We start from the raw sequence: 62,831 nt of genomic DNA, 5'->3' as shown, positions 1-62,831 counted from the left end.
GCACTGGACAGAGTAAGAGCTGACAAAGTTCGGCTTGGCGAGTCCATTCAGATACACGTTATTGTAAGAATCCAGATTCTCTAAGTTTAATAGCCACTTTCGCGGCCAAATCAAATAAATCTGAAGTTTTTACAGGAAGCTGTAGTTTCTTATCAATTTCGCTGTAATTTTCGTCTTTCTTGTAAAACTTTTTAGCGACAGAATTTTTTTTGATAAATTCTGGCAATTCTCAATAACATTTTATTGAAGAGGCACATGAATAAACTATAAAATGTTAGTATCTAATCAAATAAACATTTTAATCTTATCAATCTTCTTTGATAGGAAGTCGTTCTAAAAATAATATCGCCTGACGTTGATTGAATGTAATAATTCGGTACAGTTATTATAGAGATGTGCCTTACCACAGCCTAGGGTGTGAGTTCGATCTACGCTTTCAACCAATGCCAAAAAGTTTTATAATTGTCAAGCCATGGACAAGCCAATCCAATTTTAAAATCCAACAACTTTTCGAAGTCCCTCTATATATTAATCGAATAACATGAAGAAACCATAACGAATAAAGGAGAGATGAGCAATGACTGTTATTCTTCCCCAATATAAGTAGTCTTTAGTTTGAACATTCATTACTCAAATAGTCCGACCTCCTAAGTTAAGGCGTTAAGGTCAACCCAACACACTTTTTCACAAATTATAGAATTACTCCACTGGAACCACTGATGTATCCGAGCCTAAGTTACAGCTGTGGTTCATTAGATTCTTTGTTAGAGCACATTTATAAGTTCTGAGCGATACTAAAGAATCAAATAAGTATGTCCGTCGGTACATATGTTGAAGCAATGGTATTTGCCGTTCTTCCAATCCGCTATTCCGCAGCGGGGCGCAGCTGGACGCAGCTATGGGAGCAGCTACGCGCTAAATGCAGCAAACAATCATTTTTGAGCGACATTAAAATAATTTTATGCCATTTCCGTGCTTCAACAAATGACGAAATTTGTTTGTGGAGCTTACCTTTCACCACCATCTCTACCTTCTCCAAACAGTGCGAAGGGCTTTGTGTTGTTTTTGTGATTCTACCAAGAATTTCGCAACTTTAATTCAATGTCAGTGCAATGCTCACGCTGGAAATGGATTAAAACTTTTATTGCCGCATTCAACTGGTTCATCCGGCGGTCGGCTACTGATCCCCAAGCCGCCCTCCTTAACCTTCCTGAATTACTATAATTTGTTGCAGTGTTTAAGCACTACGCTCAAATGGAAATTGTTTTTGATAGTGGCTGCAGTGACCTGGCTCCACAATGTCTATGCTGTATGTGTGTATTTATGTAGTAGCGATTAAGTTTTAGTATGAGCAGCTGGGCGACTTTTATGCACTGTTGTTTTCGGAGTTGTTGTTTCAGAATCCCCCTTCAAGTTGGCTCGCCATCCACACAGAGGACATAGTCTTCGCAATTTCATCCTTATTATTGTTGCCGCGATTGCCTTCGTCGGAAGAGCGGGGCTCCAGTGGGTGGCGTGGGCCAATGCAATTTCAGTTAGTGTGCACTTTTGCACTTCAACTTTCCGCGTTGTTGAGCTGTTCGCAAGAACTTTGATTGATTTCGTGCGGAAATTTGCGATGGAAGAGTTTAAATGGTTCGCATTCGTTTTACTTTGATTATGAAAATAGAGAGTTAAGTAGTAAAATTATGTTTTTAGGATCTATATGTATTGCAATAATATGTAATTTCATGAAAATTTTAAAATGTTTCCTTTTTTCTAATCAGTGCTTATTACATAATATCAACTTATGCGGCTTTAATAAATTTTCGACAAAAAGTCATTTGTTGGCGCGAAGATACTCATATTGACTGAGTTTTCTATATATAAATACCATACTAATATTCGGTAGTCGAAAAAATCTTTTCGTATTTCTAATCAAACTTCAACTTTTGTTTTATATTTATAAAGATCCAAATATGTACCATTTGGTTCGACCACTTTTTGCCATTTTTTCGCTAGAGACATTATTCGATCAGTGTAGATTTCTCGGCGAAAACTGCGACAAGTAGTTTTCACAGGGTTCTCTTGAAGCCAACTTTACTCAATTAAGGGAGTTCCGCATTAACCCAAACAAATGATAGTCCGATCGTGCAAAGTCAGGCTCGTATATGGTGCTCCTACCCAAGCTCTCCCTGTTTTTGCCGAGTCATCAAAGATATGTGTGTTATAGCGTAGTCCTGATGAAAGATGAAGGTCTTTCTGTTGATCAGTTCTGGGCGTTTTTTTCAATTGCTTGCTTCAATCTCATCAGGCTGGATGAATTTCTTTCCAATCACAACAAACACTCAGCATCCTTTCGAGACGTCAATCCTGGCTTTGCGACCATTTGTTGAGCTTCACCACGCTTGGACCAATATCTTTTTCACACATTATTGTCGTATTGGACCACTTTTCGTCTCCTGTTACCATTCGCCTCAGAAATGGTTCGATTTCATTTCGTTTCAGCAAAGAATCGCAAATGTTAAATCGGTTTATTAAATTTTTCACAGACAATTCATGTGGCATCCAAAYATCGAACTTCTTTTTGTAGCCAGTCTTTTTTAAACGGTTCAAAACCGTTTGATGTTGGTCCTGGTCAATATTCTCCACAATTTCATCGACGAAAAGACTTTTTCTACTACCCAATAATAACATTTGCCGAATAAAAAATATATATTGAGAATGAATTATCAAGAAAGATTCTTAAAAATATATGTAGGAGACCGCCTTTGAAGACATCTATACTAGATTAGAGAACTCAATCTGTGCTCATACTGATGTATCGAATTCTTATGACCACGCATGGTTCCACCGGTGGTGGTAATTGCGGTAGAGTTCCCTGCCAAAAATTAAAAGTTATACATTACTTCCAGTGAGCCACAAAAATCGTCATGGAACCAGAAGAAGTAATTACGAATGCACTTGGCGGTGGAGCTCGTAAATTCTATTATTTAAAATTATCCTCAAACCTCTCTAATATGTCACTTATACATATGATCCATAATATATTATAATTATTTTGTTTTTTTTCGCAGCAACAAACCACAAATATAAATATATGAAAAGTAGAAAAATGCGCGAGAAATATGTCATGCAATTAATCATTACAACATTACTCAGTCGATTCGCACACTCACTCGCTTCATTCGGATTAATATGTGCTTAGAGTCCCTTCACATTTCATACAGTGCAGTGCCGGGAAGGAACATTTATCACTTGGAGAAAGGGTACTACCCGCTGAAGACAACAGTGCTTAAAGATAACGACTTGTTGCATTTATATGCGTACTAAGATAAGCATTCATATTTTTTTCAAATGACCTTCGGGGAATCGGAGTGCCAGAATTGTGCGTGAATTCAGAAGCTGACTCGTGATTGCTGAGCAACAGCGCGAGAAATGCTTTTAGGGTGATTACTTGTAAAATGCTTTGTTTAAACACGAATTCAAAGAGATTACTAAATAATTGACGGTATGTACCGTAAATAGTATTAACTGGTTATACCTCGCTGGTTTAAAGTTTTCTTACCCATAAATAAGATTTGCATTGAATAGTTGGTTTGTATTGCTGCCCTTAGTGTCTTACAATTGGTGCAATCATTGCAGTTTTACTTTTAGTTTTAACCACCAATTTCGATAGTCAAAACCCGAAAGCGTGGCAGACGATGGTCGAAAGGGCGCTCGAATACAAAAACCGCAGTCTGGAGGGAAACCGCGAAATGACAGTTGCCAAATCCGAAAATGGTCACATAAATCGTCTAGCGCTCTCTAAAAACGATTTGCAAAGCGCAGAGAATAAAACGAAGAACTGGCTGCCGAGTGTGCCCCAACTTATCACCGTTGCCATGGCATATCAACTTTGTGCAACATTTTTTGTTGCAGCTTAAGCCGCCGCGTTATTGCTACAATCTTTAGTACACACACACACATTCGTGGTAGATACTAGGTAAACGTGAACTTTCCAGCACTGACGGTTTGGATTTGGAGCATTAAATATTATTTATGTGTCAATTTGGCGCCATATTGAGCCCACACGGCATTAGCTCGCAATGTAGCAATGGGCGGAGGCGAAGTTCAAACTTTGCGACAGTATGAATTGAAATTCTTAATGTGAGGCTTATGTATGTATGTATGTATGTATGTATGTACAAATATACCTGTGTAACTTTGAGTATGGAGAAATGATTTTGGCAACTGCGACTCGGCTTGCTCTTGGCGAAAATTAGCATCAATGAAATTTAAGTAGAATGAACGCCCTAATTGCGCGTTTAAAGAATAAGGTAGTACGGTATGTATATATAGGGTTATCCATATACGGTGGCAGTTGAAATTTTTGACACTACCTCGATTTAGAATGGAACTGCGGACAATCATCTACAAAAGAGAAAGTGGCTTGCGGTCACGGAATGAAGCCAATTATTAGAGAGATGGTGTGAGAAATCAGCAATGAACTCAAAAATTAAATTAACTAAGTGCCTCTTGAATTTAGTAAATATGGATCAACTGGTGCTTTTTCAATTGTGGATCCCCATATATGTTATATCGAGTGAGCTTCAGAGATGGTTGCGTTGAACTTTGAAAATTAGCTTTTGATGTGTGTCTCACCCTGTATCGGTGTATTTTTAGTCAAGCCTCTGAGGCCTACCAGCCGTCTCAAGCGCCATCCATACCTTCTGCGCAAAGGACCACAACAAATGGTGAACATAAATTGTGTTCTGGTGGTAACGACTGTGGCTCATTTACCAACATTTGTTTGAATTATTGCTGAGAAAACGGGAAAATTGTTGCATTTATTTAATTATAAACATCAGCATTTGTTGGTGTTACTGGCGCTACCAGCACACGACCGCAGGAAGCAAATGTCTAAATAAACAGGAAGTGTTGAGATGTAATTGAAATGGCAATTTCAGAAATTCCCTAATTGTCGTAAATTTATTATGGTCTCTGCTACATATGAGCACATGACGGCTCAGGCTCATTACTTCGATACCTCTCCACAAAATGCTGAATGTATTTGCCACTCCGATAAAGTCGCCTTAAATGTATGCCAGCGAAAGGCAACCTGAAATTATTTATTTCTSCAATTTAAAAGGCAACTTGGCTAACAGAAGCGTTTATAGTCGAATTGTGGTAGTCATGAAATCTGAAAATAGCGGTCTTTTCACCAAAAATAGCCTCTGTACCGCTTTTGGAAATCCCTTTAAGGGAAAATCAACAGTAGTTTAGTTTTCATTCTTGCAATAAACAGTCTGCTAATTTATTAAAAGAATTTTTCTTCGAAATTAATTGATAAAAATTAGCTTTCCAAGAAAAGTTAGAGAGCAAAGTAAAAGTCTCATTTCTTCAGAACTGCATTCACCCACATCGTTCCAAAAGCTTATGTGTTGCTTTATTGTGAACGGTAAATATCGTCGACTTTCATTATGCTGTAAATCAATACCTAGAAGCGCATCCCTGGGACCTATTGCTCACAAACACATTGTCTTTGACTTATTAAAGAAAATTTGTGCTGCAATTTTCCACGTTCTGTCCTTTGACGCTTGACGCATTCTCCGAGAAAGTAAATTACTCTTACTGTGAGCAAATACGAAATGTTTCTTACTTAGCGAAACAATATGAAGCGCAGACTAAGTGAAGACGAAAAATTGCGACTCAATAAAGTAAAGAAATTTATGCTATTCTAAGTGGCAAGTTAAAGTGAGTGTTGGGTCTTTGGCGAACTCGTCAGCAAAGTGCGCTGTAATGGGAAGTTATTGCTTACAGAAGCTAAATTTGAATTTGCAGACGCGATGAGCTGACAATATTGCCAATCCAAGATCTATGTGTCTACGAAGGTAATAATGCGTGTTGGCGGGCGAATTATGTGCCGTTGGCTTGTTGGAACAAATGAACTGAGTACTCCCGGATAAATGATATACTCGTGTGGAAAATATTTTATATAGTATATTCAAGTAGATAATGACGTTTTACCATACGTTTTCCCGATTGTTGTCAACTTTCGTCGAGGGGCGGTCACTTTTGGAATACTTTATGCTACGAATTGCACTAGAAGTGCTTTTTGTTAGAAGATTTTAAGACGAAACCGCATTATTTTGCGAGAAGTGGACAACAAGCCCTTGTGCTAATCAAAACTTATATTATTTTATTGACTACAAATTATTATACATCAAGTTCTTGAAGGCTGATATAGGCAATGGCTCGGTTGCTATGGAATCCACAATTTATTGCAGTTTATCTTTAACAAATTTGACACGGACTGGTCCTTTTAACCTCTTGTCCTTTTTGTGCCCGTATGAAGTTTGATCACCAGATGTCAACTGGTGTGTGTCTGACAGATGTTTATTTGTAAAATTTGCGTTTCCAACGGAATCACGGCCACGTAACCGTTGAAAATGTTGCAAGAGTGTTTCTCTATCATGAGCACAGGTATCTATTTCAGGGACACAAATCATTCAATGAAGGTTAGGAAGTCACATACCGACAAAAGTAAGTAAAGAGCGCTGTTGGCATCGAGAGAATTTTGGGTGTGAATTGTGTCAATACGTGACTCGAACCAAAAGGTCTAAATTTTGAAAAAACGACGTCAAATCTGCTACCTTTTCCATGAAATTGGACAGTATCCGAAACTAGGAATTGCATTGAAAAGAAAAGAATAGAGAGCAGCTCTACAGCAATATTTGGGAACTYAATTAGCCTTTTTGGGGTAATATTATCATGTCCTGGCGACTTTTTTRGATTRAGTTCTTTTATGATTCTAATAATTTCAGAAGGWGAAGTCTTAAAAGACTCGAGTGAACTCGTTAGCTGTGTTAGGAAAGATTGACAGCTTAAAGTTGTTCTTTGGSKAATTTGGTTGAAATACCTTTTCTAGGTGAATTGAAAAACCATTAGCCTTTTCTTTGTCGCTTCGAACCCAACTTCCCCCCAAGTCTTATATAAATATGTTGGAGTTAGTTGGTGGCTTCATGGACTTTTGGGTGCTCCGAAGGGTAATTCGATTGCTTGATTATGGACACAGCTTCTTARTATAAATTTCAGTGTTGAATCTAGCGAACGGCACTACTAAAATCAGCCGAAATTGAAAAAATCTTAATTCGATTAAGGCCTTCACCGCCAAGACTTTCCACAAGTGTATGGAAAACAGGTTCAGCRTGGACATCATTGTACGCCAAATTTTTGAGGACGATAATAAAAAAGASTGTTAAAATACTTAAAAAAATATTTTTTTTTTTTGTATGGAATGTTTTGTATGGAAGCTGGAGTACAAAGTGTCAAGTTTTGTGATTTATTTCAATTCAATTCCTAAATTTTCCCAACCAAGGGGGATTGGTGGTGTTCAAATATCTTCTCGGCAGATGTTTTCYCCATTAACATACTAATTACTTGGGCTTTACAGCATCAAATGCCGACGCCAAAATTAGTTTGCAATCTAGTGATTAATTACTGGCAGACGGGGGTGGAGCTGTTCGACAGACGGGTTGTAAAAAGTGGAGCGTCGTAAAGAATGTCAATCAGACAAGCAAAAACTTAATGATGTATGTATAACGGTGTTACCGAAGACAGAAGGGTTCTCTGACACTTACGTGACAAATGTGTGGTGYTAATTGTCGTGCGCTCTCCTGAGATATTATATTAGGGACTACGCAATGATTGATAACACATGTATGTGCATATGTATCAGTGGCATGGAAGAAACATGCCATAAAGCAGAACCAGAAACATACAAATTCACTGGAGCCGAGAAATCGGCACTCTGCATTCACATATGCCTACTCACCTGACAGCAAAGACAAATCGGCAGTTAGTGATGACTTCATCTACGGCGTAAAGTTTCAACATAATATTGCATATGCCTGCATGTGTGTGTGTGTGTATGTAGAAGCGTGAGTGTGTGGGTATTTTCGTGGTGATATGCTCATTTCTGGGGATCGCCTGGTTGAATTTCTGGTGAAAAGTTAACAAATTGTTTCCGGTTACAGCAGCGAGATGTGCTATAGTAACAGCGGTGTCGACAGCTGCGTCTGTGGGCTTGCGCTCTACAGACCTATACAGATCTGCATACTAACACGCCGGTAATTACACACATAGCTCATACGCTGTACGAGGGTGTGCACATGTGAGTGAGCTAATGCTCCGCAATTATGAACGGATATCCGGTGATGCCAAATTTTCCGTTAGTGCAGGTACATAACTGTCTGCGMGCATGTAGTTGTTTGAAAAGCTTAAGTTGACATTGTGGAATTGAATAATTTTAGTACTAAGGATATCATTAAGCGGTTATAAAACAGTAATGAAGCCTGCAATTAGAAATGGCTTAAAAATGTGGGCGATAAAATTAATAACGTATATTTTTTAATGCAATAATGTTGGTACAAGTCCCGAAAATCAATTTTCTCTTTTAATATTTGTTGATTGTGATGAGTTTTCGTTCAGCCCATTAGATCTTCGAAGGCACAGAAGCATGCAGTTAAGTTGTTTCGAATTTATGATAATTAGAGAGAGTCTATTCTTCCACTAGAACCTTTCATAACTAACTGCGTCACTTCCAGTCCAACAACCTACAAATGGAAAAAATCGAAAAAGCTAAAATTAAACCCAGAACTACATTAGTCAAGGTAAATTGGGATAAACTAGATGAGTAATCGTCTGTATGCATTTATATGCTAAACTTAAGGTCTATTTTGCACTCCTTTCCTCCGATAATCAACCGAAGAACTATTGAATTTGTGTATGTGGAAACATTTGCTTAATAATTTTACACTCACTGACTTTTTCCATTTTGTTTATAAAAAGCTTTTTTAGAAGAACTAATACAAACATATTTATATATTATATATTAGTATATAATGTTAAATAACGATGAGCATTTGGTCGATATCAAATTAACGAAAAATTTTCAGAAAATCATACTCTTTAGTAGAGTTGCTACCTGAACTCAAACTTGCTTTGAGTATTTTCCAAAAAGATGCTTAAGAAATGTAGAATCAATCGTTCGACCAGGCTGGAGCAGCTCATAACGGTTTATTTCTTTTCAATCCCACCAAACACTCCACAAAACCTTTTGAGGAGTCAATCCTGGCTTTGCGACCATTTGTGGAGCTTAACCACGTTCCATCAAGATCTTTTTCGCACATTATTGTCGTAATAGATCCACTTTTCCTTTCCTGTTACCATTCCTTTCACAAATGGTTCGATTTCATTTCGTTTCAGCAAAGAATCGCAGATATTAATTCGGTCCATTGAATTTTTCACAGAAAATTCATGTGGCATCCAAACATCGAGCTTCTTTTTGTAGCCAGCCTTAGCGAAGTCATGGCTGCTCATGTGAGAGTCGTGGGCAATCTTTTCCATAATTTCATCGACTTTTTCAATGATAGGTTGATCAGAGCGAGGTGCATCTTTCCATCGAAATTTCCAGAACGGAAGCGAGCAAAYCATTTTTGTGCTAAACGAACTGAGGCAGCATCGTCTCATTGATCTCATAAATATACTAGTTCAATAATATTCATATAAGTAAATGGCAAGCAGATAAGTTTTCATATTGCGCCTCGTTCGTTTCTATCGGCAGATTAAATATCGATCGCCTTCTGAGAATAAATAACAAAGAAATCGTGATTTGACCACTGTGCCCGTCCCTTGCTGCTTATATGTTATTTTCGGTTCAACACCTACATCATCTCGCAGTGCTGAAACTTTTAAAGAAATACATGTTTACACAGACACACATACATATTTAAACGCACATATGTATATACTAATGAGTATGAGCCTTGGGTTGCGGAGGCGTATGAGTAATAAAATGTATTGTTTATAGAATCGCTCACTAATAAGCTTATTCACACATAAGTATATAGCTGTGATTGGAAAATGAGGAGAATCCTAATTAAAGAAGCTTTGGAGAAAAGTGGCTGACCAATGCTAGCGAATTTCTGGCATTTAGCAGCATTAACTTCGCAGCAGTCAATAATTAGAACTGCTTGTTTTTTGTTGCTCAATTATTATTTAAATGAGGCGAACTGCTTTAATTCCCGGTATTTTCTTCTAGCCTGTCTAAGAACCATAATTATATGCGCCTTTATCTTTTCGGACAAAACAAAAGTATTTCTGTAATATGTGGCATTTGGCTCACCTTCCCTCGCCATGACAACTAGTCAAGCAAAAGGCGAGTCATAATTAATAGATCTACATTCATCTTTCTATATTGCACATTGTTGGGCCACCAAAAATATACACCACCAACACACATATATATGCATGTATGTATATGCGTGTGCAAATGTAGGTGCCGAGTGAGCTTTATGCGCTACGCTTCCACATGCTTGACGCTGTCCAAATTTCCCGAGGCGGTCTTCTCCGTCTGCGATATTTCTTCATTTCTAGTGTACGAGCGGCCGCGTTTGGCTGCGCGACGAAAGTTCGCATTCTGGTGATCGTTTTGAAAGTTCGGGCGAAGAGACGCAAGCAAAGTACGAAAAAATTTCAGAATTCTTGTGATCCCGGGCCTGAGCGCGCGTGTGCGTTACAACATACGTGGCGGTATTCCCACAAATTTAATTTCACTTGAAATGTGCTCTTTTTAAATGTTAATTTTTCATTAAAGTGAAAGTTTTGTAATTAATTTCTAATAAAACCATCCAACAGCTCGAACAGAACACCCCCCAAGTGCAATACCCTTCCCTGTCAGCGCAGGTGTCAAAGGGTCTAACGAATGCGTTGTGACGCCTGTGAGAGTAATCGGTTAAAAACTACTACAGATCATTCAGCAAGCAACGAAAAGTAAGCTATCCCCACTTCTTAATCCCAAAACTAAAGGAGTTCCACTTGAGCTCATTCAAGTGAATCWTATGTTGGGAAAATTTAGTGATTATGTAAAAGTGCGCAGCTAAAATCTGTATTCKACGCCCACAGCCGCCTAAAAATAAATAAAAATACCAAAATGCTTGAATAAATTATAAAAAAAGTACGCGCTTTATAAAAAAGTTGATTGTTTCAAGCATTCTTAATTACTTGAAATTCACTATTAAATATACAGTTATATACGGGACATAAACGTACATATGTATATACATTTAGAAATAATGTGAAAGTGTGAAAACTCATTTGAAGTGTTTCTCGCTTTTTGCCACGCAAATCCTTCAACTTGGAACACGTTCAGTGTGCAAAACGAATTCCGAAATAGTCGCACCGAAAAAAGATAATGAAAATAAAACTACGGTAATTTTAGCACAACGCTTTCGGGTGTATTTTCAGCGCTGTTTCACACAATCTTTATACGTTGGTGCTCTGTGTAGATATTTATTTATAGGTCTTGAAATGACAGCGTGAAGCACGAGTACGAGTTAAAAGCGTGTGAGAATTACGAACGCGAACAAAGCAGTGGAACGAAATGTGCACGAATGTCATGCAAGCATTTCGCTTTTATATCCCCATTAAACCGACAAATAAACATTAAATTAAAAATAATAAGAACGAAAGTAAATAATAATAAAGAAAAGGGTGTCAGAGATGATGGAACAAATTTAAAAGTGACAATAAGGCTTTCGAGTTCAATATACTTTGTGAGAGATTTTGTGTTTATGACTATAAAGGGGGAATAGATCATGCTTAGAAATATAATAATAATATTTGTTTTTATTTATGAACACTTAAGGCTATATTTACTAATATGCACCCCCAAAAACTTGCCAAATTGACGWGTTTAAAATTAAATCCATAAAAAAAAAATCTAAAAAATATCCGCATGCAGTAATTCCGGATTTTTAAAAATCAAAAAAATAAGGATAAGAATAAGTTTTGTAGTTCAAAAAATACCATAATTTTCAAACTTAAAATCTAGAAAAAAGTGAGCTAAAATTCTTTATCAACCCAAAATTGAGCTACTTTTGGCCTAGCGCGCTATTAAGTGTCACCTTGTATGGAAATAAAAGTTGCGAAATGGAAATAGTTCTCTAGCATGTTACATTATTTTCAGAAACTGAACCGCAAACTCTTATGTAGATCACTTTCATGCATATCCGCCCCATTAAATTTGTGAAATTGTACAAAAACTGAAAAAATATTTATAGCTTCAGGTTGCATTGATCTCATGATTCGCTGCCGTAAAATATGTGTAAAAAATATTTTTGGTATAAATATAAGTATATATGTATTTATAAAAGAAATATAAAACAATTTTTTAACACAAAAAGTCGCATGAAACAAGTGCCTTGTCGCAAGCGATTTTAAATCTTCGTTCAGMATTTACAAGCGCAGTTCGCTGAAAAACTTATCATAATTTCATATTTCCACCTTTGTACAGGGAACGTATAATAATATTATATATGTATAATAACAATGTTATAAGCATATAATAACATTATTATTATTTCTGAGAATTTAGAAAACGCTTGCATACCTTTAGGCGTAATGGAAAGACACTGAACAGTTGTGGAATATGTTCGAAATGCAAATGGACTCAAATTGCCAAAAGTATAGAAAGTACTAATGTGCGAACCGGCAGTGTTTTTATACCCTGAACAYTTTGTCACGAAGTTTGTAACACCCAGAAGGAAGGGTCGTAGACCCTATAAAGTATATATATAAATGATCAGTATGTCGAGCTGAGTCGATTTAGCCATGTCTGTCCGTCTGTCCGTCTGTCTGTATATATACGRACTAGTCCCTCAGTTTTTAAGATATCGTTTTGAAATTTTGCAAACGTCATTTTCTCTTCAAGAAGCTCATTTGTCGGAACCGATATCGGACCACTATATCATATAGCTGCCATACAAACTGAATGATCGGAATCACATTTGACAAGATATATTCACGAAATTTGGTATAGATAATTTTATAAGGCTACAATGAAAAAATTGTTTAGATCGGATTACTATAGTATATAACTGAATGATTGGAATCAAATGCTTGCATGGGAAACTTCCTCATTTGACCATATATCTTCACGAAGTTGGGTATGAGTTATTGTTTATAGAAATAATGTAATATCAGAATGGAAAAGTCGTATCGTCACGAAATTTCTAATGGATTACTGCTTAAGGTAACAATATAATCTCCAAAAAAATTATTCAGATCGGATTATTATAGCATATAGCTGCCATACAAACTGAACACATAGTTACTAACAGAAATGCACCAGTGAAGGGTATTTAGCTTCGGTGCAACCGAAGTAAACGTTTTTTCTTGTTTGTTATAGAAATTTTCCCGACACAAAATTTTTTTTTTTAATTGTTTAGTTAAATTTGTGATACTCTTAAAAGGATAACGTTCTAACGATTTTTTTTTATAATTTTCGAAGCTAATTTTTTTTTACAATTTCTCATTTTTGGTTTCTGGCTAAATTATTGTATACACACCACAGATATATCGTCATATAAAATACAAATAACCAAAAAATTTGAATTTGAGCTTATTATTGCTTATGGTTCACTACATCATATTACAAATTTTCAGCTTTCGCTGTCAGATATAACCAATATATAACCAATATATAAGTAATATATAACCCAATACATAACCAATTATACCCATTTATAACCAAAACTCATTTTTTTTAAATATGAGTTGATTCTATGAAAAGTAATACTTTTCATATATTCACATTCTCTTCTTAATGTTTACACTATTTTGTTCAAAAATAAATGAATTAGACAGATATCAAATTTTTAATTTCATTACCTCCTCTTACCGTCTTTGTTCTTAGTCTCTTTAATTATTAAATTGTATTTATTTTTTTATATTCTCTCAACCGGCTATCCACGGTCCGCTTTTGTTTGCTCTACTTTGGCGMAGTAACGCACATAGCTGGTGCCAATATTTATGCCATCCACTGTGGGCTGTGTCTGCAATACGTAAATTTCTAAATTTAGCTTAATTTTCAATTTTATTTTTTGTAACTGCGTTGCTATAATTATGTATGTATGTGTGYGCGCGCGCGTATATTCAAAATATCAGTGAAAATCTTTTAGAGAAAGTCGGACAAAAGCATTCGGGCAAAATATACATACCTACATATGTCTGTATGTAATATATATGTGCATATATAATGATTGCATTCGCGTGTGCGACAAGCAAATGTAATAAGCGCAAGTTTTAAATAAATCAAATTTAGAAAATTTATTCTCAAATAGATATTTGAAATATCTGCCTTTGATCATGTTAAGTCCATTAGTTTTCTACTAAATCCTGCATGCCCTGCAGCTAACGTAACTACTTGTGTACCTGAAGGAAAGTCAGAATTTTTCCACTGAAATTTGTTGCTGTAAACATTAAGTAGTATAAGTATATACTTCATATATAGATATATGCATATACTTATATACTATAAAAAGTTCCATACTTTCTCATAAGTTATATTATAAGAAGGCACTGGCGGATTGACGCTAATAATTCATTAAATTAAAATGCAATTAAACGGGCTTTGATGCAAACTCACTTGCCTGCAAACTGTCATAAGAACTCCGCCGCGTTTTCTGTTTTCCTTTTGGGCCTGTCTTTAAAAGTAACATTTTCTTCGTTTAACTAAATACCTTGTGCAAAATGTGCATCATACACAGACGTGTCTTTTTTGCTGTTGTTGTTTTCCRCATACTTTATGGCAATGCGGTGAAAATTCGCCTAATTTGATAGAATTTACGTTTTATYAAGTCGCCATTAATGCGCTTGTTTATTGTTGACCCGAAATGCACGTGTTTGAAGTTGCGTCGTTGAAATCATTACAAATATGGCCTTAAAAACTTTTCTATTTCAAAGGCATTTGCTACTTATTCGCAATAAAAATTTCTGGGAAGTGACAATAAGCAGGGAGAAAGAAAGCTTGCAGGGTTATACCTGCATGCAGCTTCTTCAGTTGAGAGAGTTGGGTGCATGCCTAACGTTTAGCAACCTACTTACCACAGGCACGTTTGCAGAAGTTCGGACGCTAAACCCAATTTTCGACGGGTTTCAAGCATAAACCGGCCGAAACTGTTGCAATTTCAAGCTCGATATTCGTACGAAGCTTATCAATCATCGCTGGCTTGTGGGCAGAGACTTGACGTAGTCCCACAGGAATTAGTCTAACGGGGTCAAATCACACGACCGAGGCGGCCAATTTACTGGGCCATTCCGTGAGGTAACAGGTTCACCAAACTTGGTTTTCGATAAATCGATTGTGACATTCGCTCTGTGGATTTTGGCGCCATTTTATTCGAACCACTTATTGTCCAAGTCCAATTTGGGTCAAAAATATTCGGCTATCATTGAGCTGTAGCGATTCCCATTTACAGTAACGTGCCGGTCGTGGACATAACAGCAGAAGTACGGCTCAATGACTCCTCCGGCACATAAACTACACCAAAATTGGACGTAGTGCTCTTAAAGTTGAGCCTGTTTCTGAATTTCGGTAGTAAAWTTCAATAATTTCGACTCTTTGCTGGATCGTACATGGTTCCATGATGAAATAGCAAACCCTACTGAAGAGCAATGTCAAAAGAGCCGGAAAAATATGACCAAACATTGAAAAGTCGGCYCTTAGTGATGTGACAATTTGTGAAGCCTCCTTAAGTTTAACGACTTATTTGTAAACCGTTATTCCCAAAATTTGCGATAAAGAGACACTGCATCCAGGAAATTATTATGCCCAAGTTCCACATGTTTTTCTGGTGAACAAAATGATTTTACTATCAATTTGCGCACATGCAATGTCTATAATTGCATTTCAGAAATAAAAATATTTATTATGCACACATACCTTCACATATACATACATGCTATATATTTATTAATGCACTGCGTAGAACAAACGCATTTGCACACATAACATAAAAACAAACATATTTATATAACGTGCGTGCGTGTGTGTGTTGGGAAGGACAAGTTGACTGAGAAGTGAACAAAAGCAGCAAGGAAGTAATGAGCACCAACACACATACAGCCACACCTATGTCATAAAGGAATGAAAGTGTATAAATGTGTGTGCCTTGTGGAAGATTTTCATTCACATTCACAAATTTGCTTTCAGTTAATTGCGTAAATGCACACTCATGTGTCAACACGCACCACTGACATATGCATATACATACATACATCTGTGCGAGCAGTACGCTTATGATAGGTGCCATTTTAATTTAATTACGAGGCATCTTCTCTGAAAATCGCCACCGCAAACTGAGCGCTGTGGATACATTTAACTCACAATTAAACCGTTATATTTCTTTTCCGCCTTTTCACGTTTAAATTGACACATTATCCATTACACATACACATATGATTACACATACCCATGCATTTGTTCAATAAGCGATGCGTTTCTCCTCAAGCCGTGCGCGTTTAATTGCAAAAGAKACAAACGAAAATGCATAAAGGGGAATAATTTACTTAAATTGACAAATAATATTCAATTAGCCCTTTGAAAGTGGCACTGCAGCAAAGAGCTGTATGAGTTTGACAAATGAGTTYCAAAACTGTTTGAGGGGACGGTTCGAAATGAACCAAATATGTACCTTTTKGGTCTACTACTACTGCCATTTCTCCGCTAGTTACATTATTCCATAAGTGTAAAACCTTTCTGCTATCTCGGCGAAAAACTGCGACAAGTAATTTTTCCTTGAAGCTATGTAACTTTTCTTCATTAAAGGAAGTTCTGCATTGACCGAAACAAATAGTAGTCCGATGGTGCAAGGTTAGGGCTATATGGTGGATGCTTCTGGCCAATCTCTCCCAGTTCTTGTTGAGTTATCAAAGATGTGTGTGATCTAGGGTTGTCTTGATAGAAGACGAAGCCCTTTCTGTTGATCACTTYTGGTCGTTTTTTTTCGATTGCTTGCTTCAATCTCATCAGTTGTTGACAGTAATATGTAGAATCAATCCTTAGACCAGGCTGGACCAGCTCATAGCAGATGATTCCTTTCCAATTCCAACAACAAACACTCATCATAACCTTTCAAGGCGTCAATCCTGGCTTTGCSACCATTTTTTTGAGCTTCACAACGATTGGACCATGATCTTCTTCGYACATTATTGTCGTATTTGATCCACTTTTCGTCTCTTGTTACCATTTGCTTCGGCAATGGTTCGATTTTATTTCGTTTCAGCAAAGAATCCCCGATGTTAATTCGATCCATTCAATTTTTCATACACAATTCATGTGGTACCCAAACAGCGAACTTCTTTTTGTAGCCAGCCTTTTCGAAATGTTTCAAAACCGTTTGACGATGAATGTTAAGTTCCTTAGCGATGTTATGGCCGCTTATGTGATGGTCCTGGTCAGTCTTTTCAACAATTTCATCGACATTTTCAAAGACAGGTCCACCAGAGCGAGGAGCATCTTTCACAGCGAGATTTCCAGAAGGGAAACGAGTGAACCATTATTGTGCTAAACGAACTGATACAGCATCGTCTCCGTAAACAAATTTCATTAGTATCTTGCGTGGCATTCTTCCCTTTTTTATACAAAAATGTCAAAATATAGCAAATTTCTTCATTATTTTCACTCATTTCCGAACTTTTCCGTACTGAATATTTTTTTTTTTTTTGTTTTGGTTAAATGAGAAAAATCTCACCTTTCCAACACTATATACTATTACACAATGTGATTGGTAGCACTGGAGATATAAGACTGCAACGACATCTGTCGTCGAAATACGAAAAGACTTTTTCGACTACCCAATATATGCATGTACCTATGTATGTATCGTATGGTAGCATTGACAGCCAATTTAAACCGCTCAAAAATCATATATTCGATTGCCATATTACCATATTGCGAACGGGTGGATGCGCCTTGTGCGCCCTCAAAGTGGGTCAGCTTGTATATTCACAAAGGTGGCGCTTTGTTTTCTTTTTCTCAACAAGTTTTTTTCACACCAATGAACTTTCGCTTCAGCCATCCGTCCGAACTATTCGTGTTTCAACATTTTTTTTTGGCACAAGGGCGCTGGACCCAATTCATCTACGTCCAGTGTAGCAGCGTAAGAAAAACAAAATATTGTATTGAATTGCAGCTGAAGAAGAAGCATTGACAGCTGCCCGCCGCTTAATGCATTGCCGCGTACTTCTCTTAACAAGACTATTTTATTTTATTTTATTTTTTGTTTTGATTTGTTTTTGTACAATAATGTGTTTTATAGTTTGTGTTTTGCTACGCTTCATGTTGTTGCGGCGAATTAGTGTGGGCGGCGACGTGTGCAAAAGCGGACTATTTTACGGCAATGCGTGGGCAAATTTCGAAAAGGCTTTTCCTCTTTCCTCGCAAAACATGTTCTTTTCCTCCAATGGAAGTGCTGCAATGATTATATATTCAATAAAAAAATATTGAAATTGCGCTCAAATTGGAGCCTTGGATCCATTTTCAAAGGGTTACACTTTAGTATAATTTTTAATATGACTAAGATAAAATAATTWATAAATAAATTTGGATGCAATAATCTATATTTTTTCAACCTTTTTGCAGCATAAGGAGTTAACAAAGGATACAGGGCCCCTTTAAGGGTGCCTCGGATATACGTCTACAGCAAGCGAGGCTAGAAAACCCGTTTATACAAATTTTAGTGCTCAGAAAAGTAACGGTAAGTTCGCCTCTTAATTCTATAGGTTAGCGCCATACATGTATTTATTATTGGTCTTAGCATAARACCACATAACTTTGAGATGGAAGAACTACGAGAGGAATTGGATTAGGATAGGCTATATTACTTGTCTCCCTAACATTCCACTTCAAAGTTTTGGACGCAAGCTCTTTTTGTTTGAACCTTTATGAACTGCCTGGTATGTATTCTACTCGTCGGTTTCTGTTGTTAGACCTGTAATAATTAAGAGCATAGTTTTTTTTACCGTAAAACTGAATAACTGTACACACAGAAGGTAGACGGCACTGTAGCAACTGGCTTTATACGAGTTCCAAATGAGCTTTTGACTATTTGTTTGTCTGTTTCGAACTGCCAGTAGAAATTCAATTGAGAATTATTTTTACTCCACACAAAATAAAATATCTTTGCGCTTCGCATTTAATTTCCGATATAACGAATCTTCAACTCGAATTGTGAACGATGAGTTCAGAAGAGACATCTCAGAGCCGYAAAAAGATAGAAAACCCATTTGACATTTTGCGCGGTCGTCGTACYGAGAAGGACATCGCGACGCGCGCATTTTTTCGCAGCGAAAAAATGTCACTGTGTCAAATACTTCTGCATCGCGAGACCGCTTTCGATTGTCTGTACAACTTGGGCATGGAGGGCAAGGTACAATTCGTCGCCCATAACGACGGCTACTATTTGCCATGCATGAATTATGTYAGCGAAGTGCAACGYTGTAACGAAGTGTTGCATATTATGAAAGACTTGCAGGCCGAAATCGAAAACTGCAATCTAACAACTGTGTACTACCCGAATGTCGATACCGACGAAGTGCCAAACGAGTCTGATTTACCACGCATTGAAGCACAAATAGAGGAAGTGCGTATCGAACTGAATGACGTGTTGTCGGAAAAGGAAGAGCTGGAGTCACAGCGTCAAATATTGAAAGAACGGCTCTTTGTACTAGCGCGAGCTGAAGCCTTCTTCACGGGTGCGACCAATCGCGAAGCGGTCATGGCTTGGACCAACAGCATGATAATGAATATACTTCGCGAAGGCACGCAGGCACATAGCATGAGTCGTGACAACCAGGCGCATTTGGGCTTCGTTACCGGCACTATACTCATCGATAAATTTCGCGCTTTCGAAATGGTCTTATGGCGTATTTGTCATGGAAATTTTTATATGAGGCGMGCCGAGATCCCCGCAATTGACACGGACCAGAAATCGAAGAATTCAGGACGTAGATATGCCTTTGTGATTCTCTTCATTGGAGAAGCGATGCGTAGGAAGATCTCCAAACTRTGTCAAACCTTTTCGGTGCAATTGCACGATTATCCGGAAACGGCTGAAGCTCGCATTGAGTACCGCAAACGAATCGCTTTGGAACTGAGCGATCTAGAAACGGTCTTGGATCAGATAAAAGCTCAGCGTCGTCGTATACTGAGCATTGTAACGCTGGAACTGTGTATCTGGCGGTCAAAAATTAATAAAATTATTATGATCTACGATAGTATGAACAAAATGACCAATGTTCATCAGCTAGACAACCAAAAATATCTGGTGGTAGAGTGTTGGATACCAACGAATTGTGTGACCACAGTACGGAACACACTGCTGAAGGGGGCTTACCGTTCATCGAAAGGCGCTCAAACATTTCCTCCCATCATAACCGTACAGAAGTTCAAGCCACATTTGCGCGAACCGCCAACMTATTTTGAACTGAATAAATTCACGCGCGGCTTTCAAAACCTCGTAGACGCTTATGGCATAGCTTCGTACAAGGAGCTCAATCCAGCTCCGTATACAATTATAACATTCCCTTTTCTGTTTGCTATAATGTTCGGAGATGTGGGTCATGGTATTATAATGACGTCGTTCGCAGCATGGATGTGTTTGACGGAGAAGAAACAAGAGGACCGAATGAAACATTCGAAGGGCTCGAATGAGGTATTTGGATTGATATTCGCTGGTCGTTATGTCATACTGCTGATGGGTATATTCTCCATATATACTGGTTTTATTTACAATGACATATTCTCGAGACCCGCGAATTTGTTTGGTTCGCATTGGCGTGTTAACTATACAAAGAGTACGGTTCAAAGTAATAAATTACTCCAGTTGGATCCGCAGCATGCTGAAAACTATATTGGAACACCCTACATATTTGGTGTAGACCCAATATGGGAAGTGGCGGGCCAGTACTCCATTACCACCTTCAATTCGCTGAAAATGAAAATTGCCATCATATTGGGTGTAGTCCACATGATATTCGGCTTGTCGTTGTCAGCGTGGAATAGTATTTACTTTCAAAATCCCGGAGATTTGTATTTGGTGTTTTTTCCACAGATAATTTTCTTGACCTGCTTGTTCTTCTATTTGGTCTTGCTGATATTTATCAAGTGGAGTATTTTCGGTGGACACTTCGATACTCCATACAACAGCGCCTGTGCTCCGTCCATACTCATAATGTTCATCAATATGGTGTTGTTCAAAGATGGCTCTAAGGATGTCGTAAGTGGATGCAACTTGGAAATGTTTACGGGCCAAACGATTGTACAATATCTACTCATTTTTGTGGCGTTTTCTGCAATACCGGTTTTGCTGATTGGCAAACCCATATATATACATTATGAACAAAAGAAAATTAAGGCAATACAGGATGCGGAGCGCAAGCGCAAGGCCAGTCGGGAAACACTGAATAGTGTGCGAAAAACGCTCCAAACCTATAATGTGGAGTATATGAAGACGTCAACGTCGTCACAGGTATTCGCCGATTTGGAGGAGGAGAAAGTGGATATGACCGAGGTCTGGATACACCAGGGCATACATTGTATCGAGAGCGTCTTGGGCTCTGTGTCGCATACGGCATCTTATTTGCGCTTGTGGGCGTTATCTTTGGCACACGATCAGTTGTCGTCGGTGCTGTGGAAGATGGTGTTGCAAATACCGCTGGTCGGTAATCACGGCTTGGCGGATGGCATTTTACTATATTTTATATTTTACGTTTGGGCGGCCTTGACTATAGCCATTCTAGTGGTCATGGAAGGCTTGTCGGCATTTCTGCATACGTTGCGWTTACATTGGGTCGAGTTCCAGTCGAAATTCTACACAGGCGCTGGTGAGAAGTTTATACCGTTTTATTTCGAGCCTACCACCAGGTATGGTTGACGTGAGAGTTTGATTGTACATTGCTTGCTGGATCACAAGAAAATGAGTTTAGAAGCAGGATATAATTTGTTAAACTCACTAAAAATGTGAATCAAAAATTCCTTTTTTGGGAGATATGAAATAGTTTAAAAAATGGTGGGTAATTAAAAAAATCGTTTAATTTTTGTGTAAAACTATTGAACTTCATAATGCAATAAATGGWACCCGTYACTTTGAGATTAATTTCTTTSATATATTTTACATTATTATACTCTRAAGAGAGTACACTAAGTTTGTCACGAAGTTGTAACACYCAAAAGGAAGCTTTGGAGAATGAGCAGAGTCAATTTCACCTTGTTACTCAATCGGTATATACGCGAACTAGTCCCTCAGTTTCTGKAATATGGTTGCGAAATTTCGCTCGCGTTATTTATTCTTTATTTGTGTCGGGTATTATAGATTCGATGCAAYCGAATTTAACGTGTTTTCTTTTTTTGAATAGATTCGGTAATCATAKTTTTTTTTAAGTTTTTGAAGCTAAGTTCGATTCGCCACTTCTCTAAGTAGATCTATGCTCTCATATTCCTCAACCATATTTCAAAACCGGTGCTACAAGCTTAGATTTCACTACTGCCAGTTTTCGAAGTCACATTCAATAAAATTACAGCCCCTCTTAGAATTTAAAGTTTARTATGTGTTTATTGTTTGTATGTATGTGTGTATGTTAATTTCTTTGAGTTTGTAATTAAATTTTCTGCGTGAATGCTTTTGCAAGGTGAAGGCGTTGGGCCAAATGATATTTGTCACCATCAGCTTTCGAAACATTTTTCTTCGATTTGTTTACATGCACCAATTTGTGGCAAGTGTTCGCGTTTACAGTCCAAAAGCTGAAAAACTTACACATATTTTTAGGTCTTAGGAGGACATCAAATTGAATTATTATTTAAGATTTACAATTACTACTTATCGGAGACGCAATTTGAGTTCATTTTCTTAATTAAATAATATATTGCAAAATATATTTCACAGAGGTTCAATTCGTCAAGTCACGTACGGGTCTAGAGCAAAAGAAAACGAACTAAACCAATTTAAGCGAAACGTTAAAACAGCGCCGGCATAAAYGGGAACTAAATCAAAAAAAGTAAATAGAGAAAAATAATATATAGTATAATAGTATTCGATAAATGATTAGTGCGTTACTACAATACGAGAAGACATTGAAACTTTCAAAAACTGTTCCCATCACATAGGAATACATAGATAAAATTATCATAGCAGAGAGAGAAGAGAGCAAAATCTATGCACAATACTATTTGCGTCAGCGCTAGCTGCAGATTGCCGGTTTCAGCACTCGCTTTACGTATCTATACGAGTATACATATGTGTGACTTGTTGTAAATTCGTACAAAATAAATCTCTCGAAATGTTTGCTCCCAAAAACTTAGAACAGAACTTGCTAAGTATTCCACTACTTCATAAATGAATATGATTTGAAAAAAATATTAATTTTGAGCGACCAACATGTAAACTCTAAAGCAGAGTTGTACTTTATCTCTCGAGAGAGATTCACTCAACAATAAAGCTGCGCGAGTACTTAAGTTTTCAAACATAGCTGATCATCTTAACATAATGCACATCCTTAAATAGATAGCTTTATATATACAAATTTCATGTCACGTTGTTTGTCTGCGATAGACTCCTAAACTACTGAACCGATTTTAGCAAAATTTAGCACACCGTKCCCAGTTCGGAACAACTTRGAAGATAGATACAGTGAAAGCTCTAKTAAATGGACAGAYATTGAGAAAGCAGTTTGTAGCTTCTTCGAAATGGAAAGGGATCGAAACATCTGCTCTGAACAAGCAAAACTGTTTAATATAATATTTGCGAATGTCTCGCTGTCATTGGCTGTAGGAGATTCATTGTCGAATTGTAAACAGGATTTGCGATTAGTTTATAAACTGAAGCCATCCTTCGTTCATGTTTATAAGACTCTGTCTGAGTATATTTAATCGAAAAATGAATCAATGAAGTATATACTACCAAGAACGTGAAATAAAGTCCACAATGCGAGAAGAGGAATATAAACATACCATATAGTTATCCGAGCATATATGCCATTATTTACTCAATAAGGTGAGACAAACTATTCTTTGTGTTGAAGCAGAAACAATGAGTCRCAGCCAAAGCAGCAGGAACTAGAAATCCCAACTGACATTGAACGAGGAAAATACGACATTTATCAACTAAAAACATTCAAATAATATTATTATTATTATTACATTTATTAGTAGAAATATACAGGCTATTAAACCTAATGATAAGGAGGAGTGCGAGCAGCTTTTGCCATCGACTCCRATATTATAACAAATCTATATTATATCATATCATTCAAATAATAAAGTTGATGTTTATGAAGAGAAAAGAGTACTAGTGTCCGAACCATTGGGCGAAGACAAAAGCTTCATCGAAGAAAATTGAAAAAACATAAATGCACTTTTATTGTATTTTTGTATTTTATTTGAATTTTTAATTACTTTTTCATCTACAAAACGAAAAGTTATTTTGTACTGAAAACTTTCTTCGGACTCCGCTCTTTGGTTGCCATGCCCATGGAATCTGTTCACAAAACATATGATGCATAAGGCGACCGCCATGTAACACCAACATCAGACAGATGGAGAACTACACCCAAACTTACACAAGTGCTTCCACGAACACACTCCGCCRCATATAAACAAGCGCGTATATTTAGACCGAAAGAGTTGTATGTCCGAGCATGTGTGTACATAACGGTGTACGCGCAGCGATTTTTCATTAATTTTCCTTGATTTTCCATTTCCTCATTTCACTCTCGCGTTCCTTATTTTGAAAAGATATTTTCGAAGCAACGCACTGCCGAGGCAACACGGAACGGTTTCAAAAATTRCGATCAGTTCGTTTAGTGCTTTAAGTTGAAACAGTTCGCGAGCGAGCGGACGTTTGCGAATAAAGTTTTACCACAAAGATATAATTTACAATATTCTTTTTTAACTCCACAAACCAAAGAAAAAAAAATAAATCGCAAATTTTTTCTTGTGGAATTAATGCATACACCAAATGCAGAGATAGATCAACAAAAAACGAAAGCCGATCGATTTGAGTGTTTGAAATAAAAGCTTTAAATTATTGTGATATGAAAAYGAATTAAACGTGAACGAAATTAGTACGAAAAAAATGAAAAGCAATTACCGTTATAGCTGAAAATATTCTCGTTCTATTAACTCTCTTAAGAGTGCGCTAAAACCGCATTCCGATTCTGGTGATTTGRTGTTAGAGGCAAAAGTGCAATACATACATACATATAAATATAAAATTAGCGTTGTCGTAATTTTAGATTTCGGTTGCGTTGGCAGAAATCAGAAAGTATCGCATAGCGCTCGAGCAGCGAGCGTGCACAGTGTGCAGCAGATTTTTGATGCGGGCACTAAAACTGGTGAGTTGCTGCACTGGTCTGCGGCGCCGCATGTGTAATATCCATCTGTGTCTGAATTTGATTTGCTTGGACCGGCTGCTGCTGCTGCTGCCGGGCTACATCGGGCGCACTCGCTTCAAAATGTGTGCCAAAATTATTTTTGTAGTTATTAGTGTCAAATTCCTGCTTTTAATGCCGTTATTTGCTCTGTGCACAGTGCAATTCCCAAATTCCGCTGCACTGAATTGTGAAAGTTATGGCAGAGATTTTAAAATCCCATTTGCCATAGCACTGCAAGGAATTTCGTTTTAAGGACACCCTTTGTGGAATTATTCAATTAGCTCGAAAAAATGCTCAAACACCGAAGATTGGCTAGAATRATCCCCGTTGTTCGTGGTTATCACACCGTCGGAATTGGTTTTGAAACGCCGACTTAAAGAGAAAAATTTTAATCTTCAAGAATGGCATGAAAGGATTTCTCTCAAAATCACCGTTTCGTTTGAAAACTATCGGTTGAAATAGTTCGCGAGCGAGCGGACGAATGATTWKTTGTCATTCTGAAAAATGTCTTGTSGTAATTTTTATTATTGTTGTTTTCGTGCGGCTTCGAAGTTAATTGTTTGGYCAAACCTGGTTAAAAGATCTTTTTCAATATAGGAATATAAATGACAATTCGAAATTGACATCTACCGCCACTAAAATATATTCTAAAACTCCGCTTTCCCGAGATTTAAACTTATTAAACGGCAAATGCTTGTCAAGTATGTGCTGAATTCGACGCTTAATTATTTGGAGAACTTAATAAATTGCTTAATCTATGTAGAATTACTATTACTATATACAATTGGCTTTATTTGGACTTGGTATTGGACTTACCTATACATAAATACATCTATAAGACATACATATATGTACATTRTGATTAAATACCCGGGTAAAAGATATTTCGAAAAATATTTCTAAGAGGGTTGATCTCTGTTTAATTACTATGCCAAATATGTGCGCGATCTGTCAACCAGATTCTTTACAGTAACTGCTTAAGTSGGTRCATCTCAGTAGTGCTTTGGGATTTTTACAATGGATAAAAATAWCGAAYAAAGAATTTGTCTCGAATTTTGTATTTCTAACCAAATTTCGTGCGCGGAATCGTTACKAWCGTTGGAAAAGGCTTACGCTGATTTGGTTTTATCAAAACACAAGCRAGTGGTAAAAAGCCTGCAAAGACGGTCGACAGATCGTTCAAGACATGCCTCGTTCTGGAAGACCTTCAACTTCTTCAACTGAAGAAAATATTAAAAGAGTGAAGGAAACGGTACTTGAAAATCATCAAATAAGTGTTAGAGAAATGGCGAAATCTCTCGCGAGTTCGTTCGAATAATTTTGGTGGACTTCTTGCTCGACTCGTCCAGATAAAACTGTTTTTTTTTTTTCAAAAAGAGTACCGTAAATAGCTCTCTTTAGACATGCTTGATTGCACGAATTCCGATCCCACATTCGTAAAACGCATTATAACTGCCGACAAGACATGGACTTATGAGTTTGATGTATTCTGATGCCCATTTGTGTTTTTTTTTTTTTGATATTCGTGGTTTTCTGTACGCTAAATTTATTCCGGTCAGTAAAGAGATCTATTGGWAGTTTTGAGGCGTTTACGAGAAAATGGCCGAAATTTCAGAAGAACAATTCATGGATTTTACATGATAATAATACATAACGCATCGAGCCTCGATTTGTTGTTCCCCAAACTGAAATTGAAACCGTGAAGCCCATTTTCATCCGATCGAAGAGATATAACAAATTCGCCGAAGGAGCTGAAAGGTGCTTATGAAAACTGTTTCGAGGACTGGAAACATCATTCGCATAACTGTATTACACCTGATGGGGATTACTTCGGAGGCGACACAATAATTATTGGAAAATAATTAAATATTTTGCGTTTTATTCACAAATCCGGTTACTTTTTTGTCACAATGTATATGTATCTATAAGACTTTGTGATGCCATCAAAGCGCTTGTCTCTAAGAGTTGCGCAAAAATTACATTCGCCGAAAAGAAGCAAATTTAGTCTGTAGTAATCCCACCGCTTTAGTAACTAATACCCATATGAATACAGCGATCTTCACGAAGCACGAAACGCGTGAAACGTGCGCCTGTTGAAATGCTATTCTCAAAATTTCGCTTGTTCATATTTGTTTTGTTAATTTGCCAGCGAAGACGTCAATGCGAAAGCTTCCGGTCACTGCCACATTGCTGTCTGTCATGGTTTAAAAATACGCTCCACACGTTCATAAATACACATATGTACATAACCACTCATTTGTATGTACTTATCTGATATATATTTTCCTTTGTCTTCTKCTGCGAGTGAAACGCAGTTTTTCAACCCAACCGCAAATGTCGCTTATTTGAAGGGGTTCTTGCAGGGGCTTATAGGAAATAATTATTAGCCTCGATTTAATTATTTGAAATTCATTGAAAAAATAAATGCGAAYACTGAAGACGAAATAAAAAAACAAGGAAACCAAAATAGAAACATTCTATGTATGAGGCATACAAGGGGTGCAAGTATATATAGCTATATACTTGATGGTTCAGCGCCAACATATCTCTTGCATACACTACACACTACTCTATGCCTCATTCAATGCGTGTGAGTATTTGTTAATTGAGATCTAGAGGAACTTGTAACTTAATTGTTTCTATGGCTGGTCATTTTCTTCATTTTCAAGGGCTGCCTTGTGTATTTTGGTTTCGTGTACGAGCAGACATTTCGAAATGCAAAAAGAATAAAAATACAAAAAACTTCAAAAGTTGTATTTTTATGTATCACAGCAAAGCAGGAGGTTTGAATGATTCATGTATCTTTTAACTCATTTGGATTTTGTGTAAGACGATCATCGAAAAAACGATACTGGCCCAACTAACGTGCATTAGAAAGTACTTCGAGTAGTCTGAGTAGTTGGTTTCTCTTAGTTCTGATCAATTATATAAACTGTTTGGTATCGAAAAATATATTCACCTTCGCTAAATATTAATCTTCGCAATGATCGCTGAGCAATTTTAGGCTATAAGAATTTACTATTTGCATACTAAAAATGGTATACTATTGGTAGGAGACTAACCAACATTGTCACTTCTCCACTGAATCTGTTTGATAACCACTTGTCAAATAAGTTACAACAGCAAGCAAGTTATCCGGATAAGTTCTATATAAGAGAAGAAGTCGAGATTTTAATAAAGAGGTTCTTTGCATTTTTTCTACCGTCTACCTCTCTTTCATTATGCCGGTCTCTTTGTTATAAGACAGTTGTTTGTTCGATTCGACCCTYTCTCTAGTTCTGAGCCTTTTGACTTTAAGTTTTTAAAAATTGCAACTCAACAATCTGCTAATTGAATATTTTCCATTTAYTTTCATTTCAGTGAAAAATGGAACAATTCGAGCAACTTTTGACTTGTTGTGTGTGCCTTGATCGGTATCGCATTCCAAAACTGTTGCCATGCCAGCATTCGTTCTGCATGGAACCGTGTATGGAAGGTCTCGTGGACTATGTACGAAGACAGGTGAGCAATGACAATTTTTTTAACAAAACTTTAGTAAGGTATATTATATAAACATAACGTCCCTTTTGTTATCCTGTTACACTTTTCCCATATTTGTGTAATTCCAATTCCTAAAGGGACTAGAAWAAAATGCATTTAAGATACCATTATGTCGGATGTATAATGCATTAATGGCTTTTACAGGTGCATACAAGAATAATTTCGAAACACTAAACCTCTTTTAAAAATAAGGGCCTTAGCGTCCTCCATAACTGTAACTTGAGAGCAGTAATCAATATTAAAAACAAATTGCAATGCATTTTTGTAAAATATTATAGGTCAAATGTCCCGAGTGCCGAGCAGAACATCGCATACCATACAATGGAGTACAAGCCTTCCCCACAAATGTAACATTGCAGCGTTTTCTGGAGTTACATATCGAGATAACCGGCGAATTGCCAGATCCGACGTCAGGTAAACTTTATTCTGTGATATCCCAATCAAGAGTACATACCTACTATAAATTCAAACCTTAGCATATTTCATTCATTCGTTCATTGAGAATGCTCTCGATATTTACGTTTTGRATTTCTGAAAGTCATTATCAATATGTGCTTATCTTTTTTTATTCATTTCCAATGAACTATTGTGCTACAGGTCAAATCATGGAGCGGTGCAGTGTGTGTTCAGAGAAATCATACCTCTCGTATTGTGCGCATTGTGAGAAGAAGATCTGCGAGGACTGCAAGAGCGCACACATGGATATATTGCGTCGTGAGATAACTCGATTCAATTCACAAGTGAGAAAATAAACACTTTCATAGCCATACGCCGATTTTAATAAGCATATTTACCTTTYTATCTCTCACACAGATCCGTCGCAGTTTACATCGGCTGCAGGACACTCTCGCCATAATTGAGAAAAACTCAGTCAGCCTGCAAACTAATTGCGTTGCAGTAACCGAAGAGATCGATGAGATCTGCAGACGCATTAATAAAGCGATTAAAGATCGCACTGATCAACTGAGAGGCGAAGTCGATCGCTATCTCACAATTGAGATGCGAAATTTGACAACGCTTAGGGAAAATCTTGATCATGAGATTCAGAATATATCAAGCAATTGCGACATTGTTGATAAATACATGAATGAGACGGTCGAATGGGATGATTGTGAATTGATGGACACGAAAGAGATCTTCCTCAAGACGGTGGAGTTCCTGCGTCACTTCGAGTACGAGAATACTGATTATACACGTCGTGTGCGCTTCCTTGTATCAATTGATCCGAACCAGCTTGTGTTGAATCTGGCCTCGTTCGGTGACTTAAATATTGCACCACATTCACAGCCCAGTGGTTCTGTCAGCAGTTCACATTTGGCGCCGCCTTCGGGTTTGCAACCTGGTTTGATGCGTTCGAAAAGTGATCACCGACTGGCTACTCAATTCCGTCAGCAAGAGGAACGCGTCGGTTACAATGACGAACCGGTTTTAGGTGGTCGCAAATTCGGTGAGCGACCAGTACGTGCAAATAATGATCGCTATGGTGACGGCAATAGTCGCTATGGTCGAGGCACCGACTATGATTACGAGAATGAATACGACAACGATCAGACATCGTCCCGTCCMGGAAAGTCATCACGTTTCCGTTCTCGCTTCGTTCGTTCTCACCAAAACGATGACTCCGATAGCGAACAACAACAAGCGCAACGTCAACAAGAGTTGGAGAAGAAGAAGGATCGCGTACTAAGCGGTGAGGATGTGTCACGTGGACAGCTTAGTGGTATTATACGCTTAAGTGATTGTGCACGTGTTATTCAACGCTTGGCAGATATCGGTAAGGAGAAGAAGGAAAAGAAATCGGATACCGCAGCWCAGGCGGCGGTGCAGGCGGCCATTCAAGCACAAAAGGCGTCAATGCAACGTCCAAAACAGGGCGCCCAGAGACAAGTATCCGAAGATGATGAGATAAGTCGCATTAAACGTCAGAACAAGAATGCACCGGGAGGAACTGCAACACAAGCGACTGTTGCTAACACGATTGCACAGACGACAGAGTCTGAGCGTCCAGCTGCCGACCGTGTAGCTGTACTCAAGCGAACTGGCGTTCCGCAAGGARCCAGCGAGGAGAGCGATAGCTCCAATCATGCTTCACCAGTGCGTAGGACGCCACCACCAAGGGCTGAGGTAAGTGTGAATGAGACAAATGAAGAAGAACAACCCAGTGGTAGTGGTRGCAGTGCGGGAAGGCTGCCGAGTGCTGGGGATGTAATCGAACAGCCGGAAACTAGTGGGGGCTCAAAAGCCGAAGAAAGTGCAGAAAGTGAACACGAAGTATCKGAAGAAGAAGAAACAGAAGAAGAGGAATCCGACAGTGAAGAAGAAGTGAAAGAAAATTCTACAGAACACAGAGACGTTGTCGAGCAMGTAAGGACTGGGAATGAAAGACTAGCAGATGTAGTAGAAGGTGACGAAGATCAGGATGACGATGAGGATGAAGAGGAAGAAGAAASTAGTGAAGAGGTAGATGAGGAGGAGGAGGGAGAAGAAGAGGAGAGTGAAGAAAAACAAAAAGCAGAAACTGCTCAGCCAGAAGTGTTAGATAGAAAGGAACCAGAGACCGAGAGTGATGCTGCCGAATACGAATCTGCTGAAGAGGATGATGAGGTTGAGAACGAAAAAACCGAACAAAGTTATGACACGCCTGACGCAGAACAAAACACAGACATAGAATTAGACGACTCAAAGGAAACGCAACAACAAGATAATTTAGTAATAAGCAGAAGCGAAGAACAAAGCGGGAAAGAAATTAYTGAGAGCCGCAATGAACAGAACAAAACCGAAGAAGAGACAGACACAGACACCGAAACTGAATCTGACACTGATACCGAAACAGAAACTGAAACGGAAGAGACGGAAGAAGAAGATAGCAAAAACAGTAGTTAAGGTTGAAAGTGTGTGAAGTAGTTTWGGTAAATAGAAATTTGTCTTTGAGCAGGGATTTGCATAGAAAAAGTGCCAAGTATACAGTTCCAAAATATGTTGGAGCAATTATTTTATTCGAAGCCTGCCGTTATAGTTTCCTATGTAAGGATAGGGGAGTGAATGAATTGAGTTTCCGTTTGGAAAGGGTTGCCATCATAAAACAAACTATTATTACTCTTTCACTCTTGATTTTAGGCTTTTCTAGCTTAATTATCTCACTAAACATATCACTTGCTACTACTGCGTAAGTTTATTTATACTTCCTGCTGTTACGATAACATCCCCCACACCCTCTAAGTACTTTTGCGTGTATAAGTAATGTCTCCACTTTTTGTATTATTCAACTCTAATCAAAGTAATAACTACCTACATCTTAGCGATAAGTCTAAATATACCCGTTTGTCCTCTTCTTTGTATTCGTTCACACTTTCCACACCTCAATTTGGTTATTTATAATCTTTTCAATAATTATTTCCACTAAACTTATTTTGTATGTGTTTTGATATAACTGTTTATTTCTGCTTGTTGTTATTTAATTATTTAATACTTTGACATATATTTTGACGCGGCATGCAAACCAATTACTACACTTAAACTCGATTCATTTCTATTTTCAAAAATTTTGTGCAATAATTGCTTTCGAAAATACTCGCTTTGTTGAATTTGATTTGGTTAWTGAGCACGAAGCTCAGCTCGCCCTTCAATTGGTTTGTGTGCCTCCCAGCAGTGGACATCAGAAATATATTTCGCTAAATAACTGTTTAAATATAACTGTACATATTAAAATATTAATGAATATTCAGTAAATTTGACATCTCGCACCTTTTCGCAACGGATATCCAATATAATATATAGTATATCGTATATCTTTGCCGAGCAACTCTATGCAATATTAAGAGAAAAATTATAAAAATTTTAGAAAAATAAATTCTGTGTATATATTTCGTTATACACTGCAAAACATACCAACAATTGACTCTTTTATTTGTATTCGTAGTGAATATGAACAGATGTTTCTGTAAATAACACGAAAGCRATTTCGCCAGCAAATTTGTACATATGTATATATGTATGTTAAACACGAACTAATTTATGCGCAACTGGCAACTGGCAGCTGAAAACGATTTGGTGGCGATGTTAATTTACTTATTTCACTATTTTGAAAATCGCATAGACCGAACAATATGGGAAGGCGGGTTTTCATTGCCTCGCTTGCGTTCAAGTTTCGTCCCTGAAATGAATGTTAAGTTTCTGATGTCCTTCTTCGAGTTATGTACATATGTTTGCTATAAATTTGTAATCTACGCATTGCCATTCATTGAGCTTCTAATAAATAATCGTCATTGTATTTGTAATGTTTTGTTATTTTAACCCTTGAAATCGTGAGTTATACTGCGACCTTGTCTTAATGTTTGCCACTCATTCAAACTGCACTCATATTCATCAAAAAATAAAGCACAAGAAACCATTTATCTCGATTCAAACGAAAAGGATGGAGTGAAATAAAATAACCACCTTTATTCCGACACTACCCCAAAAACTAAACTAAATGGCAACTTCATCCCACAAACCCAAATTGTGGCCCTCGCTTTGAATAAAAATAATGTCATGTGAGTTTATTGTGTTTGATTTTTGCGCGAAAACTTATCTTTGCCACTTTCATTTCTCTCTCTTTCTCTCGCTGCAATCATTTCGATCTACCATAAATACATACATATGTGAATGTGCTTCGTGATCTTTGCCGATCGCCAAAATTACTATATACGACATGCCTGCTGTCGCTTTTACATTCATCTCGTCCATCAACGCATTCAATCATTGCGAATACTCATTTTTGCACGTCACATAACGTCAACAAACTATTTTGCTGCTCTCTYTGCCTCTAACTGGTGGCAGAAATCACCACCACCGCCGCCAACGCCGCTGATAACGGCACGGCAAAAGCCCAACAGCGRCKGTAGTTCTGACGCTGATGAATCTGTTATTGATGGCATTCACAAAACACCACCTCCACCCACTTCTTCTTCCATTCAACAGTCTAAAGCRCCCGTATCAGCACAAGTAGCGGCCGTAAAGAAGACAACGCGTTCGGGTAGCAGCGATTCGACAGCATCTACGGAGAGTTCTACCAGTTCTGCTGCTGCTGCCGCGCCAAGCAGCACGCGTGCCCGCGARAGTCCGGCACGTTCGCGTGCTACGCCCGCCAGCAGTGCAGTTACGGCGAGCAGCAATAGCACGCCAACCACGGAGAAGAAACCGTTTGTAAGCCGTTTCCTGCCACAGCATAGCAGCGCTGCAGCTAGCAATGAGAAAAAGAAGGCGGAAAGTGAATCGAGTAGCGAGGAAGAAACCTCCAGCGAAGAATCAGAAGATGAAGTCGACACGAAATCAAAATCTACTGCCGCCACTAGTTCTAGCTTGGCGGCAAAGAGTCAGGTCGGTAGTAGTGCACTGTCTTCGTCGGGTGCAGGTAGCTCAAGTGGCGCTTCTTCATATCGCGAGCGTCTGGAGGCGCGTCGCAACTCACGTGACGACGCGTCAACACGTCCTTCGTCCAGTTATGCTACTCCATCCAGCAGCGGCACCAGCGGCTATGGTTCTTCGTCACGCCAACGCRCCGTGCCAGCGTCACATCATGCTCACGACTCGGACGATCGCTATGGAAGTGGCAGCGCCGCCTCTGGCAGCAGGTATTTTGAAGTTTACATTGTGCAATAGTTTACGATTTGTTTGAGAAATTTTCAAGTTTTACTGATTGGCAATAAATACTTGAGTTCTTTTCCTTGGATTTTGCGTATACTTTTCTAACCGGCATGACAACATATTTGCTGATTTTACTCTATTATTTGTGTAAAACTCCAAAGTGTAAGCTTCTAACATGTGCTTTCGGCAAATCAAAGCTCTGCGGAAGTTTTGAAAAGCGTTTAGTCGCACTAACCGCTTCATTAATATTTTATCTGAAACTAAGCCGATGTCCGTACTAACTAATCGCAATATTTAAATTTTAACTTTATATGCACATATATTGGACTTATTTGTTTTGCTGTAAGACTACTATCTAACACTTTAAAATAGYTTCCTCTCCGGGATGAATTAATAAAACTGAAAAGTTCTACTTAAATATCGCTAATAGATAAGACCATATAGCCGTTATGGGATGAACCAAGTAAATGAAGGCTTCAGTTTCCATTTCTTACTAAACATTATATTAAATACAAATTCAAAAAATTAGTCCGAAGTGCCGCATATATCCATCATAAATCTCCAAATTCAAGATATCCTTAAAATGTGAAAACCAAAGGTCTGAAAACTCCAGGAACACCATCCAGGGGCGAGTTTGTAAGCAGGCTTTCTGAGGAAGAGTAGGGTGAGCTTATGAGTCCTAAAATAGGGTAATAATATTGGGTAGTCGAAAAATTCTTTTCGGTTTTTGTCAATAGATGTCGTTGCAGTCGTATCTCGTGTGCTAACAATAACATTGTGGTATACGATAGTGTTGGAAAGGTGAAATTTGAAGCTTCATTCAARCAAAAAAAAAAAAAAATAACTTGAATTAGGGGAAGTTGGAAAAAAGTTACAGTTGTTCAAAAATAAGTGAAAATAATGAAGAAATTCGGTAAATTTTGAAGATTTTATATAAAAAAGGGGAGAATGCCACGCAAGCGACCAATGAAATTTGTGAAATTTGCAGAGGCGATGCTGTATCAGTTCGTGTAGCACAACAATGGTTCGCTCGCTTTCGTTCTGGAGACTTCGATGTGAAAGATGCGACTCGCTCTGGTCGACCTATTGATGAAATTATGGAAAAGATTGATCAGGACCAAGGCACTTAAAATTCATCATCAAACGGTTTTKAACCATTTAAAAAAGGTTGGCTACAAAAAGAAGATCGRTGTTTGGGTACCACATGAATTGTCTGTGAAAAATTTAATAAACCGAATTAAAATTTKCGATTCTTTGCTGAAGCGAAATGAAATCGAACCRTTCYTGAAGCGAAACGTAACAGGAGACGAAAAGTGAATCAAATGCGATAATAATGTCGCAGTTGGTCGCAAAAATATGATTGACGCCTCGAAAGGTTACGTGGAGTGTTTGGTGGGATTGGAAAGGAATCATCCACCAAGAGCTGCTCCAATCTGGTCGAACGATTGATTCTGTCAAACTTACAGTCAACAATTGATGAGACTGAAGCAAGCAATCGAAAAAAACGGCCAGAATTGATCAATAGAAAGGCTTCTTCTTCCATCAGGACAACGGTATACCACACATATTTTTATAACTCGGCAAAAACTGGGAGACCTGGCTGGGAAGTTTTGCTGCAATCACTATATAGCATTGACCTTGCATCATCGGACTATGTTTGTTTCGGCCAATGCAGAACTCCCTTAATGGAGTATAGTTGGCTTCAAGGGAAGCTTGTGAAAATTACTTGTCGCAGTTTTTCGCCGAGAAAACAGAAAATTTTAGACTGATGTTATAATGTCTCTAGCGGAAAATGGCAAAAAGTGGTCGACCAATATGGTACATATTCGGTTTATTAAAGTTCATTATAAATACAAATATAAAAAAAGACAAGTTATACGAAAAGACTTTTTCGACTACTCAATATTTTGAGAATCATTACTTATCTCTGTAGAAAGCCTTGCGGGATATAAAATCTTTAAGATATATTCAGTTTATTCAATTTCCTCTTTGTATGTTAAATAAGTCGTTTGAGGCTATACACTGTTACCTATATTATATAGAACCTGATTTGGGCTTTCATTGAACTTCAGTTCTCTTCCATACTACACAGGTATTCAAAGTTAAATAATCACAAACAACCTTTACCTCACAAACAATTCCTTTGCTTAGACACTAGTGTTTCTGACACTTATCTTTATTTATTACAAGCTTGTTTCTCATCATAATTTTTAACACCTGAAAACAGGAGAGAATAACACACTTTGACCTGCTTCCTGCACAACCTTTTCCCTAAAAAATATTAACTTTTGTTTGTTGTCAAAAACACGTAATGCGGAAGATAACCTGGAGATCCTGACATAATTGTTGAAAATGCAAATTTTTGCGCGGCATCACATACATATAGAGTTGAGTTGCATTTTGTATATTGGTTAAGTGTTTGTCACTTTGATTTGGTCAATTTCTATGTGTTGTATTCTCGTTCTTTTGTTTGTTGTAGCCTTGTGCATCTGCGTGATATTGGACTTAACATTTTGGCACTTTTCGTCATAATCCGCGTCATTTTCCGAATAATTCACAAGCTATTATTTGCAACCAAGGACGATACTCTATAGAACTAGAAAAGATGTAAAAAGAATATTAAAGATATAAACAAGRCATTATTAATGATCATCACGACTAAAAAATGTGAATATATTTATCATGTCATGCTGTGAAATTTGTGTTTTTGTAAACTGCCATTTTGTAAAATAAATGCCACTTGCTTGTAAAAGGCTCTATTAATTACTATTAATGGCACTTCAAGTAAACTTCTTGAGCTTTCATCCGGTTAGCAGCATTGAATCGTTGGCATTCTTCCAGCTAAACCGCCTACAATTCGATTCAAGTATCTAATACTCTAGCGAGACATACATACATACCCATAAACATAAAACCAAAGCAAGCGATAATTAATTGAAAACAAACAAACAAAAGCAAATAGCAAAAGCAAAAACCAAAACCAAATCCATAACTATTCCAAATTCTTTCGAAAAGTTTTTAATAAATTATTTTTGTTTTCTTCTCTTTTCCTCGTTCTACACGTCGATGCGTCTTTTTGTGTGTCTTTTCTTGTGTCTTTGTAGTAGTACGAGTGTGCCCACATTTAGTTTGCAATATATCAGTAGACCCCGGACACGTTACCGAAAGCGGATTGCGGATGCTATACGAGATATCAGTTGAAAATCCAACGCACGCACGCACACACACGCCCTCACACACAAACTGCTTCGAGCCATTTCGAACTCGTTTTCCACTCTTCAACCTAAATCGTTCACAATCTTACTTAACTCTTACTTAAGCTCTTAATCCTTTGTTAATTTGTTGTATGCTAATAATGCGAAATTCATWTGTTTTTGTAGCCGAAGTGTTTTTGTATTAACCTGTGATCGCATTTTCTAGCTAACCAAGTGATTTCTCAAGTGATTTCTGTAATTTAAATAGCTGTTTAGTGCAAAGAGACCTTCTGTATAAAATAGTTGATTATCTTAGCGGTGCTACTCGGAGATTAGTCAGATCTTGCAATGATTCGTACTTAGTAGTTTTGTTTTAGTTAAAAGTGATTAAATAAACGAAATGAAATATCACAACAAACGAAAGTTGTTAAGTTTTTACTAAACTTAAAACAGTTATGGAAGGTTAGAATTAAGTGAATTGAAAGCCAGATTYCCGAGTCAGCACTATGGATGTTTTCCACAGCTGCAAACATTTGTAAAGACTGTAAATATTATATATGGTATAAAGGTATATATAATATACAGTGAAGTGATTCTAGAGACCAAAACTTGCTACATAACAATTACTTACTCTAGGTATYAGAGTTACTATATCTTGCTTACCCTAACTAATTACGAAAAGTTGCATACGTATGCAGGACATGGCTTAAATAGTACAACTAGCGAATTYCGCACCGCCCTTCCTTAGTTGCCGCTCGTACTAAACTTGTCAAAAGTTGAGCTCGTAGTGGCAATGTAGAAATCAGCTGTTCTCTTTYGTTTTCATTTCAACAATGTTGCCATTGATTACAATTTTTCGTAATACAAAATATCAAAAATGAAATGAAATTATTAAAAATAGTTTACATGCTTATAAAAGTAGCATTCGACTTTTATTTTTAGTTAGTTTTTGAAAATTTCAAACATATTGATGACAATTTTTATAATTACTACAGTATATCGAGACTAGCAACCCTGCGTTGTGAGAGAGCAATCAGCTAAMYCGTTTCTACGGGAAAAATCCAAGACGTAGGAAAATCTGCGACAGCGTACGGTAAAGTGGGCGGTGGAAGCGGTATTGTCTAGTTGAGCTATAAGTCCTCGGCATTTGACCATAGTACAAAGCTTATTCTTTTTTATTTCTATAATTGGATCTATAACTTGCTAATTCCCAGCAACTTATCTAAATTTAATGAAATCAACGCCAGAGTAAAATAATAACGCAACAATATTGCAGCATTTCGTATTGTTTCAAAGACATTAGTCGCGCTTTATTTTAATTAATTTCGGTATTTAGTTTGGTCGTCCAATAAACACAAATGAATTCGTCYCAACAACGTGCTTCGTGACTCGTTTTCGTAAATCACGAAATATTGTTTGCTATGATTTCGCCACAGATTTGGCGCTCTGCGCTCACGCGCCTATATCAAATGTGCCGCGTTAACACCTTAAGGCGTATTTATGCGATTGTCGGTGTTTGGGAGGTATGAGAGGTGCGCCGAGCGAGTCCGAGAACTAGGCGTGGTCACGTTTCAGCGCAAATGTTGTCCGTTTATTTCTTGCAAGTTGACGGTAATTGTCGCGACATTAAATAAATGTCGGCGAAGTCTAAGTAAACCAATTAAAGTGCGAGAAATTGGAGAGGAAAAAATTCAATTTAACTGCGGCTTTATTCAATTACTTGTTTGTTCTGCTACGCACACACAATAAGTTGTGTTGTTTGGCTAACTTCTCTAAGAAAACTTCTTACATGGGCTTTGGCTTAAGTCGTCACGAAAGGACGACGGAGAAAAACACTTTGCCGCGCACAAACAAAGATTAACATTTCGACCAACTTTTGACACAAACCAAACGTGCTAAAGTGTGAAATTCCGTTATGGCATACAAAATRGTACCGCTTGTTTGCCGAAGACTTATTTAATACACCTAATTTTAGGCACACCACCACAAACCGTATACATTTACACACATGTAGGCGTTTGAATAGCTGAGGACAATGAGATTTTCCGCAAGCGCTTGCCTAACCTCTGCACCTAATAAGCCGGATTTATTCGGAAAACGTGTTGATTGTTCGTAAACAATCGCAAAAGCGGTGAAATGTAACTACAATATGCAACGCTACAAATTCTGCATGCTAGAACATAAGTAGGMATGCTAAGTTTTATCGAAATGTTCTGCTGTGCCACTTGTTTCTATTAACGCATGCTAATCTCATTTTCTAACAACGATTACACATTGAACGAAAGACTACTCAAAAAATGTGTAACGGTACAGACGAGTATTTTGCAAATCACGTTGTGTGGTAGATACTCTATATATGTAAGTGCCAGGGTACAAGTATCAACCATTACCAACTTTTTTCTAACGCCCTAAAGAACTGTAATACTGTTCTGGTGGGTGGTGAATACTCTCATCTCAGCAGCTTTCATTAAGATCGCGCAGAAAAAAAGAACTTTAGAATAAATAAAATTAATACACTCCAGAGATTTTTTAGTTATTTATTATTTCTCTAAATAATCAGTATAGATCGTACTAAGAAACTAAATAAATGGAATCCTTGAATCCTTAAGAAACTGAGACCTTTTACGGACACTGACACACTAGCCAAGGAATCATAACCTAACAAAACTACTAACCTTAAACTTTTCGCCCAACTACCGCTTTAACTAACAACAGATACGATTTAATCACTTATCAACGGCAATTTTRTGCTTTTTGATGAACAAAAATGAAAGCAATGAAATTCTTACAAAAAAATATTTGCTCGTATTTTGGAAAAGTATCTGAAAAAGAAATGTTCGTTTGTTCAAAATTAAATGAAATTTAAATGAAAAAAATATTCGTGCTCAAAAACGAAAAATGAAACGAATCAATTAAACCGAAATTTTCCAGCTACACAAGCCGCTTTCTAAACAAAAGCAAGAGCAGCGCTATTGTATCACAACCATCGCTCTCCACGCCCACCGCTTCCTTCGATGAGGATGCCAACGGCACTGGTGACGATTCGGACTCACGCTATGGCACCGGACGATCGCGCTATCTGGCGATGAAAGAGCGACGCAGCCGCTTGGCGCGCAGTCGCTCCTCGCACGCGCTCGGCAACGAAGACGACGATCTGGATGAGCCGGTATCGCCAACAACGGCATCGCCATCTGCTTACTTGGCTTCAAGGTGCGACATAGTAAAATAAAATTGATGCAAATAAAATACATTAAATGAAATACCCAAAACAACAACCTATATTCCTACCTCTATATATAAACATATGTATATACATTGTATATATTCATTATTATTTGGCGATTCTCAAGAGCTCATATTAGCGCGAATTGAGCAATTAAGAAATGAAAAAGTGCATTCAAGTGCATTTGTAAATATTTAAAATGAGGTGCTCAGTGCTTTCTTTATTGTATTTGTTGCGCGTTCGCTCACTTTTTCTCTCTTAATTATTAATTTTATTTGTTTCTCATCCACTGTACTGTTACATACATACATATTGCTCATACATTTTTGGTTCAGTGCTCATCGCTCACTACTTCCCTCTCTATCACTCTATCATATGTTTTTGTTTTTTGTTGTTTTCGTTGACAAATCAAACTAAAGCAAGAAAACTAGCTGTTTTGTTAATTCGACACTAATTCAAATTTAATGTGTTCTCTCTCTAACATTGTGCTGCAATTGGATTTATATAGAGCACAGTATTCTTCTCGTTTATTGTACTTAACCTGGTCACTTCAATGAACGAGTTAGGAGATCAAGCTTATAATTCCGCTAAATGAAATAAAAAATCCGAAATCATAAGAAAATTTAAAGTTTCCAACGAGGCGGAGGAATAATAATCTTTTTTATGGAATTGAAAGCTTATTAGCGTTGCATTGAATCGCTTCAACATAGATCACTGTTAAATTTTTTATAAAATAATTATAGAAATGTGAGAGCAATGATTCTTGCTTAAAAACTGCTAGTTCCCGAAGCTAGAGTTGACCAAGAAACAAAACATTCGCCCACAGGAATAAAGCTCTTCCTGTGAGAACTGAGTAGAACTCTTAAGTCCAGAGGCAGTTTTGCTCAGAAATAAAAATATGCAAAGAGAGCTTAGCTAAACCTTATTCGGTCATCACACATTCCCGATATAATCGGMATTAAACATTGGTTAGTAAACTAAGCGCACCGTCAGCTTCTAAAAGACACTGTGGCTTCACTATGACTTAATGATAGAATTTAAACTTTTTACAATTTTCTTAAACTTCGGATAAGTTATTTATTTGAGCTTATCAAAGTAACACAACGCATTCTCATTGATCCAAACTCGATTGTGTAATTTGAAAGAAATTAAAACTGTAATGAGTTCCGTTATTACTAAGAGCTCCAACTATATGGTAGGACCATAGTTACAAATTCATTAGAGCAAAATCGAAGATATGCCAGTTTCATAAGTAAATCGTAGGGATGTCAAATCTAATTGCCTCTTCTTTAATTTTCTAGAGTAAATATTTTATTTTGCATAAACTAATGCTTTGTTTTCTCTCCACACCGCAGGTATTCGGGCTATGGCGGAACCGATTTGGCACGCAGCCGATCCTCGCACGCATTAAAATCGCGCGACAACTCACCAATCACTGATCGTAGCACCGCGTCGGCGCGCAGCGCTATCGTAACTGCCGCCGGCTCCAGCACGTCCGCCGCAGCGGACAGCAAAGACGGCGAGGCGTTGAGCTCCTGGGCGCGCTACTTAAAGAACAAGTATGGCAATAAAAGCGCCAAGGACACACCGTCTAGTAGCAGTAGTGGCGCCTCAGCAGCGCCATCGTCTTCGCATAGCCATGGCGCTGGCGTTGGCGGCAGCAGCAGCAGCGGTAGCAGTGCCAGCCGTAGTCACGCCAGCGACGTGTCGCGTCGCTTAAGTATGGGGCTGCCGTTGCGGCAGGCCAACGAGCTGGGCTCATCCGATGATGACGGGTCAAAAAACGGGCTAGGCTCCCCTACCTCCCCTACGGTAGCAGCAGCAGCAGCCGGTATAACCGGAGTGGCAGGTACTTCCCTTAGGGACTTGTACTTGCGTAAACGGCAGCAGCTGTTCCAATTGGGGGGACGGGGGAGCGAGCCCGGATYCTTTACATGGCCGCGCGGCGTAGCAGTTGGTCCAGACAATAGCTTTGTAGTCGCCGACTCGTCCAATCATCGCATACAAGTGTTCGATTCGAACGGTATTTTCGTGAAATCATTCGGAGATTTCGGTTGCCGCGAAGGCGAGTTCGACTGCTTGGCCGGTGTGGCGATCAATCGCATTGGACAATACATAATAGCAGACAGGTGAGTTTAGCGGGTTGGAAAGTGGAGCGAGTCAGCTCGCGAGTGYGTCCTCTTTCAAAAGAACTTTTTAATTAATTGAGACAAACGGTAAATGGTGTAAAGGCGCCTTGCGACCCATATGCTCTAGTTTGTGTGTGTGCATATGTCTTTTCACAGGCAAATTTTAAGCGGATAATGAACGCATTAATAAAGCAAAAACCAATGGCTGTTGTGGGAACTCAGTTGGCGGCCGGATGGCTAGCAGCAGCAGCAAACATCCCGTCTTTTGCCTTTTAATCCGCCATAATAATGACAAAATTAATTTCGATTCAACCAACGCTTACGCCGGAAATGAGGAAAACTTTCTACTTCGCTTTCGACAATTCCTTTGCRTTCGCTTGCCGAGGCGCAATCAGTTCATAGTTATTGTTTTTCGCACAATGAAAGTCAGTCTCGCTGTTAATGTATTCAATGACAAGAGGCGCGTAATTGAATTTGTTACTTGACCCGCCCGTCGGCGGAAATCGAGTAGTTGAGCCGATTAAAAGCGACTGAAGCAGTGTTATGTATTGAGGTGAAAGGTGAAAGGTGCACAGTATGACCGAAACTTCGAATGTCGGTCAGACTTGTGCTTACACGGTTATAGACAAGTCGCGCCAGGCGCTCTTTCTTATCGCTGCTTAGCGCCRATTCGASATTTCTTCTCCACCTGGTCTTYCCAACTGAGTGGTGGCTTCCTTTTTCKATGCTTCCCCCAGGGGGTACCTTCGTACCTTCGAATACCTTCAACGCTGGAGTGYTTTCATCCATCCGGACGATTTGAYCTAGCCMGCGTAGGCGCTGTCTGTTAATTAGCTGAATTGTGTCAATATCATCATATATAGTATATCGTCTCGTCGTCGACTGTGGTATTCGCCGTTGCCAATTCGCAAYGAGCCAGGATCTAACAGTGTCAGTGACTTTCGCACATTCGATTATAAAAAAATTTTGGTTGGGAAATTTTCAAACCAATTTTAGAACTACTGGAAATCTCATAAGAGAGGTATTTTGCTACCAAGTGGGCGGTGAGTAAAGCAATGCTAATGAGCATATGTCATGTAAAACATGGCTTGTTCGACTTAAGACATGTAAAGATGATACCACGAACTCTCTTATAATAAACCTCATTTTGAAAGATGACCAAATCGATGGACAAACACTTAGATTTGCAAAGGAAAGGTTGTATTAGTGACTATGCTGACTGGAAAGATAAGTTCAAGAGTAGTCAGATTCATTAGGGCTTCGTACGAATAGACATTCTGGAAGAATATTATCTGTCTCTTATACACATCTAGATGTGTATAAGAGACAGGTTCAAGAGTAGTCAGATTCATTAGGGCTTCGTACGAATAGACATTCTGGAAGAATATTATGCTAGAAAATGGGACTTCCAGCATTATACATGTATATGGATATCATCCGGGAGCTTAAGTCAATATTTGTTTGGATTTATTAAAAAACTATTTGAGAAAGTCTATCTTTGAACCTTCTTCTTTACAGATATAACCATCGCATCCAAGTACTTGATCCACAAGGACGTTTCTTGCGGGCCTTTGGCTCACAGGGCATCACCGATGGCAAATTCAATTATCCTTGGGGCATAGCCACAGATTCGTTGGGCTTCATTTATGTGTGTGACAAAGAGAACCATCGTGTGCAAGTGAGTAAATAGAAATATATTTGGTGAACACAATGAAGTAGAATTACAGTTGATGCGCGCCTTACTGAATCAAAATTAAATGTACATACATTGTAGTTGTTGCTGGCAAATGCAAACTAAAGAAACATGAAAAGAATTATACACGTGAATTGGTAAATATTTGYCATTAATCACCACGACAGCCTTCTTGTTGCACAGGCCTGCTGTCTGCGGCATGTTCGGCCGCTCGTCCGTGATTTCGGCGTTATCGGCCAGTCTTAAGCTTATTAATCCTTTTTATGCCGTTTCGAATGCTGCCAAGCAATCCTTTCAATGGGCAATCGAATCGGGGTTGAATGAAGCATTTGCAAGCACTGTCTGCTACTGTGGCAACAGTGACCTCTACAACAATACGAGTACATGTGATATAATAGATTATGTTATTTGCATTGTATACCCACATACATACATRTATACAAAAACATGCATCAGGTAGCTAAGTATGTATGGGTGGATAATTTGTGTATTTACAAACACACTTTCGATTTCTTGGAAATGTGCACTTCAGCGCTGTGCTTTGATTCACTGTCTTGCACTGGTGTGCCAGGGCGTATACGCAATAATCCTATTACAATCACCTGCTTCATGATTCTTCTGCTTTTTGCAGGTATTTCAATCGGATGGCACCTTTGTTGGCAAATTCGGCCAACTCGGTCCGCTGGAAGGCGAACTYGAACACCCACATTACATTGCGGTTTCAAATACGAATCGTGTTATTGTATCCGATTCCAATAATCACCGAATTCAGGTAAATTGAATCGCACCTTGCTTGTGGCAGCAAAAGCATTATTGTTTGTATATTTGGTTTCTTTACATTTTAATGATTACTCTTTCAGATCTTTGACGTCAACGGAAAGGTCTTGAAGACAATCGGCTCCGAAGGCTCCGAAGACGGGCAGCTGAAGTTCCCACGGTGCGCACAGTTTCTTCTATTCTCTTTTACGAAAATAACTGTATACATTTTGAATACTGAAATACGCTTTCAAAACCTCTTTGCAGGGGCATCGCTGTGGATGATCAGGGCTACATTGTAATCGCCGACGCAGGCAATAATCGCATACAAATTTACAGTCCCGACGGCACTTTCTTGAAGGCCTTCGGCTCCTGGGGTTCCGGTCGTTCGGAATTCAAAGGACTCGAGGGTGTTGGCATTATGTCGAATGGAAACATTTTGGTATGTGACCGCGAGAACCACCGCGTGCAAGTCTTCTAAACCGCGACCAGCAAAAAGAACTAGAAAAAATGATAAAAATCAGAATATTTGTTTGCAAACAAGCATGGCAGTACTTTCAAGAACGCAACGACAAATAATAGGCGTGTTTGTTTCTCTCTATTTACCACTGCATATTTACATCATATACATATATACCTATATAATATTAATGTTTTCATTTAGTATGGATTTGTTTTCGTTACTCTTTTGTAAGTGCCTGAMTTAAAATTTTCGCCACAGGATAAAGTAGTTTTTGCTTTGAAAAGTAAATTTTGCTAAATGCTAACAACCACAAACAACCCTTATATACCTAACTAAATATTAACGATTTGGCTTAGCAGTTTGTAGTTTCTGGAAAATTGTAATAAATTTGGGAATTTGTTTTGATTATAGCAAATCAAGGTGTTTTATTTCAGTTTMTGCTCGTACGCTTTTTGAAATTTTAGTCGAACAATAATTGGAAGAACCTTGCTGAAAAGGTTTGTCTTTCCATCGGTATCCGCTACGTCTGAATTTGGTATCTCCACAAAAGTAATATGACTTTGTAAACTGACGTAAAGCAATACCTCAAGCTCCGTCAAGATCGTCCTCTCCGTGGACCTTTCAGACAGGGGGAGAAAGTAATTCGAGCAGCAGAGCTGAATTGAGAATGCACAATCTTCTAGCTGCTGGYGTATGSTGATGATATTGGAAAGACGAAATWMATATCTCCTGTTTTCGAACAAACAGTCYTCGCACTAGCGACTAAGCTCCCACGTCACTGTTGAYAGCCATAGCTTCKAAGTCGTACATAATTTTGTCTATCTTGGAACMAGAGTTAACAGCAACAACAATGTCAGCCTCGAAATCCAACGAAGCATAACTCTTGCCAACAGGTGCCAGTAAAATCTTCTCTCGACGAACAAAGACTAAACTSGACTAGTCACTCATCATCCCCGTCTTGCTATATGGTGCACGGGCTTKKACGATGACAACATCTGATGGGTCGAYGTTACGGATTTTCGAGAGGAAGGTTCTGCGGAAGATTTATGATCTTTTGCGCAATGGCAACGGCGGTTATCGTATTCGATGGAACGATGAGCTGTACGAGTTATGGGACGACAATGACATAGTTCAGCGAATTAAGAGGCAGCGGCTGGGCTGGTTATGTCATGTCGCCCGTGTGGATGAAAATACTTCAGCTCTGAAAGTATTTGACGCAGTAACCGGAGGGGAAACAGAGAAAGCAGAGAAAGAGGAAGACCTCCACTCCGTTGGAAAGACCATGTGGAAAAGGACCTGGCTTCGCTTGGAATCTCCAATTGAAAAGCGCTGTTCGAAAAACAAGAAATTAATTTTATTTTACAGGAACAAGGCAGGCTCATTCAGTCGTTATTTTGGTTCGTGAAATACTGAGAGAGCCCGCTTTATCAGCTCACGTTTCTCGAACGTCTTTATTGGTAATTTGGGCATAGAYAACGAATTTTTGGGCAGTGGGCAGRAGACCGCTTTTATTCATTTTTGTTACCAATGTTAGTTGTGATTAGAATTTATGAGAACTCAGATTGTAGAGATCCTCATTTAGCAGACATTGTAGAAATACTCAAACAAAAAACAAAATGRAAATAATAGAAATCTCGTGCGCTGAATGTGACTCCTGCTTTCGAAACAGACTTAAAAACAATTTTAGAAAGGAAATCCGCCCAGCTGAGCGCCATAAAATGTGTCATGCCRACGCCAATGTGAGAGCACTTAATACAGACATTTATTCCAGGTCGCTAATTAAGGAATTCAAGCATCATGTTGTTGTTGCGTTAGTTAAAACGAGTAATTGTTTGAACGARATACCAAATAAGGAGCGAAACACAGCAGATTTCAGAAAACCAAAAAGGAAGTGCACATTCCGAGAGCCGGTTGAATTATAGCCATTATCAAAGTGAATGCGGCACGTAGACATGGCGAAACATAAGTGATGAGATTTTTGTTTCCAAGCTCGGCGCTGCAGAAAGCTGTTGAAATAAATGCGCATTTCCACATTTTCGCCGCATTTAACATACGGATTTATATAAATATTTCGTTTCAATTACTTCGTTTGCGCAGCGCGACGTGCGGTTCGGTACAAAAGAAAGCGGAGTGTGATTTTCGTAGCCGTGCGAGCTTYGTAGCGGCTGTGCGAAAGGGTGGGAGGGAGAGTGCCGGATTGCAAGTGTGCGTGTAGATGTRTGTGGAAATCTAACTAAACACTGTTTTGAATTGCTTTCSACTGCCGTTTWGACGAGCAGGTTAWAGCTAAAAGTGATGGCGYTTGTCTTATGTCTTCGTGGCGGTTTTCCGGTGGCACGCAAGCACATGCGGCCTGTCGCAGCGGCCGCCGGTGTGGTTAGAATGCGCAATTCATGAGAATGTACTCGCATGCCACTTTTAACACCTAAAAGTATGCAATGAAAATGTTTTTGTCCACTGTGGGCGCTTATACCCTACAATGGCAARTATCGCAGATTGAAAAAGTAAATAAAGTTCTGTATTACACATCTGAAAGAAACCCGYTTTATTATAGCAAAAGGGCGAGCGAGTAAATAGCATGAAATCAGAAGGGGCTGATTATGACCGCATAGCATAATTTTAATTGCGGGTCTTTGACTTTTGTAAACCAGGGTTGCATCTTCAAAGGTGAAAAGACGAGTTCAAGGAAATTTTATTGTGCGGCAAAGAGTATGTTTGTCGCAAGTGCTTAACTCTCGACACTGCAATGACGTTGAGCTTGTAGCCTAACCCATCTCATTCTTCCCTCACCAATGGAGCCSGACTAGTACACCACTGCAATCCAAATGGCGCACATACGCCGACGCTTAATTGTAATTTATTTTTAGACTCATAAAGCCTGACCTTTACCTACGCAACCTACCCTACCAAGGCAAGCATTGAGGAGCAGAATTGAAAATCGTTTTGCAATAAAATATTATTTATTGTTTCCAATAACATATCCAATAAGGTTTGCTCATTTAATGCTAACAAAAGATACCGTTATATGTGCCTCTCTCTATACACTCTGGTAAGAAACTTCTTGTTGCGTGGAGGAGATTAGAGCGACCCTTGTTGTTGCCCATTGGTTTCGGAGCAATTTGGTAGCATACACACACATACATTTACAGACTATTTGATTGCTTACGCTTGATTGTTTGAAATTGATATGAGCTTCAGCTGGAGTTCAATAGCCGCTTTTGTGCGATTTTTCTTGCTCTTGACCGGAGTATTCAMGAATTGCGAGGTCAGGTGTAATAAAATGGAATGAAAAATGGCCAATTATACCGCTCGTCTGTATAGGTTTAGTAAGTAGTGAGCGAAATGCGTTTGCTTCAAATGCAAACCTTCTTATTTTTATTAGCCCCAAGCGCGTCTGCTGAAGCCAAGCAAATTGCAGATTTCAAAAAAGGGAGAGTTTAATGTTATCGTTTTGCAAAAATGTCAGCATAAAGCAATTGAACTGCCATTGCTTTCTTTTTGCAGACAGCYGGACAGTTTTGTGTCCATTTGAGCTCTGCTATAAATTGAAATCTTGTCGAAATGAAATATTCTAATCCATCCTCGTATGTTTCGGTAAAAAGGAAGATTTTGAAACTTTAATTCAACTCCACAACGCTGATGTGCAGTTTGGTCCATTAGTTATTTTGTAAACTAACGCTCGAGTGCATTCACATGCCGCTTCACTGCCAGCTTCGCTCCACAGGCCAATGCAATGCGTCATGCACTCGATTACTCTGAAAAATGCCCAGAACAGAAATAACAGCTCAAAATGTCATAAAAATGCTCTCCGAATTGGAGTTGTACTGTTTACCGTTGCTCAAACACGGTCAAAAACTATATGATTGGGCGGCGAAGGGGCGTTGCGCAAACAAAATAAACAAGCATATATGTGTGTGTATATACACGGTACTCTGCAGCAAAAAATGTATTTGTTTTGTATAAAACAGAAATTTCCAACAAATATTTTCCGACAGAAAGTTTATTTCGCCAACACAAATTCCATAGAACTTACGGCTCAAGCACACACACACACAGCTCCGTTGGCCGCCGGTTCAGGTGCAGGCACAGCATTATGTTAGTATCCGTATTCCATTTAAAATGCACACACGTGCCCACTTTCACTCGGCTGGCTTCATCTCCATTCAGTGTTCGAACTCTGCCTGCTTTCAGAAAGTGCATAAATGTTTTTGGGACTACTTGTCACTTATAAAGCCCACTTGGCAAATATTGGTGCTGTGCAGGTGCACTGGAGTTGTGGAGCTACCATGTCTTCATCGTAATAGCACTCGTACAAATCACCTGTATGTTTATTTTTGTAGTTGAGATTTTAGTGAATGGAAATAACAGCAAAAGCAAAAAGAAATTTTGCGATTAAAAATGATTTTGGGCTAATGAAATTTCCATAATTTCAATATGAAAGCCATAAACCAACACCTTCGGCTGGACAAAATTCAAAAATCAAATTGGTTAGTATTGGCACCTATAAAAAACCAAAAAAGGAACCAAATCCAAACAAGAAAGGAAGGGCTCACTTTAGGTTTCATACTCTTGCAACTTGCAAGAATCAAAGCTGGGGAAATGCCGTAAGGTGTAAACTGTCAACCAGAGGATCGGATGCCAAGCAAATATATGTGTGTAAATAATAGTAAGACTTTTTATTTAAATTTCGCTCAAAACCCATTCGTCGAAATATTTTAGAAGATTCACGATTGTTTGTCGCGAGCAAGTGTTTTTGAAACGTCTGTTAAAAAATGCTTTCTCTCTACCAGGATGTCATGAAACGTATTTTTAGTGGCAATGAGTCTTCGTTTTACCTGTATGATCACGACCAGAAACAGACGATTAATATCGTGGCAACAGTGAGTCGAAGCTGAAAAAACCACATCAAATGAGGTCAAAAATCAAGGTTATGTTGACAGTTTTTTCGATTGCCGAGATGTGGTGCGCTCCGAATTCCCTTCGACCAGCCAAATTGTCAACAAAAAATATTATTTGAGTGTTAAACGTTTGCGCGAAGCTATTCGTAAAAAGAGCCCGACTGACTTTAACTTTAACAACTGTTTCGAGGATTGGGGCAAAGGAAGATTACTTTGAGTGGAACGACATAGATTTTGAAGAATAAATTAAGAATTTTAAAATTAATAAAACAAGGCCTCATTAGTATTTGCCCCATACTTATTTCGATTAGTTTTAGGTGATACATGAACCGTTCGGTAAACAAACTATTATACTCTGTAGCAACATGTTCTCTCTTGTCATACATTATTGCAGTTGAGACCATTTAAAATCTGTTCTAGATTCCATTAGTTATTCGAAGCCTCTTAAAACTTTCGATTTATCTGATAGATGCTCAATATAGTCCCAATTACCAGGTGGATCTCTATTAAACACTCGGGTTTTAGCCCACAAAATACAATACCGTTTAAGAAAACAGGCCTTGATTTCAAATATATCGTGCCAATATATTTGGCTGGACTTAAAAAATAACATTTTGAAAATCTTAAGCCAACGCTTAATCGAATTTACCGTACACTTATTGTAAAACTCGACTTTGATGTTCTTCATTATCTTCAGCGAATTTGAGTTTTTCAGTTTCCACTCATTTTTGCAGCCCCATTTGCTAGTTTGACAATTTTGACGTCATATTCGAAAGCTCGACTCCTTTTAGTCGTGATCCCTTTGGAAATACAAATTTAAAGTAAATTCGTTGCTAATTTTTTTTTTTTTAATTTTTTCTTTTTTAATTGTCAGAAAAGTTTTTCGCATGATAAACAACTGCTAATTGACATACGGTTATCAAACTCCACACAACCATGAGAAGAGGCTGTACTAATCCAGGCTGATTAGGTTTGCGGGTGCAGTATAAATCGAGCAGTCTGGAAAATTGGATCAGATGGTATTTCAACAACTAAAGTATCTCAGCTCCATTGACCAAATAGATGAATGTATAAAATTCAAATTATGCTTTAAATGCAAATCTATAGGTCTTCAAACATGAATAAAGGTATTCTCAAAAGAAAATCCCGACCACAMACGATTGAGTTATAGATCAGAAAAGAAATGAAAGGACAAGCTCTCGCGGCCTTTATTTCGGAGAACTAAGAAAAAATATCCGAAATGGGAGCCAGTTGTCTGAAAAGTGTTTATTTACCTGTGCGCATTACTATTCGTTCGTGCTCGTTGGCGATGTTGCGACCATTGTTAATGATTCATTTGCGCTTAGCGCGCTCACCCATTTATTCGGTCCACGCTTGGAAGGCACCGAGGCGACGGATGTGCAGCCGACCACGTGATGACGCGTTGATGTGGCCACTTCGTTGCACGTTCATAAGCTGCTGSTGCTGCTCGACTCGGGTCAATTGTTTGCGTCATTCCAGCCAAATGATTCATCCGTGAAAACTCATTTAATGTCTTTCACTTGCTTTCAAGCAATTATTCGCAATGAAAACAAAACCCAAACAAAGAAACGGTGCTAAATACAAGACAATACCAAAAACAACAATGCGAAAATGTGTTAAGTTTAAAGCTACGRAAAATGCGAACAATGCAGGCAGGAAAAAATTCAATGAAGCCGAAAGAAAGGATACGGAATGACCATTCAAATTGCCACTGATGAGCCGCTGCCGGCGCTCWCCACATCCAGTCGGTCGGTGGCGGACGATTCGKCAGGAACGCACAGCAGCCAGGATGCCCGAATGTCGAAAGTGTTGAACGTGTTGTTGCGTTGAAGGCGGTCAAGTAGGATATTGTAATGCCGTGACCTTTTTTCCATGAGCCGGTGTGGTGTGTGGCGTGGATGTGGAGGTGGAGGGAACAGCTGTCGCTGCGCTGACGAAGGCAACGACATTCTCATTATACTGACGACAATAAGAAAGTATGAAAAGGTGTGCCACTCATGCACCTGGCACATTTGCGGGTAAATGCGAAAAATATTTAATGGGCCGACTTGGCACTCAATGCCGCCACACAAATAAAGCTGAATGGCTGCGTTGCCAGGTTGCTGGGCTGCCATTTGCGGCGGAAGTGACTAAAAGCAAAGAAAAAATATTGGACGTCAGAAAAGGTAATCGTGGTTGAAGCAACGTCCGACGCGGCCGCACTTTTCTGCCAAGTAATTCAAAGTTTCCAAAAGCTGTTTAAGAGTCAATTCGAAAATTTTAAAAGTTTAAGATTCCGCCGTTTATAGTTCATGTGGTGCGGAAAATGTTAGATGCAAGGTTTGTCCGGAAAGTAATAGGACTGAACCTATTGTAACAATTCTTTGAAAACTTTCTAAATAGGGTCCTTCTGCGTTGATGCAGCGCTGCCAGCGCGATTTCCAAGCCTTGAAGGCGTCACGGAAGGCATTCTCCGGAATATGCTGGATCCCTTTAGTCGTCTCAAATATTTGCCTTTCATCGGACTTTTCAGGCAAGGAAACAAAAAAAGTCCGGGGGCCACATMTAGGCTACCGRAGCTTTGGAATGCCGACCTGTAGGCTACCTGTTGGGTAGCTGTTCATAAGAAAGGCGGTGTGAGCTCGATTGTACCTTCGTTTGARTTGAGTCTTGAGGACTTCCACATAAAACTTGGGGTTGATGGGTTGTCCAGGAGGAACAAATACGTGGTGACCGATGCCTTTGATGTTAAAAAAGGTGTTTGTCGAAGTCGCAGATCTCCCAGCACGGTGATCATCTGYGAACCCTTCGCGGTCCTCCAAAAAGGGCTATTGCCGCAAAACTTCTTGCTAAATCAACATGTGGGTAAGTCAGCTTGATCACATCAAACGTCTCTGTCGCAGATTTACCGAATTTCACACAGAATTCAATATGTCCCTCTGCTSTAACGAACGCTGCAGTTTCGGCTTGCACCACTCACAGAAACATGTCGCGCAAAAATGTTTCTCCTGACTCTCCAAGTGCTCGGAGACTACTGACCAGTCGCTCRTTCCTTASCTAGGAATGCTCTCTACCGAATCCAGTCGGTGCGTGCACGCTYCGAAGTACAGTCGCGTTGGAAGAAAATCAGTATTATTACTTTCCGGACAAATTCTGTATGTGTATGAAGAAGATCTTTTGAAAACCTTCGGTAGCTACTCAGAGCAATTTATATATGCCTCTACGCGTGGCGAAAGTATCAGCATTGAAATAAACTAGAATAACTTGAGTTTTTTAGCACGGAAACTTCCTAGTCCACCTGTTGAGTCAGTTTAACTTTTTAAGTTACTTTTTTCAATATTCTAAATCCTTTGCAATCGATAAGCACCAACAAATTAAAAAGATAAAGATAAAGATAAATCTCTCAAATAACTTCTTTCCACTTCCGTAGTACACATTTACATACCTACGCAGACATGTGTGTATGTACACCATTGGCAAATGCCGATAATAAGTACATAATAAAATAAAATTTAAAAGCAAATCACCTAAACAGATTTGCCAGTAGCCCCCCGCCAACCGCAATATGTTATCTAACAAGGTTTGGTTTTAGGGGGTTCCGAGGCAAATATAAAAAGCCAGCGTCAGCACCTTTTTTCAGATGTGTCTCTTATTTTGGTGTTCGTCTTTTGCTTCGACCCACAACAATGCCATAAATTATGCTAAAAGCACGCAGCCAAGGAGGATGCAGACGCCAGCAGGATAAACAGGCGTTCCCTGCAGCGAGGAGGGCCGCAGGGAGGCTTGTTGACTAACACCAGGAAGACAAGTGTACACTTGTTGTATTATTTGTGGGTGCATGTTTGGAAGGGTTATCGGCAGCCGAGATGGCTGGATCAAATGGCACACCTTTGCTTTCCATCGGGGCGCTATTGCTCTGATTTTTATTAAGTGTCGATGCCAGTTTGACTAAGTGCGCGCCAGAGAAGTGCTAAGCATCTGGCGAAAAACTTGAAAAAATACATTATTTTTTTGCTGACGTGGGGCGAGTGAAAAAGTGAAAAAGCACCAAATAAAATGCGAAAAGGTGAAGCAATAGCATAAGCAATTGTACTTGTATAGAATTACTAGTGAAACACTTCGCAAGACACGTATGAGCTAAAAAAACTCGATGCCGTTACGCTATACAGTTGGTGAATGTACATTCCCCAGTTCCATAGCGCACACCACGCACACACACATTTGCACGCATCGAAGCAGCACAAAGTCTGCATTTGGATTGCGGCGCGCTTGGCCAACCTCCACCCGCTGCTCAACGCTACCACACATGTTCCTGCCGCAGCTGGCGTAGAAATATGAGCGTGCCTTGACCCTGTTCGGCAGGCATGCATAAATCAAATTCGACAGCACATCCTTGGCGCTCGCTGTAATGCAAAACACACTCGCAGACACACAAGCAGTCAGTGGCAATTGCTTTCCCCAATCGGGGGTGCGACGTYYCGCTGGCCGCATACGTTTAGCAAARTGCTTTTGTCTTTTCCACATTGTCAAAGGTTATCGAACTGTTTGTTGAATTGTTTTCTCGGGTTAGTGGCCGATATTTATAACCCAAAATGTTGCCGCACTCATGACCCAGATGACCGTCTAATGGTTCAGTCCCGGGCCCGGCGTAAATTTTCTTAACCTAACATAAACATATCCGTAGGAGTGTGTGGCACCGTATCCCATTTACAGTTTGTTTGTTATGTTGCTTTGTTTTTTGCTTTCTCTTGCTTTCGTTAAGTCGTGCATTGATCGGGAACTTAGTGTGCTTTTAGCAATGGTTCTTGTGAGTGAACCACCGTACCACGAAGACTTCCTTTTGGAAGTCGGTTAAGATTGATTTTACAAAATTCGTTTGTAGCATGACCAGGTCCAGTATCTGGCTTTCGAGACCGAGATCTTGTGAATGGAATAACTTCGAGCAACTCTAAAATCCTGCAAAAATCGCTTCAGCAGTCGCAATAATGCTAACCAAAATTATCTGCACAGTGGAAAATTATAAGAAAGAATCGCTAGTTAGACTTCTTCTTTACTAGCGTAGAAACCGTTTATGCGGTTATAGCCGAGTTAACAACAGCACGCCAGTGGTTTCTTCTTTTCGCCACGTGACACCAATTGGACATTGCAAGCGATGGGAGGTCCTTTCCCACCTGATCCTTCCAACGCAGTGGCGGTGTTCCTCTTTCTCTGCTTCTCTAGGCGGGTACTGAATCGAATACTATCAGACCTGGAGTTCATTCGGACGACTTGACCTAGCCAGGGCTGCCGCCGTCGCTTAATTCGTTGAACTATGTCAACGTTGTCGTAAATCTCATCATTCCATCAAATTCGATATTCGCCGTGGCCATAAATCTTTCGCAGAGTCTTTCTCTCGCAAACTCGAAACTACTAGTTAGACTACGTGCAGCATTTTCGATAGATCTTTAAATCGATCTTTTTTTAATCGCCTTTTAATTGAAAAGCAATAATTCCACACATTTCCACCTGCGGGCATTGAATGCAAATGAAGTTGTCAAAGAGAGCATTTTGTTGAATTTAACTGCTGGGAAGAAACATCTGATTCCGCATGCATATATTGTTAATGTATGATTTGCATGTGTGGGTGTGTGCATTTACATATTTTCCTGTGGCCAGTTGATTTACGATTTTCCACATGTTGCATGTCAGCGCAGCGCAGCGTCGCGGAGAGTGAGTGGCAGTCGTGGCAGGAATGCATTTCGTCCGAAAAGGGTGTGTGAAAGCTATTTGGGTTTCCCGAGCAGCTACTGTAATTTACAGCAATAATAAAAACTAGAGTATGCACGCGAACGCACAAACATCCACAGTTACTCGTTTGAGTTCTCCTCTCAAACAAATAAGTCCATAAACTCTACGCTGCGCTGGGTTTACAGTTATGTGACATTCATATATCTATGTATGYATGTAATTGTTTTAGCAACCGATTAGAAATTCAGCATTGCTTTCATGGAACTTCTTTGCTGCACTCGGTTTTGYCGCTATCTCCTGCTAAATAATTGATTACAGCGAAAATATGGAAACGTTTTTGTGTTGAAAATAACTAGAAATTTGCCGTGGAGTCGAGTTTTCATCGGAATTCACTTCTGGTCTAATTCGCTTGCGTCAAAAAATTTTATTACTTAATAAATGGGCCAAAGGTGATTTGAGATTGTACTTCTCCAGATCTTCCGCATACAACGYAAATGAATTGTCAAATGCCTCGATAAGTCTTAAAGTCCATTTGGCATGAATAGGATTTCGCAGCGGGAGCATTCTTTCGTTATTCAAACAATCGTAAGTGTCGCCGTTCGTAACGTTTAGTCAAAAAGATAAGCGAGAGAGGGTCTGGGTTCCTAAAAGAACACGTGCCTGAAAATTCGGAAAYCCTTACTCACTTTGACTTCATAACTCGCTATCCATAGCATTGAGTGTCTTTATGAAAAGACTGGTGCGGGTGTCGGGCCATCGCAAGAAACTGTAAAGCTGTGAGATAGCAAAAACGCGCTATAGGATCGCTATCAGTGGAATGGTAGCAGGTCGATGCTCTCTTCTGTTCGACTACTAGATTGCTGAGCTTCGCGGAAGTTGAGGCAGCGCTGGTCTACCATCACGTGCATGCGCTGTCTCAAAAGATTTTAGGCCCAAAATCGATCGCAAGAGTTGTAGTGATCTCTTTGCTCTCAGTAAGACTAGCCTTTTCTAGTTTTGGGGCTTTTAACGGGCCGTTGCCCTATTGGCGTCCACACAATAAGGTTGGGAATCCTTTCAGATGCCATCTGCAGAAGCTGTATCAAAGAAGATTAGGTGGAAACAAATCAACACTTCCTTCTTGACAGTTCCGCGTTCGGGAGTCAAGACTAAAATATTTGGGGGCGCATACATTAAAGCTGGTATGCGAGTTAGAGGGAATGGATATTAAACGCCTCTGCTCCTAGCTAATTTATAAGTTCGAACACAGYAGTTCTATTTTTCTATGGCCTCACAAAGAACTACATATAGCAGTACGCGTGCGATMTTTGATGTGCCATCTAACCTAACCTAATCCAAGGGGTGGTTCTTCCAATATACATATTTATTTCTTTAGAAGTGAAGTTTACCTGTCAATTTCTAAAGATCTTGCTCTTCTAAAAACTGAAGAACAACTGAATTTGGCTGTGATTGTTTCAATAAGCGTGTAATATTCCTTCTTCTTATCACACTCTATCAAGTCAGTGAAATGGTCGAGCTTGTGTTGTTACTTTGCAGGTATTTTATTACTCAAAGTTAAGAACCTGTTAAGAACCAAAGTTTTTTTCGTATAAAACTGAAAAGGAATGAATAAATTTAAATCGCATGTCGGCCAACCGAATGTGCTCGCATGAACCTTTTGCTTTTGCCAAGTTCGGCTTGGCATGACTTAGCTGACTCGGCCTGTAGGCAGGAGCAACATGAATGGCCTGTCACGCAAGATGGATGCCTTGTTAAATGCCACTATAAAGCGAAACATGCCATTTAAGCGAGCCGACTCCACCCACGTTTAAAAAGTGAAATAACTGCTTGGCTGGCTGGTCGGTTCGTCGGTTGATGGCGAGCGGCATGTAATCGGTGGCGGCGTGACCTATTGAAGCATCAACACGTTTTYTGCCACGAGCGGTACTAGTTGCTTTTAATGCGATAAATGGTGTGAAAGGGGCGTACGTAGAGCTATTAGTAAGAGATTTAGAGCAACATGTGTCGACTTCAACATTTATAATTGGCGTTTGTTTGGGCTCAGGAAAATTCGCAGTGGGCTTGCATGTTAAAGCTGCTTGTCTTGCTAGTATGGCGCTATAAATGAGGCCGTTGCGATTATTGCTTTTCTCACACTTTGGGGATATAACTTAATTTTCGGGGTGATTACAAGGCAGAATGTGTGGCATTAGAATTTGGGGTAAATTTTACAAATTTATGTATTTGGCATAACGGTAGTGTACTTAATAGGCCTGAAGAGGCTTGATATTACTTTGATATGTCAGATTTTCTAACTTGTTGGCCGAAAGTTAAAGTTATTGGTTTGATATACCATAGTCTTTGAGGCACCACAGCGGGAAAGTGAGTAAGAGCGGTTACTAACCACATCCTTCACTGGTGTAATTTTATAGCGAAAAGTTGACTTTGTCTTGATTTTGATCAGTCAGTTTGCGGCATATGCAATAGTGGCCCAATATTGACGATTCTTGGAAAGAAAAGACTTGAGGGACTAGGACTAGTCCGTATATATGTATTCAGACCTAACTCTGATCAATTATATGCGAGCATATACTTTTGGCTGTTAAAAAGGTTGTGGAAAACTTAATGTAAACTGTTCAAGGTACACACATCTTAATAAAAAATAAATAAAATATGTTCAGTAGGAGTGGCACCGTGCAGTTGAAGCTGAGTTTACAAATCTCATAAATAGCTTCACTCATTATGTTGGCTGCGTAAGCTGCAACAATCTGCTTGCAACCGATAGTCTTCGCCAACCTGACATCTTGGCAGGTCAGACAGTTTCTTCGATCCATCCATTCATTTCGGCCTTCCGTTCGCCTTTGCCGTGTCGTTGAGCTGCCTTTCTGAATTGCGGCAAGCGTAAAGCAACAAATCCTTTTCAACATTTTACCGCTAATAATTGGCAGGCGTAATATAATGAGCTCAGCGGGCGGTTGCTCGGTTGACCAGCTAACGACTTGAAGAATATCWAAGTGAAGCTTGTTTGCTTGCTATAGAGATTGTTGTGTTATGCCAACAGTTGGCGGGTGGGTACTTTAGTGGTTTAGCTGGTTAGTGGCTTGTAGCTGCCTTAAGTAGGGAATCTAAACACGCGTTTCTAAGCTGACATTTCCATTTCAAATATTTSACGTTTGCATAGAAATTGAAACGGGGAGGGGTTCGTATTATATTATATACCTGTATCTAAGCCTAACATATATAGTATACTAACCACATATAACATGGCATGCCATGGCAAAACATAGAACGGCATATCATGGCGTGATATACATAGTTGCTTTTGTATTATCTTTTATATGCAAACATTTGCATGTTCTGGAAGCCAAGCATTCAAGCCCAAGCTGTTAATTTGCCGTGATAACACAGATGTCTCGCCTTGGTGGTAGCCGAGAATAGAGGTACTTAACTCGACTAGCCGGTAAGCCGCACAGCAGTCGATTTGCTCTGGCCTGGTGACCATTGTATTTGCACTCGCACTGAAATGTGGTCCAACTACAGACATCACATGGCATATGTATTTACTGGTGCACGTTTATCGCAGTCACGCGCGAAAAGCTAGGTGAGTGTGGGCTTGTATTTATGTTAATATGCAAACAGATGCATATGACAACAACACACACACTTATGCAAAGGAGCATACAGTGCTGGCAACGTTCTTAGGGAAGGATTTTTCCACAGACGATCCTTAGATCATAGATGAACCAAACAGTGTATGCTAGGAAAGTGAGTACAACATTCCACTGCTTCCAGTATGCTTACTCGGAGAAAATTCCTTCGTGTAAGAGTTCACTATTTGGAGAAAAGAGGAAATATTCAACTTCAGTGAAACACAGAGAAATGAATCTCTAACTTAAGGTTAGATCATTTAGCAGTGAGGGACAAAGGTTATTTAGAGTCGAGTCATAACGTTGCTTGCCGCCAGCGTCGATTTCTGTTTCTTATCTATCCTGATTTTATGGCGTGTTGTCCATTTGGTCAAGTACGAACACCGGTCCATGGCGAATATGCATAGGGAGTGATACGAGTTCGTAATTAATGTGGATATTCATCAGTGCCTGCTGCCCGCACGGATAATGTGCACATTTGCATGCGCATAAATATATTTAATTATAGACACTTACGTATTTCCATATGTGCAGATACACATAAGTGCATTCGAACGCGCATGGGAATATACGCTGCGTCTTCTGCGAGCTTACGGATTTAAGCTTTCACTCGTTCACTCTTTCGCATATTCGCTTTAATCGTATTCTGTTTTTGTAAGATGCACTTAAGAGGCCACGCAGGACACCCTTTAAGTAGGTGGTCACGGCAGGTGGGTAATTAGTAGCTCATGAGGTTGATTCGCTTACCTCTGTTCACTCCATTGGGAGAGTGAAAATTAAGTAAATTAAAAATAAGCGGCAAGAGAAATGTAAGCAGGAAATATTGACTGGCAAGGATCGATAGGACGAAAAGTTGGGATAAGGGTTCTTTAAATTTGGTATTACTTCTCAAAGACTTCCCGCCAAGTAACACGAATTTTGAAATTATCTTCATTAAGGACAATGACTGTAATAGAAAATAGAGTCTTGGCATTGGATTAGATTTCAGGGGAATACTCTAGACTCATATTTTGTTTGGTACTAGGAGACAGGAACTAACAGAGTTTGACATGTAAATTTATCTCTTGCGGTTTGTGTTGTTACCACTAGTGAAGGATAGTGAGGCTAATAATAATTTTGTATTTTTGGAGATACCAAAAGAAGCTCTAAGTGCAATTCAARCGAAATACATACATACATATATGGCATTCGTTACATAAATTTCATGTTTACYGCTTGAAAGAGTGAAACATTGTAGATACATACCGACCTAACTTAGAACTAAGTAACTTTCGGGATAGTCAATATCAAACGAAAACAGAGAAAAAGAAAACAACACTCATATAATTTATTATGCATGGTTTCTCCACCGTTGAGTGTATAGTGCAATTGAGCAATTTCGACAAGTCGAATTCGAAGATTGCTTTCATTTGTTCAGCCTTAACTGAAGTAAAGCAGTTAATATATGTATATTGCCTAATCAATCATATGTCTCACAGACTGCTTCACTGCTCTCTTAGCATGTCTTTCTCTCTGTGTCTCCACTCAACTAAAAACTCTCCACTGCAAGCAACGTCCTTTTTTATTTCTTTGGTAAACAAATAAAACTTCGAAATCGTATCCTATCTGTTGTAATAATAAATATGTATGTATACATTTATATATATGTATGTATGCCGAAGAAAAGATAAATGAAAACGATGGAAAACGAAAGTGTACGATGAAGCATAACAGGTGATAACAGCAGCTGCCGAYGACGCTGGAGTGCTGTTTATGTCAAAATGGATGGAAATGTCAAAGTTTATAAAAACGCTACGCATGTTCGACTTCGTCTTATTATTATATAGCATGTTATTGTTGGAATTATCCTGTGTCTCTTCTTTTCGTTGTTAGTGACGTTTTATTTGTACGCACTCCCTTCCATTTTCGGGTGGAGATGAATGGTTCTTCTTATTTTGAACTTGGCGGCAAGTAGAGGAGAAATAAGATTGTTCTTTTGATTAGACTTTTAAGGTGTTAATTAACCTAATTTAAGCAATTCGGTTCCCAGTTTGGTTGCATCTAAATGAACCTTCTTAAGTTTATGGTACATAAATATAGSGAGAGAATAAAAATATGCTTTCTAAGCCTTGTGAGGAACAACCTTTTCTTTCTCTGACAATACAACCATGGGTTGGTATGGGGCAAGAGCATAAAACTTCGTCAATACCACTTTCCTTTGTGAGTTCAGGCCATTTCTATATTCCGAGTGCAGACAGGTCACTTACAACTTCTACTGAATCTGTGGGTAGCCAAGTGAGAACAAGAACTCCGGACCCCGTGAAATGGATGTTTTGCGGTCGACCTTTAAGAACTAAAGGTAGCTTACTGATACATACATATGTATATTCACATAAAACGGGCTTCATTCAAGTAACTTCGTGTGGCATCCTCCCTTTAAGAGCACTTACTGCAGCATCCAATGACCACCTCATTCATATCTGTACAMCGGAGCAAAGTTTTTGAAATTCTTTTTCTACTCCTTTGTGATTGGAAAGTTCTATGGATCGATGGTTTTCATTATTTTTCAATTAAACTCGCTACACAATCACTCTAATTGCTGTGAAGCGAAAAATTACTAATAAACAACAACAGCAAAAAAGAGGGAAAATCAYAAAATGAGGGACTGCAAGAAAGTTGTGGCCACGTACCACCGGGTGACCACAGCAAAGTCATTTCACACCTGAGTAGTTTCATGTGCAAACTCTG

General features: G+C 38.9%; 2 protein-coding genes across 11 annotated transcripts; both read left to right on the top strand.

The window, feature by feature from the left end:
- Positions 1 to 10,392: 10,392 nt before the first annotated feature.
- Positions 10,393 to 46,268, top strand: LOC108973253 (RING finger protein nhl-1). Of its 10 annotated transcripts, none has more exons than XM_018940363.1 (14): positions 10,393 to 10,484; positions 10,660 to 10,794; positions 18,446 to 18,560; positions 28,591 to 28,731; positions 29,049 to 29,184; positions 29,368 to 29,510; positions 29,584 to 30,894; positions 33,730 to 34,382; positions 40,521 to 40,799; positions 42,168 to 42,941; positions 44,460 to 44,619; positions 45,266 to 45,406; positions 45,495 to 45,571; positions 45,658 to 46,268. In XM_018940363.1, exons 4-14 carry the CDS (start codon positions 28,597 to 28,599, stop codon positions 45,869 to 45,871), a joined length of 4,023 nt encoding a protein of 1,340 aa, XP_018795908.1. In that variant the 5' UTR covers positions 10,393 to 10,484; positions 10,660 to 10,794; positions 18,446 to 18,560; positions 28,591 to 28,596; the 3' UTR covers positions 45,872 to 46,268. The 10 variants fall into 10 exon arrangements, with proteins under 10 accessions (XP_018795908.1, XP_018795914.1, XP_018795917.1 ...); XM_018940369.1 differs by having other exon boundaries at positions 10,395 to 10,554; positions 29,584 to 30,864; XM_018940365.1 differs by having other exon boundaries at positions 10,396 to 10,532.
- Positions 18,985 to 21,786, top strand: LOC108973254 (V-type proton ATPase 116 kDa subunit a). Its single transcript, XM_018940373.1, has one exon. It carries the CDS (start codon positions 19,041 to 19,043, stop codon positions 21,735 to 21,737), a length of 2,697 nt encoding a protein of 898 aa, XP_018795918.1. The 5' UTR covers positions 18,985 to 19,040; the 3' UTR covers positions 21,738 to 21,786.
- Positions 46,269 to 62,831: the final 16,563 nt, after the last annotated feature.

The sequence above is a fragment of the Bactrocera latifrons genome, unplaced genomic scaffold, assembly GCF_001853355.1.
Source record: "Bactrocera latifrons isolate USDA-ARS-PBARC rearing strain unplaced genomic scaffold, ASM185335v1 scaffold_47, whole genome shotgun sequence".
In the NCBI taxonomy this organism is placed as follows: domain Eukaryota; kingdom Metazoa; phylum Arthropoda; class Insecta; order Diptera; family Tephritidae; genus Bactrocera; species Bactrocera latifrons.
This window is presented reverse-complemented; position numbering and strand designations above follow the sequence as displayed.